Source organism: Triticum aestivum, chromosome 7D, assembly GCF_018294505.1.
Source record: "Triticum aestivum cultivar Chinese Spring chromosome 7D, IWGSC CS RefSeq v2.1, whole genome shotgun sequence".
Classification (NCBI taxonomy): domain Eukaryota; kingdom Viridiplantae; phylum Streptophyta; class Magnoliopsida; order Poales; family Poaceae; genus Triticum; species Triticum aestivum.
In genome coordinates, this window is record NC_057814.1 from 4,398,998 (window position 1) to 4,471,086 (window position 72,089).

Here is a 72,089-nt window from a genome sequence, read left to right on the forward strand (position 1 = left end):
GTGAAACGTATGTCTGTGATGTTTTTTTAATTATGGCGATTTACTGCCTCTGCTATAACAACTGAATTACTTATTTACCTTTATTTCTGCACAAATTCGTGTATAGTCATATTCTGTAACAAAATTTGCATGCATGATCTTCGCTCCGTAAATTTGCATGTATATGCGATTTTATTTTTCAAATAATGTAGAACAACCTTGTAGGGACAACACTTTTATCATTCTAGAAACTAGTCGGCGGGTAAAGTGCTTCAAGATATGGTGTTTTTAGGGAATTTAAGTGAGTCCAAAAGAATTCGATCAGAAATGTGAACCAGCAGGCGAGTAGTCTAAAGGGGCAAAGGGGATTTTTTTTCGCTGCGACTTTTTAAAAAAAATACTCCGAATGAAAGAGAAGACAGCTTTCCATGGAAATGCTAATTTCATCAGAAGTTTGTCCTTTTGAAAAATCAAAGTGATATACCCCATTCCTGGCCCAGTTGGGAGAAGTGTGTATAGGAGAATACCCCATTCCTGGCTTGCACCAAAAAGGTATAAAAGCTGGTATTTCTTTCAAGATGGCTAGAGCCCCATGTATATGGATAGGCATCGATACCACAAACTTTGATCATATAGAGTTGATTGCCACCATTATTTCACCCGGTGTCTGCATGCACGCAGCAAAATATTACTAGAACTGCAAGTATGTCAACAGTTTAATCTTCACAAATTTTCTATTGAATTTAAAAAAAAACTAGAAAGAATCATATATGTACGTAGAGTATGCAGTGAAACGTATGTCTGTGATGTTTTTTTAATTATGGCAATTTACTGCCCGTTCTATAACAACTGAATTATTTACCTTATTTCTGCACAAATTTGCGTATAGTCATATTCTGTAGCGAAACTTGCACGCATGATCTTCGTTCCGTAATTTGCATGTATATACGATTTTATTTTTCAAATAATGTAGAACAACCTTGTAGGGACAACACTTTTATCATTCTAGAAACTAGTCGGCGAGTAAAGTGCTTCAAGATATGATGTTTTTAGGGAATTAAGTGAGTCCAAACGAATTCGGTGAGAAATATAAACCAAGCCAGTAGTCTAAAGAGGCAAAGGGGTTTTTTTTTTGCTCCGATTGTTTTTTAAAAAACTCCGAAATAAAAGAGAAGACAACTTTTCATGGAAAAGCTAATTTCATCAGAAGTTTGTCCTTTTGAAAAATCAAAGTGATATGCCCCATTCCTGGCCCAGATGGGAGAAGTGTGTAGGGGAATACCCCATTCCTGGCTTGCACCAAAAAGGTATAAAAGCTGATATTTCTTACAAGATTGTTTTTTCAATGGAAGTGATAGACCATGCATGAAAACAGCAAGTGGGGTACTACCGGAGAAGTGTGTAGGAGAATACATTCTTGGCTTGTGCGAGGAAGGTGGCATGTTGCATTCATTCCCTCCAACACCGCCCCCATGACAGGCGTGAGCTTCGTCCGATGATTAGCCTCACCCGGTCAGCCACCACATTCTTTATCCTGGCCCTCCCTCCCTCCTTTCGTTTTCTGCACGCCCCTTCTGCGCGTGTTGCATCCTGGTGCATGGCATCTTCACATTTTTGCTGCTAAGCTTCTACCCAATGTGAAGCTAGGGCGATTGTATATGTTTCTCATATGCTCTTGTTTTTCCAACTCCCAGAATGGGTCTTGCAAAGACTGGATTATTTCAGATCTAGATTCTTTTGGCAAAGGGGCAGTGGGAAAGAAAAAATACAGGCTAATCAAATGAAGCGTGGTTTGTCACCCAAACGACCAGGAAGGTCTATGTACTCAAAACCTCGAGGTCAAAAACAACGCCTTACTTAATAAAAGGTTGTTCAAACTCCTTACTGAAGACAGCGCGTGGCAAACCCTCCTGCGCAAGGACATGTTTGGTTGCTTGCATAAGAGCCATGCAGACCCCTGTTGTTTGGTTGCCTAGGCCATAGGGAGAAAAAGGCTCGCACGATCTTCAAAGCAGCCCGGAGTCTGGCTTTTGAGGAATGGCCAAATCGACATTTCTAGCGAGCCACGAAAGGGCCTCGTGTTTCGTACCGGTGGCTCTGATGGTGTGGGCTGGTGGGTAGGCTTTGCGCCTTCCTGAATCTCCTTCACCTAATCACTCATAATCTACACAACGGTACTTCGATTCGAGTTAAATTTTACATTATAAAGATGTGCCTCGACATTGTGATTCCATTCTTGCGATCTGTTTCAAGTTTCACTCGCCGTTAATTTTCAGTTCTCTGTTTATGGATTTTTAAGAAGAATTTTATCAAAATCATCACGTGTGGTCGACCTTTTGAAATTTTCTTTGACCAATAGCTTCATCTCCCTATTCCACTACACTCTCTTGTTGTAAAAAAATTTGACGCTCATAGAAGAATAGATCTATATTTCATGTTCAATTTTGGACTTAATTTAGACGGAATCCATCAAATTCATCGCACACAGTCAACCGTTTGAAATTCTCCTGCACTACTAGCTTCATCACATTCTTCAATGCAACTCACATGTTGTAAGTGTTGGGAAATATAGTAGAAAACAAAAAAAATCGCCCTACGATCACCCAGAAACAATATGAAGATGCATTAATGGTTTGGATTAGGTCGTTACCGACTCCGAGTTGTAGCGGAAGAAGATGAGTAGGTATAGATTGTACTTGGAGTCCCTCGAACTGTAGATGAACAATCTGGCGAGCCGCCAACGAAAAGTCCCTCGAACGAAAGACCGAAAGCACGGCCTCTCTACGAGTAGCAAGCGTACGGTCTTCACGATCAGGCAGCGCTTCACTGTCCAGAGCTAATCATCATCGGAGAATTAGAGGGAGGATATTAGAACCACACTGGTCTTCTAGTTATGAGGATTAGAGGATCTAGGTTAAGCTCTAATTGATCAACTAGAACTAGAACTAGAGTGGTCTCCAAAACTTGTGTGTAGAAAAGGTGCGAAATCCTCTAGTATATATAGGTTAGAGGGGAGAGGAGGGCGCCACAAGGAGGGGAAGGACTCCCCTCCTTGCGCCGGCCAAAGGGGGAAGGGGAAGTCCTTCCCCACCCCAATTCGGCCTCCCCTAGAGGGAAAGGGTGGGTGCCTCCCCTCTTTGGCCCTCGTGGCCCAAGTTGCCTTCCACCTCTTGGCCTTTTAAGCCCCGTTGATATTTAATTAATTATCAAAGCCTCCTAACAATTACTAGAGCCTTTTATTATTACATCTCCGGAAACATTTTCCACCTATATATTATTTATCAGAAATACCCGGTATTGCCCGATAAACTGCGAAACCCTTCTGGTTCCTCTCGAAACTATTCTGAATATGAATGAAACAATTCCACAAATATATTCTCATTATTATCCTACTTACACTCACCAGATTGTGATTACCTTAAGCTCGTGACCCTGTAGGTTCGGTAAACGATCGAAGGAGCCATCGAGCCTTTCGTCAACGGCACAGTGGAACTCTCAATGAAAGCACCAATGTCGGTGTCAAAACCGGCGGATCTCGGGTAGGGGGTCCCGAACTGTGCGTCTAGGATCGATGGTAACAGGAGACGGGGGACACAATGTTTACCCAGGTTCGGGCCCTCTATATGGAGGTAATACCCTACTTCCTGCTTGATTGATCTTGACGAATATGAGTGTTACAAGAGTTGATCTACCACGAGATCGTAATGGCTAAACCCTAGAAGTCTAGCCTATCAGTATATGGTAATGAATCTGTCCTATCCGGACTATGCCCTCCGGTTTATATAGACATCGGAGAGATCTAGGGTTACATGGAGTCAGTTACATAGGAGGAAATCTTCATAATCGATCGCCTAGCTTGCCTTCCACGCCAAGCAGAGTCCAATCCGGACACGGGTATAGTCTTCGGCCTTCATGTATTCATAGCCCATCAGTCCGGCCCATGGATAACAGGCCGGACGCCCGAGGACCCCTTAGTCCAGGACTCCCTCAGTAGCCCCTGAACCTGGCTTCAATGACGAGGAGTCCGGCGCGCAGATTGTCTTCGACATTGCAAGGCGGGTTCCCCCTTTTACAAACTCCAAGATAGTCTTCGGATGCGAGGATTGTATCCAGACCTGTTACACACCACGCATAACCGCAGAGAGAACTTATATATTTTATACGAGTCCCATCCGCTGACAACTGTTTATGACATTGTATCACGCCTGCCCGGTTATTATTTCCATCCGTTGGCTAGCCCGTCGCCCCATGTCTCAGGAAGCGGTTTTATTGGCACGTCTTGTCAAAGCAGAGATCGTGCCCCCTTATTCACGGGATTTTCAATAATGTAGGTATGGGTAACCCAACCGTCCCTTGGGTACAACTCTTTGAGGATAGGTAAGTTTCAAGACCCAGGAGGGGACACTCAATATTCTGGGCCTTTATATAGGGACCCAGACTTGTCTTTCTCTTCTGCGCTTGCTTCTTCCTCAACCCCAGCCTCCTCAAGTTCCAACCACCACCAGCCCTAATCATGTCCGGGTCCAGCCGTTCGGGCCGGTGGGTGGCCTCTTCCGTCATAGAGGAGGATATTGCGAAGCTCCGCGCAGCGATGTACCTGACTCCAGAAATCCTTCATCGGCTTCCTGCTGAGGGGCAGATTATTCCCACCCCCAAGTCCGGCGAGAGGGCAGCATTTGTGTCTCACTTCCTCCATGGGTTAGGGTTCGCGCTTAACCCCTTCGTCCGGGGGCTCATGTTCTACTATGGGCTAGATTTTCACGATCTGGCCCCAGACTCTTTTCTTCTTATCTTGGCATTTATCGTCACGTGTGAGGCCTTCCTCCGGACTCCTCCACACTTTGGTTTGTGGCTCAAGACTTTCGATGTGAGACCGCGGGTGATGGAGGAGGAGCAGGCGGAGTGCGGCAGCGTTGTAATAAACAAGCTCGCCAGCGCGGTTTGGTTTGAAGGATCCTTTGCCGAGTCTTCCGAACTATGGCAGCAGGGGTGGTTTTATGTCAATGAGCTGCGGGGCTCCAAGTGGGTGGCTACTCCTGCGTTCCGACCCGGCCCTCCAACTCAGCTTGCTTCATAGATCAACAAGGGATCGGACTGGGGATCTGTCAATGAGGTGCAGACTCTGCAAGGCCGCATCCGAAGCCTTACCGAGAAGGGCATCGATCTTGTGAACGTCGTTCAAGTAATGCTGGTCTGCCGGATTCTGCCGTGTCAGCGGCGGCCTCTCCGTATGTGGGAGTTCAACCCAGAAGGGCGGCGGACTCTTCAGCACTTCTTCGGCACTACGCACGAAGGAATGTGGAAGTTATATTTCGGGGAGCGAGAGCAATGGCCGGACACCACTGAAGATGTTGGCCTCGACTGCAATCATCCGGACACTCCGGTAAGTATTCAATCGTCGTACACCTTTCATCCAAGCATCTCTTGACAAGACACTCAGCAACTCATCCTTATACAGGACTGGATAAAGAAAGCGGTGTTAATCTGGTGTCCAGCGCCCCTTCCCGAAGACCCTGTGTCCGTCCTATTGACGCGGATGTTGACTCCGACACCGTACCTGGTGTCTGCAGAGGGGGCGAGAGCAGGGAGCCCAGAGGCGATGCTCATCCTGAGGGCGATTTAAGCTCTGTGTTCGGGGAAACTGAAACCCTTTTGCCCAGGGGCAAAGGTGTGGAGGGAGCACTTCATGGCAAGAAGAGGGCTACTTCTAGAGGTCAAGAGGGGAAACCTTCCAAGAAAGGGAAAATGCCATCGCCGGGCGGCTTGGGCCGGGCAAGCGATGCCGTTGTAGAGCTTGATGATGAGGACGAACCTCCGGCCAGACCGTAAGTGAAGCAGGGCACTTCAACCATACCTCATTCTTTTCCTTATTACTAAAATAATCCTCTGACATGCGTGCATCCTCGCAGGTTAACACCTGGTGTTTCTCAATCGTCCTCCTCCTCGGGAGACCTTCTTCCGGAGATGATGGAGAGTGACACGCCTTCTCCGGCCTCTTCGCCCGACAGGGCGGATAATCTCGAGGTGTCGTCCCAGAGGGATCCACCCAACCAGCAGGTAGTGCAGGAAACGAGGGAGGAGGTACCCGAAGGTGGTGCCTCTGTTACTCAAGGTTCGGGGATCAAGAATGACGACCCCGAACTGTCCGGTTTACAGCCGAAGACAATGCTGGAGGCGGGTAAGCGAATTCCTCCAAAGGAATGTCGTGCTCCAGCAGCGGTGTCCGAAGACCCAGGAGTGCCGGAGACGCTGACGGACATGCTGCGACGAGCGTCCGTTTCAGAGGAGCACCGTGCCTTAATGGTTACGGTGGTCAAAAAGGTTTTATCCGTGAAGAGCGGGTTGAACGAGGCCTTTACGAGCCTTTGGAGGGGTTTTGAGGTTTGTGATGTGATGTTGCCAATTGAATAATATTGACAGAATGCACCTGTTGTGTATGCAGTAGCCCCTGAGACTCGGGTCGCCTTCCAAAGGAAGCGATCGGAGGATCGAAAAGATATTTTCAGGTGCTAACCTTGGTTTAATTTGGAATGTAGGTTGTCTCCCCTCCCGCCACTGCCCGTAATTCAGAGGTGACCGAACTGCAGCGAAAGCTGGATATTGCGTAGGATGACATTGCTTTGATCAACAGGCGTCTTGACGACTCGCAAGGTATATATTTCGAGTATTCCATATACCAATGTGTCTGTAATTTAATCCTGAGTCTGAAAAGAGTTTGATATGAAATGTGCATGAATGCAGATGGTGCTGCCGCCGTGGAAGCCCTTCGGGCGGAGCTAGCACAGGCCAAGGAGCAGGCCCGGTTTAGTAATGTGGCTGCCGAAAAGGCATCGGCTGAATTGAAGGCCGAACAAGCCGCGCGGCATCAAGACCAGGAGACGATGTCCACCATGGCGCGCGAGTTAGAAAATGCGGCTAGCCGCTATAAACTTCTTGAGAAGGAAAATGAAGCCAAAACGGCTGAATTTGACAAGGCCTTACGAGAGGCGAGAGAAGCGCGGTCTGAATCCAGAGCAGCCCGTGAGGAGATCCGGCAAGCTGGGGAGATTGTGGCTGGCAAGTCCTTTTTGCTACAGGCTAGGTTCGGCGATCCGAACTATGCTCAGCTTAACCAAGTATGGAGTTCTCCGGACAATTTTTTAGATTTGTCGAAGAGTTCTTCCGATGTGGCGCTGTTTTATCAGGCGCAAGAGGGGTATGCAACGGAGAAGCTTTTTTGGTCACAATTTGGCGCGTCGAAGCACCCTCTATTGCTGAATGAACAGATGTCCCAGTGGGCCGAGCTGCATAGGATATCCGGCGCGGCCATGAAGGACGTCATAGCCCGGTTGTGGCCGACTGAACCTGTTCCTAGTAGTTACTTCAGCCTGGTTCAGCGGCTTGCTGACGCGGTGCCGCGTATGGATGCTGTGAAGCGGTCGGCGTGCATTGAAGGTGCACGGATGGCCTTCGCCCGTGTCAAGACATTCTGGGGGAAGATGAAGGCCATCGACGTTGCGACGAGGAGTCCACCCAAAGGCAAGGACCGTCCGGAACCGGAGCGTTATTTTGAAGACGTTCTTGAGGCTGCCCGCTTGATAGAGGGTCAGTGCTCGAAAAACATAATATTCGAGTGATGTGTACAAGGGTTGTAACAGACAACTTTATAGTTAATCTATTTTTATGTTTTGCTCGAGAGCTTGTATTCCTCCAGTGCGGCCGTTTTAATATAAATTGAAAGTTTTCTAGTCGTCGGCTTCAGCCCCCTCGTAGGAGATACGGGGGTGATCGGAAAAGCATTGAATCACTCTTTATCCAACGTCTTGGTCCATCAAGGAGGTGATAATGCGGCGAACCAGGCAATCGGACTATAGGGCGTTAACACTTTCACTTAGCCATAGGAGTTTTATGGTGGGGCTACGACATAGCCCCTGGTATGTATGCGGCGTATCCTAATATTGTGCCTTACATGTTTTGATCTAAAAAAGATCCTTCGTGTAACACGGAGAATCGCTAAAGATTCGAATAAGTCGTCAAGTGGTTGACCAGCTCTCGCCGCATCATGACAGTCAATTTTCGGCTTTCTCTACTGAGGCGCTCATCCGGTCAAAGCCAGGGCACAATCGCAGTAGTTCTCCCTTTACTACCCTAGCCGATAGAGCGGAACGTAGCGTAGAAAGCACAGGAGCCGGGCAACCCAACTATTGACCAAAGACAATGATTCGGAGCTGATGCATATAAGGCCAAACTTGCGACGCCGAAGTAAGCTATAGAGCTGTTCAGACTTTTATTGGCGACTCATTTGTTCCCATACCAAGCCCCTGGCAAGTTATGCCAAGGTGCGTCTTGTAACACAGCCATTGCGGTCGTACTCATTGTATACAGAGTTTTTAAGCTTAGCTCGGATAAAGTTTACTGGTAGTGGAGCAATATGCCAATGATAAATTCGTATAAAAGGAAGAACCACAACCCGGCTATTTGACATGCTCGGGGTCGGGAACGGAGGAAAAGGGCATAGTACAGGCTCAAAATAACGAGTGCGGTCTACAAAAAGCTATTTTGGACCTCCTGTCGCACGTCTGCGCCGCCCGTCCTCTGGGAGGGGAGTTCTTAACGGAAGGAGCCCCTTAGGTGAGCGTACGGGTCCGAACTCCGATAGAGTCCGACTAGATGCTGTCCTGATGGTCACCTGTTTTTAAGAGATAATAAAGAAAAATATGGAAAACAAGTAAAAAACGTTACGGGAATGTTTGCAGGGTTGCCCGTATTGTGCTTCCGCCGGTGCCCATGGTATCTTGAGCGCATAGTGATGTATGCGTGGTGTGAATCTTGCCGGTATAGCGGGTGGGTGGCGGAAGCCGAACTGCTATTTCCGTTCCGGGAGTGGTCGAACTTCAGAGGGAAACTGTTTCTGGCCCCTGGTGTTCGGCTGGCGAGCCGATCAGTCGTCTTTATCGCCTGGTGGCCTCCTCCCATTGTGTTCGGCGTTAAGCTTGCCTGCCTGCTTAAAGACCCAACAGTTCTGTTGGTATGATTAGCTGGCTTATCAGGGTGGTTGTGAATTTGACAAGGTCGGTCCAATATCCTGTCGAGGGTGGATGGTCCATCCTGGTTTGCCTTAAATGGCTTCTTCCGTTGACCGGTTTTCGGATTGTGAAATCCGGTGTTGACCGCTGTGTCGCATAGTCTTTCACTATTGCTGCGACTGTTGTGTTCGTTTAGTCGTGGCTTGCCGTTGCCGTCTCGGATTTCGGAAGTGCCCTGGTCGCTGGCATTGTTGCTTTTACGAGCGAGCCAGTTGTCTTCTCCCGCACAAAAGCGAGTCATTAGAGCGGTAAGGGATGTCATGGATTTAGGTCCTTCCTGGCCGAGGTGACGTGCTAACCATTCGTCCCGGACGCTATATTTGAGGGCCACAAGGGCTTCTGCGTCCAGACAGTCGACAATTTGGTTCTTTTTGACTAAGAACCTAGTCCAGAGTTCCCTGGCTGACTCGCCGGGCTGTTGGACAATGTGACTTAAGTCATCGGCATCAGATGGCCGGACATATGTTCCTTGGAAGTTGTCACGAAAGGCGTCTTCCAAATCTTCCCAGCTGCCAATAGAATTTTCTGGCAAACTGTTTAGCCAGTACCGCGCTGGCCCCTTAAGCTTGAGAGGCAGGTATTAATGGCATGAAGGTTGTCTCCGCGAGCCAGGTGGATATGGAGGAGGTAATCCTCAATCCATACTACGGGATCTGTTGTTCCGTCGTATGATGCGATGTTGATGGGTTTAAACCCGTCTGGAAATTCGTGCTCCATTACCTCGTTGGTGAAGCACAGAGGGTGTGCGGCTCCTCTATGTTGGGCCACACTGTGAAGCACCTCCGTTTGATGCCGTTGGCAGCCTCGGGCGTGGTTGGCTTGGTTGAGTCCGGCTGATTGACCATCACCACCGGTCGGGGCATATCCCCTCGATCTGTACGTCGATCTTGTCTCTCCTGCTCCGCCCACTAAGCTTTGGCGAATGTCACGATTGTTTTCCCGAACCGTGTTGTTCTTACGGCCGTATTGGTTAGTATGTTGTTCTGCTTGGGCTGCTGCTTTATCCGGACTGAACTGTGGTCGACCTGCCGCATTGTTCAATGGTGGAATGGGCTCCAACGCCTTGCCATCATGTGGAGGGAGCCACCTGTTCTTGGGGTGGCTTTTGTCCGGGCCACTAGGGCCGTATTCTATGGCGGCTAGGACCTCGGTCCATTTATCATTGAGCAGATCTTGGCTTGCTTGAAGCTGCAGCTGTTTTATTCTTAGATTCCTTGTTGTGGCAATTAGCCGGCGTTTAAAGCGCTCCTGCTCGAGAGGTTCATCCGGCATGATGAATTCTTCGTTGTCGAGGCTCTCCTCCTCCTCGGAGAGGGGAAGACAATTACTATCCTCCGAGTCTCCGTACATGACCTGTTCATCGGGGCTCTCTTGCCCGCTTTCCTGGTCCTCCTGTTCGGGTCCTGCCTCAACAGGGTCTTCGTTGTCCGGTGTATTATCACCTCCGGTGCTAGTATTGTTTTCTCTTGAGTGGCGTGACTGAGAGTGGCGCGGGGGGCGTAGGTGTTCGGACTGTATACAAGGAGGCTTATCCTCGACTGGATCCTCCTTGTCATCGTCGAGATCGTCGTTAGGTGTGTCTACCATGCACACCGTCATACCAGGAAGTGGTCGTCCCGCGTCTAGCGGATAGTAAGCTCTGGCCCTGCCCCTCATCGTCGTCCAGACCGTCGATGTCTTCAGAGCGGATGCCAGGCCTGTTGGTTGGGTCTTAGACGGTGGCTATGAAGTGGGTGGCGGGTGGGAAGCAAAATTCTCCATCATCCACCGTAAGGTCGAACCGAACATAGTTTGGCGATGAGTCGTCTGCCAGGGATAGGTTTTTTAGTGAGTTTAGTAGGTCGCCCATGGGCGAGTGTTGGAAGATGTCCGTGGCGCTGAACTTGAAGATCGATAACCGATCGAGTTCGGTATCCACGGGCTCGTAGGGTTCGGAACTCGATATCAGAGACGAGTTCGGGGTTCCGTTGGTGCAGGTATCGTATGAAGAGGGATCTGCGCGTGGCCCCAACGCCACAGACTCGGTGGCCCCTGGGGTTGAGCCTCCCACCTTCGGACGTCTTGATCTGCTCCGGATCTAAGGCCAGAGTTGTTGCAGGAGCTATCTCCTGGATGCGGCCCGAGGACAGGTTTAAGCCATGTTCAATGGGGCGAAGGGGAGCGGTTGCCGTGGTCTCAAATCCATTGAAGATCAAGTCCCCACGGATGTCCGCGACATAGTTCAAACTTCTGAATCTGACCTGATGGCCAGGGGCGTAGCTGTCGATCTGCTCCAGGTGGCCGAGCGAGTTGGCCCGCAGTACGAAGCCGCCGAATACGAAGATCTGTCCGAGGAGGAAGGTTTCTCCCTAGACCACGTCATGACTGACGATCGAAGGAGCCATCGAGCCTTTCGTCAACGGCACAGTGGAACTCTCAATGAAAGCACCAATGTCGGTGTCAAAACCGGCGGATCTCGGGTAGGGGGTCCCGAACTGTGCGTCTAGGATCGATGGTAACAGGAGACGGGGGACACAATGTTTACCCAGGTTCGGGCCCTCTCTATGGAGGTAATACCCTACTTCCTGCTTGATTGATCTTGATGAATATGAGTGTTACAAGAGTTGATCTACCATGAGATCGTAGTGGCTAAACCCTAGAAGTCTGGCCTATCAGTATATGGTAATGAATCTGTCCTATCCGGACTATGCCCTCCGGTTTATATAGACACCGGAGAGATCTAGGGTTACATGGAGTCGGTTACATAGGAGGAAATCTTCATAATCGATCACCTAGCTTGCCTTCCACGCCAAGCAGAGTCCAATCCGGACACGGGTATAGTCTTCGGCCTTCATGTCTTCATAGCCCATCAGTCCGGCCCATGGATAACAGGCCGGACGCCCGAGGAGTCCAGGACTCCTTCAGTCGGGAGCCCCTCCGAGATTAGATCTCCCTCTTGGTTCTCCTCTGTTTCGCCTTCTGCAGATCTGGCCGAAAACCGTTTCTTATATTCCCGGAGATCCGTAACTCCGATTGTGCTGAGATTTTAACACGATTTTTTTCCAGATATAAGCTTCCTTATGCCCGAAGTAGAGCTCCAACCGACGTTCGAGGAGGGCACAACCCACCACGCCACGTCTGGCTCCGGGACTGCGCCCTGGTGGGTTGTGCCCACCACGGGCCTCCGTTTGCGGTGATTCCAACTCCCAAAAATCACATATGTTCCAAAATAATTCTCCGTGAAATTTTATTGCATTTGGACTTCGTTTGATATGGATTTTCTGCGATACAAAAAACATGCAAAAAACAGGAACTGGCACTAGGCACTGGATCAATAGGTTAGTCCAATAAATCATATAAAAAGTTGCCAAAAACATGTGAAAGTTGTATAATATTGGCATGAAACAATCAAAAATTATAGATACGACGGAGACGTATCAGCATCCCCTAGCTTAATTCCTGCTCGTCCTCGAGCAGGTAAATGATAAAAAAGATAACTTTTGATGTGGAATGCTACCTAGCATAAACTTGGTCATATGTCTAGCCATGGCATGAATATTAAGACATAAGTGATTCAAAGCAATAGTCTATAATTTGACATAAAGACATCAATACTCGGGCATCCCAACAAACAATCATGTCTTTCAAAATATCAACGCTAAAGAAAGCTATCCCTACAAAATCGTATAATCTTGTCATGCTCTGTCTTCTTAACACAAAGTATTTATCATGCACAACCCCGATGACTAGCCGAGCAATTGGTTCATACTTTTTAACGTGCTTGAGCTTTTTCAACCCTCACGCAATACATGAGCGCAAGCCATGGATATAGCACTACGGGTGGAATAGAGTATGATGATAGGGGTAAATATAGAGAAGACAAAAAAGTAAGAAAGTCTCACATCGACGTGGCTAACCAACGGGCTATGGATATGCCCATCAATCGATATCAATGTGAGGAGTAGGGATTGCCATGCAACGAATGCACTAAGAGCTATAAGTGTATGAAAGCTCAATATGGAAACTAAGTGGGTGTGCATCTAATCCTATAATGAAAAATTCCCACTAGTATATGAAAGTGGCAACATAGGAGACTCTCCACATGAAAAACATGGTGCTACTTTGAAGCACAAGTGTGGTAAAGGATACTAACAATGCCCCTTCTCTCGTTGTTTATTTATTTTTATTTCTTTTTTCTTTTTCTTTTTTTCTTTCTTTTTTTTCTTTTTTCTTTTTTTTATATTTTTTCTCTCATTATCCGGAGTCTTGTCCCGACTTGTGGGGGAATCATAGTCTCCATCATCCTTTCCTCACTGGGGCACTGCTCTAAAAATAAATAATGATGATCATAACACTTCTATTTACTTATAAATCAAAAGAAATAAAAATTACAACTCGATACCTGTGACAAAGTATGACTATCTATATGAATGCCTCTGGCAATGTACCAGGATGTGCAATGATCTAGCGTAACATGTATGAACAATGATGAATGGTGGTTGAGCCATAACTACTATGTCAGCTATATGATCATGCAAAGCAATATGACAATGAATGCTCAAGTCATCAAACGGAAGCGGTGAAAGTTGCATGGCAATATATCTCGGAATGGCCATGGAAAAGCCATAATAGGTAGGTGTGGTGGCTGTTTTGAGGAAGATATAATAAGGCTTATGTGTGATACAGCATATCATATCACGGGGTTTGGATGCACCTGCGAAGTTTGCACCACGTCTCGATGTGAGAAAGGGCAATGCACGGTACCGTAGAGGCTAGCAAATTGCAAAAAGGTAAGAGTGCGTATAATCCATGGACTCACATTAGTCATAAAGAACTCATATACTTATTGCAAAAGTTTATTAGCCCTCGAAGCAAAGTACTACTATGCATGCCCCTAGGGGGATAGATTGGTAGGAAAAGACCATCGCTCGTCCCTGACCGCCACTCATAAGGAAGACAATCAATAATAAATCATGCTCCAACATCATAGCATAACGAGAGACTATACGTGCATGCTTCGGGAATCACAAACCTTAACACCAATATTCCTACTAAAAACAACCATTCATAAAAACAACCATTCACTAGTACCTCCCACATATTACCATCTCTATATCGCAAAACTATTGCAAGGAATCAAACATATCATATTCAGTGATCCATAAGTTTTATGTAGGATTTTATGACTAACCATGCAATTGACCAATTCCTTTTAACTCTCTAAATAGATATAAGTGAAACACGAGAGTATAATTCTTTCTACAAAATACCATGCTCTAACAAATATAAGTGAAGCAATAGAGCATTCTTCAAACAACAGTTTCTATGTGAAGAGAAACAGGCAATCCAAACTTCAAATGATATAAGTGAAGCACATGAAGCATTCTATAAAGCCATACTCAAAAGATATAAGTGAAGTGCAATGAGCATTCTATAAATCAACCATGGACTATCTCATACCAGCATGGTGCACAAAAGAAAAAAATGAAAACTAAAAGCAAAAGACGCTCCAAGGTTTGCACATATCACATGAATGAAACAAAGACGAAAACATACCGATACTTGTTGAAGAAAGATGGGATGCCTTCCGGGGCGTCCCAAGCTTAGACGCTTGAGTATCCTTGAATATTTACTTGGGTGCCTTGGGCATCCACAAGCTTGAGCTCTTGCCTCTCCTCCTTCTCCTCATATCGAGACCTCCTCGATCTTTGATCACTTCATCCACACAAAACTCAACAGAAAGTTCGGTAAGATCCATTAGTATAATAAAGCAAATCACTACTCTAAGTACTGTTGCAAACCAATTCATATTTTGTTTTTGCATTGTAGCTACTGTAATATAACTTTTCCATGGCTTATACTACCGATAAAAATCGATAGTTTCATCAAAACGAGCAAAACAATGCATCAAAAACAGAATCTGTCTTAAACAGGACAGTCTGTAGTAATCTGAACATTCACCACACCTCTGGTACTCCAAAAATTCCAAAATATTTAGGAAAAATAAACATTTTGTATAGAAAGACAGTGCAAAAAGTTTCAGAACCGTTTGACATTCCAGTAAAAAATGTAAAATCGCGCACTACAGCCAAAGTTTCTGTTTTGCACCGCACATGCCAACAAGCAATTTAAACATCCTAAAGGCAAACCTTGGCACATTATTTTTATAATACAATGGAATTGTACAAGGGGATAATTATTTTTGTTGAAAAGTTTTTGTAATTCAAGATTCACAACGTTTCCATGGGCATGAACAAAATTCAAGGCATGCTCCCGCTTCCACGGTGCTCGTCTATCTCACTTTCATTTTTCTTTTTGTGAAGTTTTAAGTTCCCCTCTATATTTTTTGTTTTTAAACTATGTAAAAGCACTCAACAGAAATAAATGACTCTCTAAAACTTCCGGGTTGTCTCCCTGGCAGCGCTTTCTTTAAAGCCATTAAGCTAGGCATAAAGTGCTCAAGTAATGAATCCACCCGGGTCCCAAGTGAGGGAGTCCTGGACTAAGGGGTCCTCGGGCGTCCGGCCTGTTGGACATGGGCGGGACTGATGGGCTGTGAAGATACAAGACCGAAGACTATCACTCGTGTCCGTATGGGACTCTCCTTGGCGTGGAAGGCAGGCTTGACGTTCGGATATGAAGATTCCTTTCTCTGTAACCGACTTTGTACAACCCTAGTCCCCTCCGGTGTCTATATAAACCGGAGGGTTTAGTCCATAGGGACGATCACAATCATACAGGCTAGACTTCTAGCGTTTTAGCCATTACGATCTCATGGTAGATCAACTCTTGTAATACTCATATTCATCAAGATCAATCAAGCAGGAAGTAGGGTATTACCGCCGTAGAGAGGGCCCGAACCTGGGTAAACATCGTGTCCCCTGTCTCCTGTTACCATCGACCTTAGACGCACAGTTCGGGATCCCCTACCCGAGATCCACCGGTTTTGACACCGACATTGGTGCTTTCATTGAGAGTTCCGATGTGTCGCCACTAGAAGGCTCGATGGCTCCATCAATCATCTACAACAACGCTGCCTTGGTGGAGGCTTTCCTCCCCGGCCAGATCTTTGTGTTCGGCGGCTTCGCACTGCGGGCCAACTCGCTTGGCCATCTATAGCAGATCGACAGCTATGCCCCTGGCCATCAGGTCAGGTTTGGAAGCTTGAACTACATTGCTGATATCCGCGGACACTTGATCTTCGACGGATTCGAGCCAACGGCAGCCGCTCCCTGCCACCGCGATGAACATGACCAAAATCTGTCATCGGACCATACCAAGGAGATAGCACATGTAACTGCTCTGGCCCTAGATCCGGAGCAGATTGCGCCATCCGAGGACGGGAAGCTCAACCCCACCACGGAAGCCGCATACTCAGCGGCGTTAAAGCCGCACACAGACCCGACCTCGAGCGGGATCTGTGTCACTGGAACCTCGGATTCATCTCCGGCCACAGGTTCTGACCCGCGTGCATCCGCGCCCAACGAGCCTGATCAGGCGCCGATCGTCGAATTCAGCTCCGCGGACATCTTCCGGCACTCACCTTTAGGCGATGTGCTCAACTCATTAAAAACCCTCTCCTTAGCAGAGGACTCTCAGTCGAATTATATCCGGTTCGAACTGGAGGCTGATGACGGAGAGTTTCGCTTCCCACCCACCACCCACTTCATAGCCACTGTCGAAGACTTAACCGACATGCTTGATTACGGCTCCGAAGACATCGACGGTATGGACAACGATGCCGGAGAAGAACATGCCCAAAACCCGCCGTTTACCGGACGCTGGTCGGCCACCTCTTCGTATGATGTGTATATGGTGGATACACCCAAAGAGAATAATGGCGATGACAAAGAAGATCCAGTCAAGGATAAACCTCCTGAGATACAGCCAAAGCACCGACGTCAGCGGCGCCGCTCAAAGTCACGCCGTGGAAAAGACAGCAATACCGGCACAGGAGAAAACAATCCGGACGATGCCGAAGACAATGCAGACCCCGTCGAGCCAACTTCCGAACAGGATGAACGGGAAGACCGGCAAGTTAGCCCTAATGAACAGGCCATAAACGAAGACTCGGAGGACAGTAATTATCTTCCGCTCTCCGAGGATGACGTGAGCCTCGGCAACGAGGATTTTATCATGCCTGAGGAACCTCTCGAGTAGGAGCGCTTTAAGCGCCGGCTAATAGCCACTGCAAGGAGCCAGAAAAAGAAGCAGCAACAGCTTCAAGCTGATCAAGATCTGCTCAACGATAGATGGACTAATGTCCTGGCAGCCGAGGAGTACGGCCTCGAGCGCCCAACCAAAAGTTACCCGAAGCGCAAATTGCTACCTTAATTTGATGACGAGGCGCTGGAGCCTGTACCATCAGCGCGTAATGCGGCTGACCGACCACCACGTGGCCGGGACAAAGCGGCAACTCAAGCCGAACACCAGCCACACTACCTCGCCGTAAAGGCAGAGATAAAATAGCTCAGGGATATACATATGACCTACGGCAGGACCTGGACAATAGAGCAGGTCAGACCAGATCGATCTACAGATCGCGGGGGCGCACCCCGACACGCGACGACGGCCATCCAGCCAGACGCGATAAGCATAATCACGCCCGGGCCGAAAACCGCAGACGGACTCCATCCAAACTATGTCGCGACGTGGCCCGATATAGAGGTGCCGCACACCCCCTTTGCTTCACTGACGAGGTAATGGATCACGAATTCCCATAAGGGTTTAAACCCGTGAATATCGAATCATATGATGGGACAACAGACCCCGCACTGTGGATTGAGGATTTTATTCTCCATATTCATATGGCCCGCGGTGATGATCTTCATGCCATCAAATACCTCCCAGTAAAACTCAAGGGACCAGTGATGACCCACAAGTATAGGGGATCTATCGTAGTCCTTTTGATAAATAAGAGTGTCGAACCCAACGAGGAGCAGAAGGAAATGACAAGCGGTTTTCAGTAAGGTATTCTCTGCAAGCACTGAAATTATCGGTAACAGATAGTTTTGTGATAAGATAATTCGTAACGGGTAACAAGCAATAAAAGTAAATAAGGTGCAGCAAGGTGGCCCAATCCTTTTTGTAGCAAAGGACAAGCCTGGACAAATTCTTATATGAAGGAAAACGCTCCCGAGGACACATGGGAATTATCGTCAAGCTAGTTTTCATCACGCTCATATGATTCGCATTCGTTACTTTGATAATTTGGTATGTGGGTGGACCGGTGCTTGGGTACTGCCCTTTCTTGGACAAGCATCCCACTTATGATTAACTCTTATTGCAAGCATCCGCAACTACAAAAGAAGTATTAAGGTAAACCTAACCATAGCATGAAACATATGGATCCAAGTCAGCCCCTTACGAAGCAACGCATAAACTAGGGTTTAAGCTTCTATCACTGCAACCCATCATCTACTTATTACTTCCCAATTCCTTCCTCTAGGCCCAAACAATGGTGAAGTGTTATGTAGTCGAGGTTCACATAACACCACTAGAGGAAAGACAACATACATCTCATCAAAATATCGAACGAATACCAAATTCACATGACTACTAATAGCAAGACTTCTCCCATGTCCTCTGGAACAAACGTAACTACTCACAAATCATATTCATGTTCACAATCAGAGGGGTATTAATATGCATTAAGGATCTGAACATATAATCTTCCACCGAATAAACCAACTAGCATCAACTAGAAAGAGTAATCAATACTACTAGCAACCTACAGGTACCAATCTAAGGCTTTGGGACAAAGATTTGATACAAGAGATGAACTAGGGTTTGAGAGGAGATGGTGCTGGTGAAGATGTTGATGGAGATTGAACCCCTCCCAATGAGAGGATCGATGGTGATGATGATGGCGATGATTTCCCCCTCACGGAGGGATGTTTCCCCGGCTGAACAGCTCCGCCAGAGCCCTAGATTGGTTCCGCCAAGGTTCCGCCTCGTTGCGGCGGAGTTTCTTCCCGTAAGCTTGCTTATGATTTTTTTCTCGGACGAAAGACTTCATATAGCAGAAGATGGGCATCGGAGGCCTGCCAGGGGGCCCACGAGGCAGGGGGCGCGCCCAGGGGGGTAGGGCGCGCCCCCCACCCTCGTGGATGGTGGGTGGCCCCCCTCTGGTGCTTTCTTCGATCAGTACTTTTTATAAATTCCAAAACTGACTTCCGTGGAGTTTCAGGACTTTTGGAGTTGTGCAGAATAGGTCTCTAATATTTGCTCCTTTTCCAGCCCAGAATTCCAGTCGCCGGCATTCTCCCTCTTCATGTAAACCTTGTGAAATAGGAGAGAAAAGGCATAAGTATTGTGACATAATGTGTAACAACAGCCCATAATGCAATAAATATCAATATCAAAGCATGATGCAAAGTGGACGTATCAACTCCCCCAAGCTTAGACCTCGCTTGTCCTCAAGCGAAAGCCGATAACGATAAATATCTCCACATGTTTAGAGATAGAGGTGTCGATAAAATAAAATACGGACATGAGGGCATCATGATCATTCTTATAACAGCAACATTTTTATATATTGTCATATGATTTCTTACGCTCAAGTAACAATCTATTCACAATGTCAAGTATGAATCAGAAACTTCATTGAAAACTAACAAACTATAATCTCGGTCATTGAAGCAATTGCGATTTATCATAACATAGGAAAGAGTCAATATAAGAGCTTTTCAACAAGTCCACATACTCAACTATCATTTAGTCTTTCACAATTGCTAACACTCACGCAATACTTATGGTTATGGAGTTTTAATCGGACACAGAGAAAGATAGGGGCTTATAGTGTTGCCTCCCAACCTTTTACCTCAAGGGTAATGTCAACAATAGTAGTTCATGCTAACTTACATCCAATTGGATATATATATATATATATATATATATATATATATATATATATATATATATATATATATATATATCAGGATCTTTCCAACACAATGTGCTTGCCAAAGGATAAAATGTAAAAAGGAAAGGTGAAGATCACCATGACTCTTGTATAATGTATAAGGCAAGAATGAAAGATAAGCCCTTCGCAGAGGGAAGCACAGGTTGTCATGTGCTTTAAGGTTGGATGCACAAAATCTAAATGCGAAAGAACGTCACTTTATATTGCCACTTGTGATACGGACCTTTATTGTGCGGTCCGTCGCTTTTATTGCTTCATATCACAAGATCGTATAAAGCTTATTTTCTCCACACTAATAAATCATACATATTTAAAGAGCAATTTTTATTGCTTGCAAAATGACAACTTACTTGAAGGATCTTACTGAATCCATAGATAGATATGGTGGACTCTCATGGCAGAAACTGGGTTTAAGGATATTTGGAAGCACAAGTAGTATCTCTACTTGGTGCAAAGAATTTGGCTAGCATGAGGGGGAAAGGCAAGCTCAACATGTTGGATGATCCATGACAATATACTTTATTTCGGATATAAGAAAACATAACCCATTACGTTGTCTTCCTTGTCCAACATCAACTCTTTAGCATGTCATATTTCAACGAGTGCTCACAATCATAAAAGATGTCCAAGATAGTGTATTTATATGTGAAAACCTCTCTTTCTTTATTACTTCCTATTAATTGCAACGATGACCAAAACTATGTTTGTCAACTCTCAACAATTTTTATTCATCATACTCTTTATATGTGAAGTCATTACTCTCCATAAGGTCAATATGATTGCTTTTATTTCTTTTTATTATTTCTCTTCCTTTTTTATTTTATTCCCTCAAGATCATGGTAAGATAACCAAAACCCTTGACTCAACACTAATCTTTATTATATATAACTCACAGACTCGATTACATAGAGAGATCATAAAGCAAGACTTAAAACTAGACCATACTAAAACTTTATTCTACTAGATCAAGATATTACCAACAGGATCGAACTAAGAAAAACGGTAAAGATAGGAGTGTGATGGTGATACGATACCGGGGCACCTCCCCCAAGCTTGGCAGTTGCCAAGGGGAGTGCCCATACCCATGTGTTTATTGCTCTTTCTTCGGGGGTGGTGAGGTGATATTCTTGGCGATGATGCCCCTCACGATACGATTCTCCTCCTCGAGCTTATTGACTTGCTGCTTGAGGTCCATTATTTCCTTACGGAGCTTACCCGTGACGGCTAAAGCTCCTTTCACCCAAGGATGTTGCATAGCTGCGGGAGAACAAGTAACACTCTTTTTCATATTTTCATAAGAGAGAAATTTAACATTGGAAGGGATGACCGAGTTTGGAATAGCTGAGCTCTGTAATTCCCCCATCGTGAATCCAGCCCGGAAATGAGAGGTAACTTCTTGATCCTCCTCCATGGCATCTATCCTTTTCAAGTCGGCTTCCATCTCTTCCTCCGTTGATGGCCCAAAGTGATAGGCATCGCTGTTTGCTCTTGGACCCGGTGTCGGATGAGACACCCGACTCTCCCCGACTGACTCTTGAGAAGACATCTTGCTCTAATTTGCGGCAGAAACAACTCGAAACAAAAACTGAGGATATTTGCGTGATACGGTGGTCAAAACCTTTGGGAAGTTATATAATGAATTTTTACCGACCAAAAGAAGTATCATAAAAGAAAACGGAGTCCGGAGAGCACACGGGGTGCCCACGAGGCGGGGGGTGTCCAGGGGGGTAGGACGCGCCCTCCACCCTCGTGGATGCCTCGTGTCCTTCCCGGACTGCTTCTTATTTTCCTATTTTCTTAAATAATCCAAAACGGAGAAAAATTACCATTAGAACTGTTTTGGAGTCAGTTTACTTACCGTACCACATACCTATTCCTTTTCGGAGTCTGAAACATTCTGGAAAGTGTCCCTTATGTATTCCTCCGGGGTTACGGTCTCAATAACATTAGTTTCAACATTTATTGGATTACCTGCGATCTAATGTTTGATTCTTTGACCGTTCACCACCTTTGGATTTGTGCCTTCGAAGTTGTTGATTTTTATGGCACCGGAACGATAGACCTCCTCGATAACGTAAGGCCCTTCCATTTAGAGAGAAGTTTTCCTGCAAAAAATCTTAAACGAGAGTTGAATAGCAACACATAATCACCTACATTAAACTCACGCTTTTGTATCCTTTTGTCATGCCATCTTTTAACTTTTTCTTTAAACGGTTTGGCACTCTCATAGGCCTAGGTTCTCCATTCATCAAGTGAGCTAATGTCAAATAACCTTTTCTCACCGGCAAGTTTGAAATCATAATTGAGCTCTTTAATGGCCCAATATGCCTTATGTTCCAGTTCGAGAGGTAAGTGGCATGCTTTTCCATAAACCATTTTATATGGAGACATACCCATAGGATTTTTATATGCAGTTCTTTTAAGCCCACAATGCATCATCAAATTTCTTAGACCAATTCTTCCTAGATCTATTAACAGTCTTTTGTAAAATTAATTTAAGATCTCTGTTACTCAATTCTACTTGACCACTAGACTGTGGGTGATATGGAGATGCAATTCTATGATTAACGTCATACTTAGCAAGCATTTTACGAAAAGCACCATGAATAAAATGTGAACCACCATCAGTCATTACGTATCTAGGGACTCCAAACCTCGGAAAAATAACTTCTTTAAGCATCTTAATAGAGGTCTTATGATCAACACTACTAGTTGGAATAGCTTCTACCCACTTAGTAACGTAATCAACAGCAACTAAAATATGTGTATACCCATTAGAGGAAGGAAATGGTCCCATATAATCAAATCCCCAAACATCAAATGGTTCAATAACAAGTGAATAATTCATAGGCATTTCTTGACATCTGCTAATATTACCAATTCTTTGACATTCATCACAAGACAAGACAAACTTACGGGCATCTTTGAAGAGAGTAGGCCAAAAAAACCAGATTGCAATACCTTATGTGCAGTTCTATCTCCAGCGTGGTGTCCTCCATAAGCCTCGGAGTGACACTTGCGTAGGATCTGTTCCTGTTCATGCTCAGGTACACAACGTCTAATAACACCATCTACTCCTTCTTTATAAAGGTGTGGGTCATCCCAGAAGTAATGTCTTAAATCATAGAAAAACTTTTTCTTTTGCTGGTATGTGAAACTAGGTGGTATAAATTTAGCAACAATGTAATTAGCATAATCAGCATACCATGGAGCAGTACAAGAAGCATTTATGACAACTAATTGTTCATTAGGAAAGCTATCATCAATAGGTAGTGGGTCATCAAGAACATTCTCTAACCTAGACAAGTTGTCTGCAACGGGATTCTCAGCTTCCTTTCTATCAATAATATGCAAATCAAAATCTTGTAGCAAGAGAACCCATCTAATAAGTCTAGGTTTAGCATCTTTCTTTTCCATAAGATATTTAATAGCAGCATGATTAGTGTGAACAGTTACTTTAGAATCAACAATGTAAGATCTGAACTTATCACAAGCAAATACAACTGCTAAAAATTCTTTTTCAGTAGTAGCATAATTTCTTTGGGCACTGTCTAGAGTTCTACTAGCATATTGGATAACATTTAATTTCTTATCAACTCTTTGTCCTAGAACAGCACCTACAGCATAATCACTAGCATCACACATAATTTCAAAGGGTAAATTCCAATCGGGTGGCTGAACAATAGGTGCAGAAATCAAAGCTTTCTGAAGTATTTCAAATACTTCTACACAATCATCATCAAAGACATAAGGAATATCTTTTTGTAAGAGATTAGTCAGAGGCCTAGAAATCTTAGAGAAGTCCTTAATGAACCTCCTATAAAATCCGGCATGACCAAGGAAACTTCTTATACCTTTAATGTCCTTAGGACACGGCATCTTTTCAATAGCATCAACTTTAGCTTTATCAACTTCAATACCTTTTTCAATATCTTTAGTTTCTTCACATCTCTGCAAAACTCGCTCAAGGTTGCTTAAGCAGTCATCAAAAGAAGATCCATACACGGAGAAATCATCCATGAAAACCTCAACAATCTTTTCACAAAAATCAGAGAATATAGCCATCATGCATCTTTGAAAGGTAGCAGGTGCATTACATAAACCAAAAGGCATACGTCTATAAGCAAAGGTACCGAAAGGACAAGTAAAAGTGGTCTTTTCTTGATCTTCTTTTGACACAGGTATTTGAGAGAAACCAGAGTAACCATCTAGAAAGCAAAAATGTGTATGTTTGGATAATCTTTCTAGCATTTGATCAATAAAAGGTAAAGGGTAATGATCCTTTTTAGTAGCTTTATTTAATTTGCCGAAATCAATTACCATTCTATAACCTGTAACAATTCTTTGTGGGATCAATTCATCTTTATCATTAGGAACAACAGTAATACCTCCCTTCTTAGGGACACAATGGACAGGGCCCCACTGACTATCAGCAACGGGATAAATTATACCTGCCTCCAGAAGCTTTAGTATTTCTTTTCTTACCACTTCTTTCATCTTAGGATTTAACCGTCGTTGGTGATCAACAACTGGTTTAGCGTCTTTCTCCAATTTAATTTTGTGTTGGCATAAAGTGGGACTAATGCCCTTAAGATCGTCCAGAGTAAATCCAATAGCAGCACGGTGCTTCTTCAGAGTTTTCATAATTTTTCTTCTTCTTGCTCTGAAAGGTTAGCACTAATAATAACAGGATATATCTTTTTCACATCAAGATAAGCATATTTAAGAGTATCAGGTAATGGTTTAAGCTCAAACACGGGATCACCCTTGGGTGGAGGAGGATCCCCTAGGATTTCAACAGGCAAGTTGTGTTTCAAAATAGGCCCCTAATTAAAGAATACTTCATCTATTTCCCTTCTTTCATTCATAAACATATCATTCTCATGGTCGAGGAAATATTGTTCTAAAGGATCATTCGGAGGCAGGGCAATAGAAGCAACACCAATAATTTCCTCTTTACTAGGCATTTCTTTATCATGGGGATGTCTACGAAATTTAGCAAAATTAAAATCATGAGACATATCCCCTAAACCGATAGTAACAACATCCTTTTTGCAATCTACCCTAGCATTAACAGTATTCAAGAAGGGTCTACCAAATATAATAGGACAAAAGTCATCTTGTGGGGAGCCAAGAACAAGAAAATCAGCAGGATATTTAACTTTCCCACACAAGACTTCAACATCTCTAACAACCCCAACTGGTGAAATAGTATCTCTATTGGCAAGCTTAATTGTAACATCAATTTCTTCTATCTCAGCAGGTGCAATATCATGCATAATTTCCTTTGTATAAGGAATGAGGTATTGCACTTGCACTAGCACCCATATCACATAAGCCATGATAACAATGATCTCCTATTTTAACAGAAATAACAGGCATGCCAACAACAGGTCTATGTTTACCCTTAGTATCGGGTCTAGCAATTCTAGTAGCTTCATCATAGAAGTAAATAACATGCCCATCAATATTATCAGCCAAGAGATCCTTAAGCATAGCAATACTAGGTTCAACTTTAATTTGCTCAGGGGTTGTAGGTGTTCTAGTATTACTCTTATGAACCATAGTTGAAGCTTTAGCATGATCCTTTATTCTAACAGGGAAAGGTGGTTTCTCGATATAAGTAGTCCGAACAATAGGATCATTATAAGTGATAGTTTTTTCTTCAACTTTTATAGGTTCAACTACTTTTACTTCAATGGGAGGATGATATTTAAACCACTTCTCCTTAGGGAGATCGACATGAGTAGCAAATGATTCACAGAAAGAAGCTACTATCTCAGAGTCAAGTCCATATTTAGTGCTAAACCCACGGAAAACATCGGTATCCATAAAAGATTTAACACAATCAAGCTTGGGTGTTATACCTAACTCCTTACCTTCGTCGAGATCCCAGTCTTCAGAGTTGTGTTTAATTCTTTCCAATAAATCCCATCTGAATTCATAGTCTTCATTATAAAAGAACCAGTACAAGAAGTATCGAGCATGGAGCGATTGTTGTCAGAAAGCCGAGCATAAAAATTTTGAATAATTATTTCTCTTGAGAGCTCATGATTGGGGCATGAATATAACATTGACTTAAGCCTCCCCCAAGCTTGAGCAATGCTTTCTCCTTCGCGAGGCCAAAAAGTATATATATAATTACGATCACGATGAACAAGATGCATAGGATAAAACTTCTGATGAAATTCCAATTTCAATCGTTTGTAGTTCCATGATCCCATATCATCACATAGCCTGTACCATGTCAATGCCTCTCCCTTCAAGGATAAAGGAAGACCTTCTTCTTGATGACATCCTCGGGCATACCTGCAAGCTTAAATAATCCACAAACTTCATCCACATAGATTAGGTGCAAATCGGGATGCAATGTTCCATCTCATGTAAAGGGATTAGCTAGAAGTTTCTCTATCATACCCGAAGGAATTTCAAAGTAAACATTTTCAGTAGGTTTAGTAGGTTGAGGAGCAACTCTTTCCTCTACTGGTCGGGGTGAAGATACCCCGAACAAGCCCCTCAAAGGATTACTTTCCATAGTAACAACTGACAGTAAATGTCAGCACACTATATAAATTTTTCCTTACCAAATTCCACTTACCAAAGGCGCTTCACTCCCCGGGAACGGCGCCAGAAAAGAGTCTTGATGACCCACAAGTATAGGGGATCTATCGTAGTCCTTTTGATAAATAAGAGTGTCGAACCCAACGAGGAGCAGAAGGAAATGACAAGCGGTTTTCAGTAAGGTATTCTCTGCAAGCACTGAAATTATCGGTAACAGATAGTTTTGTGATAAGATAATTCGTAACGGGTAACAAGCAATAAAAGTAAATAAGGTGCAGCAAGGTGGCCCAATCCTTTTTGTAGCAAAGGACAAGCCTGGACAAATTCTTATATGAAGGAAAACGCTCCCGAGGACACATGGGAATTATCGTCAAGCTAGTTTTCATCACGCTCATATGATTCGCATTCGTTACTTTGATAATTTGGTATGTGGGTGGACCGGTGCTTGGGTACTGCCCTTTCTTGGACAAGCATCCCACTTATGATTAACTCTTATTGCAAGCATCCGCAACTACAAAAGAAGTATTAAGGTAAACCTAACCATAGCATGAAACATATGGATCCAAGTCAGCCCCTTACGAAGCAACGCATAAACTAGGGTTTAAGCTTCTATCACTCTAGCAACCCATCATCTACTTATTACTTCCCAATTCCTTCCTCTAGGCCCAAACAATGGTGAAGTGTTATGTAGTCGACGTTCACATAACACCACTAGAGGAAAGACAACATACATCTCATCAAAATATCGAACGAATACCAAATTCACATGACTACTAATAGCAAGACTTCTCCCATCTCCTTAGGAACAAACGTAACTACTCACAAATCATATTCATGTTCATAATCAGAGGGGTATTAATATGCATTAAGGATCTGAAGATGTAATCTTCCACCAAATACACCAACTAGCATCAACTACAAGGAGTAATCAACACTACTAGCAACCTACAGGTACCAATCTAAGGCTTTGGGACAAAGATTTCATACAAGAGATGAACTAGGGTTTGAGAGGAGATGGTGCTGGTGAAGATGTTGATGGAGATTGACCCCCTCCCGATGAGAGGATCGATGGTGATGACGATGGCGATGCTTTCCCCCTCCCGGAGGGATGTTTCCCCGGCAGAACAGCTCCGCCGGAGCCCTAGATTGGTTCCGCCAAGGTTCCGCCTCGTGGCGGCAGAGTTTCTTCCCGTAAGCTTGCTTATGATTTTTTCTCGGACGAAAGACTTCATATAGCAGAAGATGGGCACCGGAGGCCTGCCAGGGGGCCCACGAGGCAGGGGGCGCGCCCCCTACCCTCATGGATGGTGGGTGGCCCCCCTCTGGTGCTTTCTTCGCTCAGTACTTTTTATAAATTCCAAAACTGACTTCCATGGAGTTTCAGGACTTTTGGAGTTGTGCAGAATAGGTCTCTAATATTTGCTCCTTTTCCAGCCCAGAATTCCAGCTGCCGGCATTCTCCCTCTTCATGTAAACCTTGTAAAATAGGATAGAAAAGGCATAAGTATTGTGACATAATGTGTAATAACAGCCCATAATGCAATAAATATCAATATCAAAGCATGATGCAAAATGGACGTATCAACCAGCTCGACACTGGTTGAACAGCCTGCCTGAAAACTCCATTGGCAGATGGGAGGACCTGGAAGACGCCTTCCGCGACAACTTCCAAGGTACATACGTCGGACCTCCGGATGCAGATGATTTAAGTCATATAGTCCAACAGCCCGGAGAGTCAGCCAAGAAATTCTGGACTAGGTTCTTAACTAAAAAGAACCAGATCGTCGACTGTCCGGATGCCGAAGCCCTAGCGGCCTTTAAGCATAGCATCCGCGACGAATGGCTCGCCCGACACCTCGGGCAGGAAAAGCCGAAGTCTATGGCAGCCCTCACGGCACTTATGACCCGCTTCTATGCGGGCGAAGATAGTTGGCTAGCCCATAGCAATAATAATGCAAGCGAACCTGGCACTTCCGAAGCCAAGGATAGCAACGGAAGCCCCGACGCAGCAGGCATAAGCGTCGAAACAATAGCAACAATACCGATGACACAGCGGTCAACGCCGGATTGAGTGGCTCCAAGTCCGGTCAGCGGAAGAAGCCATACAAAAGGAACAATCCGGGCTCTTCCAGCTTGGACCGCATACTGGATCATCCATGTCAAATCCACGGCACCCCTGATAAACCAGCCAATCATACCAACAGAGACTGTTGGGTCTTTAAACAGGCCGGCAAGTTAAATGTCGAGAACAAGGAGAAGGGGTGGCAAAGCAAGGACGATGATGAGGAGCCCCGTCCACCAAACACAGGGGGACAGAAGAAGTTTCCCCTCAGGTTAAAACGGTGAACATGATATACGCTACTCATATCCCCAAGAGGGAGCCCAAGCGCGCGCTCAGGGACGTCTACGCGATGGAGCCAGTCGCCCCAAAGTTCAACCCATGGTCATCATGCCCGATCACCTTCGATCGCAGGGACCATCCGACCAGTATCTGTCATGGCGGTTCAGCCGCACTGGTCCTCGACCCAATCATTGATGGATTCCATCTCACGCGAGTCCTCATGGACGGCGGCAGCAGCCTGAACCTGCTCTATCAGGATACAGTGCGCAAAATGGGCATTGATCCCTCAAGGATCAAGCCCACAAAAACTACCTTTAGAGGAGTCATACCAGGTGTAGAGGCCCGCTGTACGGGCTCAATCACACTGGAGCTTGTCTTCGGATCTCCGGACAACTTCCGAAGCGAAGAGTTGATCTTCGTTATCGTCCCCTTCCGCAGCGGCTATCATGCACTGCTCGGACGAACCGCATTTGCTCGATTCAATGCGGTGCCACACTATGCTTATCTCAATCTCAAGATGCCCGGACCACGCGGTGTCATAATAGTTAACGAAAACATGGAGTGCTCCCTCCGTACCAAGGAGCACACCGCGGCCCTAGCAGCAGAAGTACAGAGCAGCCTTTTCAAGCAGAACCTTAATTCGGCGGCCAAGCTCCCGGACACTGTCAAACGAGTCCGAACTACTCTGCAGCAGGACAGTCCAGCTTGTCAAGAGCTCGACTAACAATTTGGCCTCCGTCCCAGTCCCGATCAAACGGTGGCGCTCGTGCCGCGCGTACATAACTACGCACTCAAAATACCATGGGCAGAGACGAGGCATAACCAGAATGTGGCCCACAATACGGCTCGACCCTCTCCGGGCACACATACTTTCACTTTTCTTTTTCTTTTCAGGTCTGTTTTCCACAGGTCCCTCGTGGCGGCATGCTCATCGGTCCTTTCGAAGGACGGACACACCAAGGCGGCAAGAAGCATTGACGTATAAGGGAACCTCTAGGTGGTCTTTTTGACGATTACTCTACCTGCTTTCAGGACCCGCACGCAGCTCTCCCTTGGTCGTGGCATGTTAAATAGCCAGGTTGCTTATCGCACTATTTGTACAAATACGCTTTGACATATTAATCAAATTATAATGGAAACAAATTGCGGCCCAGCTTTTGTGGCACTAGCTTAATGCTTCATTTTATTTCGTCATTCCTGTCGATTGCACCCGTACACTTTGGTACGCTTTAAATTCGCCAGGGGCTTCATTATGCTCCACACTTTGGCAACAAAGTCCGAACACTTTTACAGTATATTTCGGCACCCCGAATTTTTAGCATTATATGCATTGGCTCCGAATCATGTCTTTGGTCAATAGTTCGGTTGCCCGGCTCCTGTGCTTACTACCTTACGTTCCGCTATATCGGCTAGGGTAGTAAAGGGAGAACTACTGCGATAGTGTCCTGGTTTATCCGGATGAGCACCTCAGTAGCGAAAGCCGAAAACTGACTGTCATGATGCCGCGAGAGCTGGTCAGCTATTCGGAGGTTAAAAATCTTTTGCGATTTTTTCCGCGTTATGCGATGAATCGGCCGATCAGGTGTTTACAACACCCTAGTCCAGATTAGATGCTAACTAGGGGCTGTGCCTACATTTTTATTGTCAAACTCCTATGGCTAAGTGAGAGTGATAAAGCCACATAGTCCGATTGCCTGGTTCGTTGCGCTAAACACCTCCTTCAAGGACCAAAATCTTGGATCAGGAGTGTTTAGATTCATCCCGAACACCCCCGTACTACCTACGTGGGGGCTGAAGCCGACGACTGGCCAACTCTCAGATTTAATAAAAAACGGCCGCACAGGAGGTAAAATTTTAATAAGCATTATATTACATAACGTCTTTGTTTCATCATACAAGACAAGATAACATGAATGTATTCATTCGAAGATAATGTCTTTTGAACATTGGCCCTCTACAATGCGGGATCCCTTGATGACATCATCGAAATACCGCTCCAGCGTGCGGTGCTCCTTACCAGCGGGCGGTCCCTCGGACGCGAGCATAACGGCATCTATCTTCGCCCACTTTATCTTGACACGGGCGAAGGACATCCGTGCACCTTCAATTCAGACCGACCGCTTGATCGCATCAAGCAGAGGGCAGGCATTGACCAGCCGCTTCACGAACCCGAAGTAGCTGCTGGGTATAGCTTCGGCAGGCCACAGCCGGATTATGAAATCCTTCATGGCTAGTTCGGCCACCCTATGTAGTTCGGCCAGCTTCTTTAGCTGATCGCTAAAGGGCACCAGATGCTCTGGCGCAAGGTATTGCGGCCAGAACAACTTCTCTGTTGAGCTCCCCTCTTCGGCTCGGAAGAATTCCGCAGCGTCAGAAACGCTGCGCGGCAGATCTGCAAACGCCCCTGGAGAACTTCAAATCTGGGTTAGTAAGAGATATCTCTTCTTCACATATTTGCTTTGCATAATGAAGGCCTTACCCGCCGTAATTTTCTTGGCCTCTTGGATTTCCTGGTGGGCGCCCTGGGCTTCAACTCGGGCCTGTTTTTCGCTCTGACGAGCCTTGGCGAGTTCGGTCTCTTGATCCGCAATGTTGCGCTCCAAGGACTCGCATTTCTTCACGGCATTCTGGAGCTCTTGCTGGACCTCTCCAGCTCTGGCCTCGTGTTTTTCACAGGCGGCTTGCTCCTTTGCCGCTTTCTTTTTGGCCTCGGCCAACGCCTCCTTAAGGGCCTCCACCTTAGTCGCCGCTCCTACAAATATCAGGGCACTACGGTCAATACAAAATCATCTATCCTTTCTGATATACAAAAGGTCATGGCATACCTTGCGTGTCATCCAGCTGCTTTTTTACATGGCCGAGCTCTTCCTCGGCCCGCTCCAGACTCGGCTTCAGTCCGAAGACTTCGGCAGCATGAGAGGTCGCAGCCAGCAACGATGCTTGCTCATTTCACATAGACATGTAAGGTTAGTCTCCTGCGGACATCATTTGATCCTCAGTCCGGCTTTTCTTTCCGAACACCGGACAGAGTATCAGGGGCTACTGTCTATACTGTGACATTCTTTGTACACAATCGCGTCGCTTACCTCAAAGCCTGTTAGAAGGCTGGTACAGGCTTCAATCAGTCCGCTCTTAACGGATTGAACCCTCTCAATCACCGTACCCATGAGGATACGGTGTTCCTCAACAATGGAAGCACCTTGCAGTGCCTCCAGCAGATTATCCGGTGTCTCTGGATGGACAGAGGCCATCGGCGGAATAGGCGCACTTCCTCCTTTCGAAGGAGGCTGCCTGCCTGATTCCGGAGCCGTGTGGGTCTCCAGAATGGTATTCGGCTGGGGGCTGAACTGGATATGGCCCCCATCACCAGTCTCCAGGGGGACTTGCTCCCCCAGATGTCCGGCATCCGAGGTTTCACCCTCCGGCGCCGTCCTAATGGCCCGATGCGTCTCTCCCTGGCCCTTGAAGGTCCTTCGGGACACCGCCTCGGCGTCGTCCGTGGCCTTGGGGGAGGTGGCTGTCGGTGGCGAATCCTTGTCCATAGCCTTTTGATCCAGTGAACCCCTCGATGAGGACCGCTGGGAGCTGTTGTGGGCCGGACTGCAGCGCGTAATTGTATATCTTAAAACCATAAAGTAAAGGAGTTGGATATATATGCACGTTTTTGAGTACTTACGATTCAGCCAGGGGCTTATCCCTGAAGCGCCACTCCGAGCTGCTGTCAGTATCTAGCGCGGTGTCGTCCGCGGAGGAGGCTCTCCCCTTCTTGGATGCTTCGGCTTCCAGATGTGTGGAGGCCGCCCTTTTCTTCCTTCCCCCCTTAGGCGGAGAGTTCCTTTCCTCCACCTCCTCCTCGTCGTCCTCAGCGGTGGAAGAGTGAGTCTCGGCGTCTTCGGGCGTCACGTCTGAAGTGCCCTTATGGCGGAGGCCACCTCTGGCCCCCTTGGCCTTCTTCTTGGCCTTCTTCTCCGGCGTCTTGTAGGGCGCCGGAACCAGCATCTTCGTCAGAAGTGGAATTGCTGGGTCTTCTGGCAGTGGAGCCAGACTCTTGACCAGCTCCACCTTCTTTGTCCAGCTCTAAGAAAGAAAGATGGGGAAGTTCAGACATTCTCCTCGGGTATCTAAGTAATGGATACACCTTGAAAATATACAAAAAACTCACCGGACTGGCAGGGTGGGTCAGGTTGTACCCACGGTCTTCGGTCTCCTTCGGCCACGTCTGTTTTCCCTTGAAGAGCACCTTCCAAATACCTTCATGCGTAACGCCGAAGAAGTGTTGCAGGGTCTGGTGCTTGGCCGGATCGAACTCCCACAAATTGCAGGTCCAGCTTTGGCATGGAAGGATCCGACGAAAGAGCATCACCTGGATCACATTGACGAGCTTGATGTGTCTTGTCGACCATGTTCTTGATGCACGTCTGCAGCGCTGTCAGCTCGTCTGACGAGGCCCAGTCTAGGCCCTTCTCTAGCCAGGAGGTGAGCCGCATCGGGGCCCCAGACCGGAACTCGGGTGCCGCGGCCCAGGTGGTATCGCGGGGCTCTGTGACGTAGAACCACTACTTCTGCCACCCTTTAACGGTCTCCATGAAAGTACCTTTGGGCCATATGACGTTGGGCATCTTGCTCACCATGGCGCCTCCGCACTCTGCGTGTTTTCCGTCCACCACCTTTGGCTTCACATTGAAGATCTTCAGCCACAATCCGAAGTGGGGGGAGATGCGAAGGAAGGCCTCGCACATGACAATAAATGCCAAAATGTTGAGGAAAGAATTGGGGGCCAGATCGCGGAAATCCACCCTATAGTAGAACATAAGCCCGCGGACGAATGGGTGGAGGGGAAATCCCAATCCATGGACGAAGTGGGGGATGAACACTACCCTCTCGTGGGGCTCCGGGGTAGGGACAATCTGTCCCTTGGTCGGAAGCCAGTGGGTGACCACCTTGGCCAAATATCCGGCCTCCCGGAGCTTGGTGATGTCCTTCTCCTTGACGGAGGAACCCATCCACTTGCCCTGCACTCCGGATCCGGACATGGCTGGAGTGCTTTCTTGAGGCGGAAAGGATGAGAACTTGGGCGCTGGAGCTCGAGAATGGATAGGCAGAGAGAGAAGGCATGGGTGAAAGAGGGTGAATCATTATCCCTTTATAAAGGCAGCGAATATCAAGGGCCTCCCCATTCGCCTTAAAACTCGCATGTTTCCCTAGGGCCACGCAGTCGGCGCGGTTGGATTACCCACGCCCGTATTGATGAGAATCCCGCAATAAGGGGACACGATCTCTGCTTCGACAAGACGTGCCAATGAAACCGCATCTTAAAACATGGAGCGGCAGGCTGAAAACCGGTTCGAAATAATGACCGGGTGATGACGTGGTGTCACGTTACAAAAAGTTGTCCGTAGATTGGACTCGTGAAATATTATACTCTCTGCGGTTGTGTGTGGTACTTGTTTTGCAGAGCCGGACACATTTTCTGTGTTCGGGAAATGCTTTGGAGTATTCGGAGGAGGAACCCGCCTTGCAATGCCGAAGAAAATCTGCGCACTGGACACCTCGTCATTGAAGCCTGGTTCAGGGGCTACTGAGGGAGTCCTGGACTAAGGGGTCCTCGGGTGTCCGGCCTGTTGGACATGGGCCGGACTGATGGGCTGTGAAGATACAAGACCGAAGACTATCACTCGTGTCCGGGTGGGACTCTCCTTGGCGTGGAAGGCAAGCTTGGCGTTCGGATAGGAAGATTCCTTTCTCTGTAACTGACTTTGTACAACCCTAGTCCCCTCCGATGTCTATATAAACCGGAGGGTTTAGTCCATAGGGACGATCACAATCATACAGGCTAGACTTCTAGGGTTTTAGCCATTACGATCTCGTGGTAATACTCATATTCATCAAGATCAATCAAGCAGGAAGTAGGGTATTACCTCCATAGAGAGGGCCCCAACCTAGGTAAACATCGTGTCCCCTGTCTCCTATTACCATCGACCTTAGACGCACAGTTCGGGACCCCCTACCCGAGATCCGCCGGTTTTGACACCGACACCAAGGTATATCAAAGCCAATTTTAATTAACAATGATTTGGCATTTATTAGTGAGCACAAAGCAACATATATCAAGCAATGACGAAGTTTAACTCTCTTCCTATGCATTGGCATGTCATACAAGAACAATTCATGCACATCAAGTAAAGGCCAATACATAGCATAAGCAGTTTCTTGCAATTTTACCGTGTTGGAAACATAGAGAGGTGGAGATATAGTTCCTCTCTCATAATAATTGCAAGTAGGATCAGCAAGCACATGCATATTATATTCATCAAAATCATCATGTGCAACGGTAAAAGGCAACCCATCAATATAATCCTTAACAAGAGCAAACTTCTCCAGTATAGTGTAGTTGGGAGAATTCAAAAAGATAATAGGACTATCATGTGTGGGTGCAATAGCAACAATTTCATTCTTAATATAAGGAACTATAGCAAGTTCATCTCTGTAAGCATAATTCATATTGGCATCTTGGCCACAAGCATAGCAAGCATCAAGTTCATCAAAAACGGGTATTTCAAATGAATCAACGGGATCATAGCAATTATCATAGCATTCATCCTTCGGTAAGAACGAAGGGAAATTAAACAATGTGTGAGTTGAAGAGTTACTTGTTGGGGAACGCAGTATTTCAAAAAAAAATACCTACGATCACGCAAGATCTATCTATGTGATGCATAGCAACGAGCGGGAAAGTGTGTCCACGTACCCTCGTAGACCGAAAGCGGAAGCGTTAAGTAACACGGTTGATGTAGTCGAACGTCTTCGCGATCCAACCGATCAAGTACCGCACGGCACCTCCGCGATCTGCACATGTTCAGCTCGGTGACATCCCTCGTACTCTTGATCCAGCTGAGGCCGAGGGAGAGTTTCGTCAGCACGACGGCGTGATGACGGTGGTGATGAAGTTACCAACGCAGGGCTTCGCCTAAGCACTACAACGATATCACCGAGGTGGAAATCTGTGGAGGGGGCACCGCACACGGCTAAACAATCAACTTGTGTGTCTATGGGGTGCCCCCCTCCCCCGTATATAAAGGAGGGGAGGAGGGGGCCGGCCGGCCTCATGGTGCGCCCCCAAGGGGGGTGAATCCTACTCCTACTAGGAGTAGGTTCCCCCCTTTCCTAGTCCTAATAGGAGGGGGAAGGAAGGGGAAGAGAAGAAGAAGGAAAGGGGGGCCGGCCCCCCTCCCAATTTGGATTGGGCTTGGGGGGCGCGCCCCACCTCTTGTCCGCCTCCTCTCTCTTCCACTAAAGCCCATGTAGGCCCTTTAAGCCCCCGGGGGGTTCCGGTAACCCCCCAGTACTCCGGAAAATGCCCGAACTCATCCGAAACCTTTCCGGTGTCCAAACATAGCCTTCCAATATATCAATCTTCATGTCTCGACCATTTTGAGACTCCTCGTCATGTCCGTGATCACATCCGGGACTCCGAACAACCTTTGGTACATCAAAACACATAAACTCATAATACCGATCGTCATCGAACGTTAAGCGTGCGGACCCTACGGGTTCGAGAACTATGTAGACATGACCGAGACTCATCTCCGGTCAATAACCAATAGCAGAACCTGGATGCTCATATTGGCTCCCACATATTCTACGAAGATCTTTATCGGTCAAACCGCATAACAACATACGTTGTTCCCTTTGTCATCGGTATGTTACTTGCCCGAGATTCGATCGTCGGTATCTCAATACCTAGTCCAATCTCGTTACCGGCAAGTCTCTTTACTCGTTACGTAATGCATCATCCCGCAACTAACTCATTAGTCACATTGCTTGCCAGGCTTATAATGATATGAATTACCGAGAGGGCCCAGAGATACCTCTCCGACAATCGGAGTGACAAATCCTAATCTCGATCTATGCCAACTCAACAAACACCATCGGAGACACCTGTAGAGCATCTTTATAATCACCCAGTTACGTTGTGATGTTTGATAGCACACTAAGTGTTCCTCCGGTATTCGGGAGTTGCATAATCTCATAGTCATAGGAACATGTATAAGTTATGAAGAAAGCAATAGCAACAAACTAAACGATCATCGTGCTAAGCTAACGGATGGGTCTTGTCAATCACATCATTCTCTAATGATGTGATCCGTTAATCAAATGACAACTCATGTCTATGGCTAGGAAACTTAACCATCTTTGATTAATGAGCTAGTCAAGTAGAGGCATACTAGTGACACTCTGTTTGTCTATGTATTCACACATGTACTAAGTTTCTGGTTAATATAATTCTAGCATGAATAATAAACATTTATCATGATATAAAGAAATATAAATAACAACTTTATTATTGCCTCTAGGGCATATTTCCTTCATTACTCTCATTAGAAGGTGGGCATGGGTGAATAATCCGCTCTTCCTCCTTTTATTCTTCGCTCTCCTCATCATCTTTTTCATCCAATGAGCTCACAGTTTCATCAATTCCTTCTTCCATAGACTCCTGCAAAATATTAGTCTCTTCTTGGACAGCGGAGACTTTCTCAATAAATGCATCAATATCGGAATTGTATTTATAATTATCATAGCAATATTTAAGGATAGCAAAATTTTCAGGTCTATAAACTGAATCACCAAAATCTTCAAACTTTTCAAACAAAGATTCAATTTCATAAGCACCCTTAAAAACAACAAATTCTTCTCTCCGTTCCACATCATAGTAATCATATATACCTCTAGCATAAGAAGCCAAGGTTTCATTATCATTAAATTCACATGAAAAGGGAAGGTGTGGAACCTCAATCTTAGAGCAACAAGTATAATCACATCTCAAGCATAGATTCCAAGCATACCATTGCAACATTTCAATTTGATCCCATAAAAGTTTTCCCTTTTGATTCTAGCGATAATCCCTAAATTATTCGCGTTGATCCAACGTTACTCCCATTATCAAGTTGAATGGGGTTTTCTCAGGATTATCAGAGTAGTGCATAATATTTTTCACATAACGAGCATCGAGGGTTTTAGGAGGTTCCCCATCTCCATGAGTAGCAAGTACCACTAATTTTTTTGGTGTTTCGTGTTCCATATCCATAACTAAAGATAGATAACAACTTAGAGCAGGAAATAGAAACTACTTAGTGATAAAGCAAACAAGCACACATGAGAATATTCACCCCACGCTATTGCTCCCCGGCAACGGCGCCAGAAAAAGGTCTTGATAACCCACAAGTATAGGGGATCAATTGTAGCCTCTTTCGATAAGTAAGAGTGTCGAACCCAACGAGGAGCTAAAGGTAGAACAAATATTCCCTCAAGTTCTATCGACCACCGATACAACTCTACGCACGCTTGACGTTCGCTTTACCTAGAACGAGTATGAAACTAGAAGTACTTTGTAGGTGTGATAGGATAGGTTTGCAAGATAATAAAGAGCACGTAAATAAAATCTAGGGGCTGTTTAGATAAAGACACAACTAAGTTAGTTTTAGTATAGAGCTTTTGTCAACAAGAAAGTTATTTGTCCCTAGGCAATCTATAAGAAGTACCGGTAATCATTCTTGTAATTTTATATGAGGGAGAGGCATGAGCTAACATACCTTCTCTACTTGGATCATACGCATTTATGATTGGACCCCTAGCAAGCATCCGCAACTACTAAAGATCATTAAGGTCGTGAAACCCAACCATAGCATTAAGTATCAAGTCCTCTTTACTCCCATACGCCATGCCCACCTATCCGCGTTTGGGCTGCTGTCATCCCCCGCAACACTGACAATAAGCAAACCATGAACATATTGCAACACCCTACAGCGGGGGCCCCTCACGTTTGCGCAAGAACGGAGGGCACCGTAGGACAGCACCATAAATAACATATACAATCATACCAACCAAGATCACGATTAACCCATAGGACAAAACGGATCTACTCAAACATCGTAGGATAACCATAGATCATTGGGAAATAATATATGGAGTTGAGCACCATGTTTAAGTAGAGATTACAGCGGGGAGAAGAGGTGTTACACCACTGCATAGAGGGGGAGAGATTTGATGTTGACGGTAGCAAGATTGTTGATGTAGATCATCGTCCCGATCGTGCCCTGGTGGCACTCCGGCGCCACCAGGAGAGAGGGGAGAGAGCCCCCCTCCTTCTTCTTCTTCCTTGGCCTCCCCCCTAGATGGTAGGAGAGTTCCCCCTCTGGTTCATGGCCTCCATGGCCGCAGAGGGGCGGGAGCCCCTCCGAGATTAGATCTCCCTCTCTGTTCTCCACTTTTCGCCTTCTGCAGATCTGGCCGAAAACCGTTTCTTATATTCCCGGAGATCCCTAACTCCGATTGTGCTGAGATTTTAACACGATTTTTTTCCGGATATAAGCTTCCTTGCGCCCGAAGTAGAGCTCCAACCGACGTTCGAGGAGGGCACAACCCACCACACCACGCCTGGCTCCGGGACCGCGCCCTGGTGGGTTGTGCCCACCACGGGCTTCCGTTTGCGGTGATTCCAACTCCCAAAAATCACATATGTTCCAAAATAATTCTCCGTGAAATTTTATTGCATTTGGACTTCGTTTGATATGGACTTTTTGTGATACAAAAAACATGCAAAAAACAGGAACTGGCACTGGGCACTGGGCACCTGGCTCGGATGCCACTGTTGGGGAACGAAGTATTTCAAAAAGAGGTTCGAGTGGATGTTATAGTTCCTATGAAATGTAGTACAAAATATTACATAGGAAAAATTGCTATGGAATCCAATCCTATGAATGACCAACGTAGAAAAATTCCAAGGGATTTCAATCCTCCAAAAATCATATAAAATTCCTTTGAATCAAGGGAGTCCTAAAGTTGGTTAGTGTTTATTAACACGATAAAAAAGAAATGTAAAGGTCATTTCTTTGGAAAAAATTACTTCATTCGATCGAAATTAATTGACGCCGCTTTAATACAACTTTAAATAGTCAGAGTCAAGTACTCGCATTGATGCAAGATTTATAAGTTGGAGTTTTCAGCGTAATGATGGGCGCGTTTTGACTACCCGTTGCCGGACGGCTCGACGCCCGGTCTAAGAGACCGCGATTGCGGTCAGTCCTGAAAGGGTGTGAAGTGAAACTAGTCAAGAAATACAAAAAAATAAAAATAAAAACTTGTCATCGACGGCCCTCACGCTACCAAATCATCTTGGCGCTCAAGATGATGTCAATTATTAAGCGTAATGGCGCGCAAAGTAGTCCGCGTATCGGCGGAATGAAGATCTCCATGTCAACGCTTCTCCATCAAGCTCAACCTGTCTTTCTTGCTTGCTCACACTAGGTAGATAAGGTGCAGATCATACGGGTCGCTTAATCGCACCATGAGAGTTAACTAAACACGCCTTTTGACGGTCCTCCATGAATTTCCTGGTAAACTGGAGGAAAGCTCTGCCTTTGTGCTAATCATCATCATAAACCGCGTGATCTGACTATGATGATGATGACTCAACGGCCGCAGTAACTAACTACTTGTGTCCACATAGCCAGCTTGTTTCAGACAGCTTTTTTACCCCCACAGATTCAGCAAAACCTTTGCACCTGGAGATCCACAGATGTAAAAATGGTTTCGACTCTGCCCCTGGTACCTGGCATCCCTGGCACGGAGAATCCTAGTGAAAGTTGAAAGCCATCTCAGTCACCGTCGACTCTGCCTCCCTTGCTTTGCTGCTAAGGTGTAATGCTTCGCATACCGCCGAAATCACAGCCGTCCCTCCCTCCAGGATGAACTGCCGCGATTCGACAGGTCAATCAACAACTTTCCACCTTAAGACTGGCTAGCAGAACATGAAAGTAAAACTGCTCTTGCAAATCACAGCTGACACGGCAACTAACCAATAACCAAGTCGTCTTTCACAGGGCTAGCTAAAAATCATCATCCTCAAAGGCGGCGGCACAGCGCCCCCAATTGCGGGGCCACAGGCAGCAGCGAGTACCACACACAAACAATGCTCGCACACAACTCTGTTAACACTTTCGACGAATTCGCCGATACGCAACAATGGCAGGGCCTCCCCACCCATTCGGTGGAGGAGAACCTACATTCTCAATTTCCTAACTCACAAACCGCAGATCTAGCACGCACCACTAGCTGGCAATCACTTCAGTTCACTGTCCGACGACAGAAAACGCGACCAGCGACACCAACACCGCCAGCAGGTAGCCGCTCTGTTTTACCGCAGGGGACGCCGAGCTCGACGACGACCCGTGCGGCTTCTGAGCCCTACAAGACAGCACAGCCAAAGCACAAGTCAGTAACTGCAAGTCTGTGACCATATTGTAAGAAGGTCCATAATCTACAGCGCACAGGCAAGCAGTACTAGCTTACTTCTGCTTTTCCCTGAGGAGGCCACAGAAGAGGGCGTTGTCCGGTATCACCGACTCGGTCACGTTGTAGCCTCCGTCAGGATCCACCACCCGGATGTACGTCTCCTGGCCGAGGTACCACGTGTCCAGGTTCTCCGTGCGCACGTTCCAGAACCCCGGGCTGTCGAGCGACAACAGGACGGCAGTCCATGCTCCGGGGAATACCTGCGTTGCGAGTGAGACGGTGTTAACTACAGGGCCGCAACACTTTATGGGTCACTTTCGGTGGATATTGTCTAACCAAGTTACAAACAGCTACACACAGAAATGTTCTATCCAAGTGATACCCTGCAGTACATACCTGAGTGGTGCAACGGGAAACACCATCCCACTTGTTGTACGTAGAACGACTTTCGTTCTTCCACTCACCATAGTCCATTCTGTTGGCAATGCGCAAACAGTTCAGCACACAGGACTCTACCAAACCGGTTACTGAAAGAGATGAATAGTTTCAAGCTGTGCTCACCCTACGACCCAGAAGGCATATCCGTCGATGTGGTAGGTCTGAACCTTCGTGTCGTTGTTCTGAAACACAATCTCCATGAAGTTCTTGTACGTTGAGTTGATGACAGAAGATCCGATCGCTGGCGGTCCGTCAGATGGCATGGTTGGGAAGTCCAGTGTGTAGACTTCTTTCTTGTCATAGAGATCCGCAAGCCTCAATGGAGTAGCAGGCGGGGAGTAAGAGATGCCGTTCAGTGTGGTCCGCTTTTTGCCATTGATGGTAACAGGTGGCATGTTCCTCAGCTTGTACACTTGGGTCACGTTGATTTCGCCGTAGTGAAATGATCCTTGAGGATTCGGGCGAGCAGCACCAGTGGTCACGTTCATCCTGACAAACAGAAGGTATTTAGGTATTTATTTAGGCTGAAGTATGTCTGCAACTATTAGAACTGTAGGCACAGGTCACAAATATTACCAGGTTACCTTACACTTTACTGATTAATGCTAGCCGAAAGAGGACACTAATGACCAGTTAACCACATAGCCTTTTTAAAAGTCACTGTTGGTATTGACAAAATTTACAGTTTCTAATTTCTGTAAGAAATTTTCCTGGAATGAATGCTCAAGTACAAGGGCAAATATTTCAGCAGACAATTTCCCAAACGAGTGCACAATCATGATGCAAGAAAGGAGGTGACTATTACATTTATATCTAATACATATTTTTCTCTCAGTATTCGTAAAGCCAAGCATAGTTAGTCAACATCTCTTAAAGATCAACATCGAACAAAAAGGTGCATAAAATGTTTTTTTTTTTGCGATAGCCAAAAGCCCAAAAGACCATGGAAAGTTAAGGGAAAAGCAAGTAAATCAGAGCTAGATTATTTATTTCATGCAAGAGTACCACTTAAGTTTAGTTAGGCATAGCAAAACACTATTTTTTTCATGATAAAGTACACATCATAGCACATGATGGATACTGAGGAACACGATTATTATTACTAAGCAGTCAACACATGATGGCAGCAATTCCTAACATCAGGCTATTAAATTTTATTTCAGAATTGCGTGAAGAGAAAATTGTGTCGGTGGTCATTTGTATGGTCAGAGCTTAGGTAAAAAAATTAGTCATAGATTGCTCACTTTTATGCTTGGTTTGAAATGCCTTAATGTGTGTGTATTGGCTCTTTTATAAGAACCCGCTTATTTTTCCCATTCTGAATATGTAGAGCCAAGCATATTTAGTCAATGTCTCGAAGATCAAAGGTCAGACCAGATGTGCATAAAATAAATTTGTGAGATAGCCAAATGGCGATTGAAAGTTGAGCAAAAGTCAATTAAATCATACAAGATTACTGCTTAAGTTTAGTTAGGTGCAGCAAAACACTGTTTTCATAAAGTAAGCATCATAGCACATGATGGAAGAGCGCTGTCGTTATTATAAAACAGTCAGCACATGATGGGTCAACCATTTCAAACATCATGCTTATAAAAGTAATATCAGGATTGAGTGAAGAGAAAATTAAGCTAATGATAGTTTGGATGGTCAGAGCTTAGGCGGGAAAAAGGAGTTATTTTATACAAACCTGATTGACCGTGCCTGGTTCATGGAGAAAGATTTGTCGTACTCATCATTCGGCGGGTCAGGGAGCAGACCAGACGCCTTGCCCTTTGAATTAGAGTAGTGCAGAATTGCAACACCGGTAACCCTGGTCCAGAGCGACTCGTTCACGAACCGAGCGCTGGCCACGATGTAATAGTCGCTGCTTGCATTCTGGTCCATGGTGACCAGAAAGGAGTAGGACTGCCCCACGTGGATGTCGAGGTTGGTGAAGTTCTGCTTCATCGTGTAGGAGCCCTCCGTCTCGACCATGGCCATGTTGTGTCCCTGGATCCTCAGGTTCAAGCTCGTGGAGACGCCCACGTTGTGGACTCTGAAGCGGTATGTTTTGCCTGTTGTGGAAATGAGGCTACCAGTTACAACGATTACGACAATGTACTATAGTAGTACTTATTGTTCAAAGAAATTTATAGTTGGCCTTATCATGAAACTAAGTAGCGATTAATCACCAACCTCTTGCACCCATCATATCAGAGAAAAAGTATGGTGCAAGATTGAGCAGTAACATATAAGTATATTTGCAGCAGCAGCATTTGGAACCAACCATGATTATTTCCTCATTACCATGCTGCCAGTTACCAAGTAGTGATCATTGTCTAAAGAAATGTGTAGTTGGCCTTAGCATGAAAGTAAGTAGTAATTAATCATCAACCACATGGCCCATCATATTCAGAGAGAAAAAAACATGTTGTACAGCTGAACAGTTAATAACATATTATAAGTATTGGCAGCAACAGCATTTCGAACAAACCATGATTATTTCCTCATTACCATGCCCATGAAAGATGCGAGGAATTGAAAAGTGGTAATGCAGTATATGATGATGAAAGCGAGAGAAGCAATCACCCTACCTGGCTCGACATTGATGGTCTCGTACTCGATGCCAGCCGGGACGAGGGAGTCATTGTACCGATACGGCCCCTTGCCATTCATGAGAACGCCGTCGGGCATCCCGAGCTCCTTCCCATCATCGAGCATCTTCCTGAGGTCCTATAACACAAGAGAAAACCACAATCAAACACCCTCTCACTGCAAACCCAGTTTGTGGTATACATTTCTTCCCCTGATCCTGCTTACCGTGTGGTTCTTCTTGTACCAGTCCCCAATGAAGAGCCTGACGTCGCCGTCGGGGATGTCAAACGGGACAGAGATGACAGCACGGTTGTTCACCGTGATGCCGCCGAATCCGCCGGCGGCGCGCTGCATGGAGAGCGGCGGGAAGTAGAAGAAGCTGCCTATCTGGTCCTTGACCTGGAAGTTGTAGGTCCAGTTCCACCCCGGCGGGATGGGGCAGTTGGTGCCGAGGACTCCGTCCTGCCAGCAGTTCTTCCGCTGCTGGATGCCGTCCCTGAATTGATCAAAAAACCAGAGCAAGGCTTGCTTGTCATCACACTGAAGCCATCCATGACTGTAATAACTGAAGCCTGCAAGAGCAGTGAGATGAGTGAAGTTTGGATGGTGGTGGGAGTGGGGAGTGGGCAGACCAGGTGATGAGGAGCGGCTCGTCGAGGCTGTTGAGGACGTTGACGGCGACGTTGTAGTTGGTTGTGACGTTCACCACGGGGCCCGGGAACTCCTTGTTGATTGCGATCACCTGAAAACAAAGCGAAAATTTCAGAAACACACGGGTTCAGGTTCAGGTTCAGGTAGATTCATCCTGGCGGTTAATTAATTAAAATCAGGCGCCGCGAGGTCAGATCTCTGTCGGGAAGCGCACGGGAACAGTGCGGCGGGGAGCGGGAGGGGGATCTGGACTTTTGGAGGCGGCCGGCGTCGAAATGAATCGAAACTTTTGAAGGTGGGGAGCGGGAGGGGGCAAAAAATTCAAAACTTTTGCGCGTGTCAGGCCGGGGAATCCTTGAATCGAAGGGCGGTACAATCGGGCGGCATGGTTTCCAGAAATCTACTACTAGCATCCCCTCCCCGCGAAGGGGGGAGGGAGCGGTAGCGCGGACGGCACCCCGAATAAGGCGTGAAACGGGGGGAAAACTGAATCTTGACGGCGGGCAGGCAGGGCAAGCGGACGGGCGGGCGGAGGCCCCCGCGCGCGGAAACCCAAACAAATCTTGCGGCGGAGGGGGAGCGGAGCACGCGTCGGCGGCGGCGGCAGGCAAGTGATTGGGAATGGAAGAAGACGGAGGGGGAGGGATGGCCATACCTTCTGCGGGACGCCGAGCGGGGATCTGGTGACGTAGGAGACGTCCCAGTCGAAGGCGGCGTAGGGGTCGGTGGCCCGCGCCGGCGAAGGCGCCGCCAGGAAGCCGAGCAGGAGCGGCAGGAGCAGCGCCGCCGCCGGGCACGCCATTGTCTCTCTCCTTCCCCGGTCGAGACGAGACGAGTCCACACACGTGTCTGCTGATTCTTGGGGGGATTCGCTTTTCTTTTGGCCCTTTTTCCGCACTGCTCGCTCGCTGCCTGCCCCGGCGGCCGTTTCTCTCTCTCGCTCGCTATTTGTGTCGGACGGGATGAGAGAATGAAGCAAATGTGGGTGGGGATGGGGGTTTGGGAGGGTTTTGAGGGAAAGCATCGACCCCAACCCCAACCCCAACGGGCAACAGCTGTGTCGACGCGGACGCGGACGCTGACAGTGTGGGGAATGCGCCGAGACGCGTCGCGATGCATCCCCTGCGCGTGGACCCCACACCATCTTCAATGCTAGCCTATCATATCACACCCAAAATTCCCCAAGTACACCCATAGATGGATAAGGGCAACTCCACCCAAAATCATCCGGCCGCGTCCATTTGAGGGTAAACGGACACAAGACGCGGCCAAACGCACGGGAGTAAACGGACCAATATCCGTTTTCGGCCTAAATTTCGGCCGTACTTGCATCGAAACAAACAGCGCACGGACGGGCCGGAGACGCGCTCTTGTCCTCCCGTGGCCCGCCCGTCGGGGACACACCCACCCACTTTCCCTTGGCGGAAGGAGCTCATCAACCTTCCGAACTGGACGCCTCCGGCGAGTAAGGGCACTCCGTCTCCTCCTCCGCCTCCTCCTCCGACGAGTGATCAGGGCACTCAGCCTCCTTCTCCGGCGCGTGGCGGCACTCTGCCTCCTCCTCCGGCGAGTGATCAGGGCACTCAGCCTCCTTCTCCGGCGCGTGGCGGCACTCCGCCTCCTTCTCCGCCTACGCCGGCGCGCCAGAGCAGCCAGCCTCCTCCTTCTCCGCCTCGTCAGCAAGGGCGGAAGAGACCCGCCGCCGCTCCGGCTGCTCCGGTGCGTCGTAGTCCTTCTCCTCCGCCTCGTAAGCAAGGAAAGAAGACAGCCGCAGCCGCTCCGTCTGCTCTGCCGGCGTCTAGCAGTACAGCCAGAGGCGGGAGGCAATACAGATTCGGTCCTTACGAGAGGACCGAGGAGGAAACCAGGAAGATCGTGCGAGCCGAAGTGACGAACTTCTTTGAAAGGGTGAAAGCAAATAAACATCCACCTCCGGAGGAGAAGGTAGATCCGGTGAAAGTGAAGCGCACTCTGGCTGCCTTGACAAAACCACCAAAGTCTCCGCCGAAAGGCAACTATGAGCGCATTATTGCAAAGACATTTGCCGAAGCGGAGCGGTCGGGAAGTACTTTCAGTGATCAAAGGTTAAAAGAACGACGAGCTAGGAAAAAAATTGCCCAGCTCGGCGAACAAGCGAACCAATCGTGCCCCCCGCTCAAGGTGTCTAGCGACATCGTCGCTAATGATCCGAGGATGGTGCCCGATTATAGCAATCTTGGGGATTACCTGCTCGACGATGTACATTATGATATCTTGGAGGTGGACGAACACAAATACCATTACGGGAAGCCTCTCGTCGAAGATGAAAGATCTCTAACAACGATGATGCGAAGATTACATGATTGGTACATGAAAACCTGCAGAGAGTCTGGGGGAGGGATACTTTGACGCTGAGAGTTAAACCGGAGCATGACCTCGTTGGAATTGAACTGTTGAATGTTCCATTTGAGGACTTCTTCCAGTTTTTCAATCAAAAGGCCCTCGATAAATCAACGGTCACTTGCTACTGTCTGTAAGTAGTACTACTTCTGTCATTAAGTCTCTCTATATAGGTCGGCTCTTTCATTGCATGTATTTATAATTATCCTCACTATATTATGCAGATTGAAGATCGCCGAATTGAAGAAAAGACAAATCGGTGATATTGGGTTCATTAACACAAATCTCATAGATGCAACTGAGGTTAAATATCATGCCAAAAATACCGAGGCCAACTTGCTACGATCGTTGGTAATAAATGAAAACAAAGATATAATACTCTTTCCTTAAAACTTCAAGTGAATGTTACTGTCTTGTGCATATTCGGTTTCCCTTATTAGTCCAGGTTATAGTAATGTAATTGATGACTTATGCATGCGTGCGCAGCTTCCACTATATTCTCCTAGAGATTAAGCTTGAGCAGGGAGTAGTAACCGTCTTAGACTCGAGCCGAAAAGATCCCCAGGACTATGCGGACATGACTCAAATGCTCGAGAAGTAAGTTAAATTGATCATTATCCACCATATCAGCAACTTTGTTCATTTCCTGATATCAAGTAATTTTTTTCTTTGTCTGGCAGGGTTTGGAGAAAATTCACCAAAAAAGCTCCGGGACTGCCGAAGAAGCTGCAATTTAAACACCCGAAAGTAAGTACTATAGTAGCATGTTCCGCGCATCTCCTAGTGATTCAAGCGCTAGTTTTATCAATACCATTTAGCATGCTTGCTTATCAGTTTGATTGACCTCTATTTCTTGTAAAGTGGTTGTGGCAGGAACCCGGGAATAATTACTGTGGATACTACGTTTGCGAGTCCATCCGCTACACGACCTGTGAGCGGGGCTACTCTGACGAACAATATGAAGTGCGTAAGTAATAATATTCACAATTTTATTTTATTACCATCATTTGTGTTGAGTTTCATTATTCATATATATAGGTATTGACCCCCTTCTTCAAATTAGATGTTTTAGAAGTGGGATGAACTCCTAGCACCAGATCGTATGCGAGCAATTCAAGAGGAATTGGCGGCATTCTTCCTTGACCACGTGATCGCTGAAGACGGAGAATACCATGTGGACCTTGACTTCGTATATAATTAGGAGATTATATTGTAAGAGATAATTATTGTATATATGTAGCCAGTAGTGTCGGATAGATATACGAGAACTTGTTGTTCGACCAATCTCTCGAAGAAGGAGAGGTGGTCGATATCACTTCTCTCTGTATGCATATGTTCATGACGATCTTCTGTTTCCTTCATTTTCTTACTAGCTAGCGTGTCTAGTCCTCTCTATACGTATATAGTACGTAGCGTCGACCAAGCACGGAGATAAGAGAGGACACTTCTCTCTATTAATTAGCTAGCTAACACAATATACCCCCCCCCCTTAAAAAAAACAAAAACCCTGAACCTGAGCCTCACGGGATGAGAGAATGAAGCAAATGTGGGTGGGGATGGGGGTTTGGGAGGGTTTTGAGGGAAAGCATCGACCCCAACCCCAACCCCAACAGGCAACAGCTGTGTCGACGCGGACGCGGACGCTGACAGTGTGGGGAATGCGCCGAGACGCGTCGCGATGCATCCCCTGCGCGTGGACCCCACACCATCTTCAATGCTAGCCTATCATATCACACCCAAAATTCCCCAAGTACACCCATAGATGGATAAGGGCAACTCCACCCAAAATCATCCGGCCGCGTCCATTTGAGGGTAAACAGACACAAGACGCGGCCAAACGCACGGGAGCAAACGGACCAATATCCGTTTTCGGCCCGCTTCCGGCCTAAATTTCGGCCTCACTTGCATCGAAAAAAGCAGCGCACGGACGGGCCGGAGACGCGCTCTTGTCCTCTCCTGGCCCGCCAGTCGGGGACACACCCACCCACTTTCCCTTCATTTCCCCAAAACACTCCCCCTCCCCCCCTTCCATGGCCGGCGAGACGGCCGCGGCCGCGCGCTGAAGAAGGAGGCTTCCAAGAAGCCACGGTCGGAACTGACACCGGTGGAGCTCGCCAAACTTGACATCGAATCGGCCAAGAGGAGGAACCGGCGGACAAAGGTGGCGGAGAAGAAGGTCGCCGCTGCTGCATGGCCATGTATCGTGCGCCGCCGCTGCATGGCCATGTGAAGGAAATATGCCCTGGAGGCAATAATAAAGTTATTATTTATTTCCTTATATCATGATAAATGTTTATTATTCATGCTAGAATTGTATTAACCGGAAACATAATACATGTGTGAATACATAGACAAACAGAGTGTCACTAGTATGCCTCTACTTGACTAGCTCGTTAATCGAAGATGGTTGAGTTTCCTAGCTATGGACATGAGTTGTCATTTGATTAATGGGATCACATCATTAGGAGAATGATGTGATTGACTTGACCCATTTCGTTAGCTTAGCACTTGATCGTTTAGTATGTTGCTATTGTTTTCTTCATGACTTATACATGTTTCTATGACTATGAGATTATGCAACTCCCGTTTACCGGAGAAACACTTTGTGTGCTACCAAACATCACAACGTAACTGGGTGATTATAAAGGTGCTCTACAGGTGTCTCCGAAGGTACTTGTTGGGTTGGCGTATTTCGAGATTAGGATTTGTCACTCCGATTGTCGGAGAGGTATCTCTGGGCCCACTTGGTAATGCACATCACTATAAGCCTTGCAAGCATTGCAACTAATGAGTTAGTTGTGGGATGTTGTATTATGGAACGAGTAAAGAGACTTGCCGGTAACGAGATTAAACTAGGTATTGAGATACCGACGATCGAATCTCGGGCAAGTAACATACCGATGACAAAGGGAACAACGTATGTTGTTATCCGGTTTGACCAATAAAGATCTTCGTAGAATATGTGGGAGCCAATATGAGCATCCAGGTTCCGCTATTGGTTATTGACCGGAGACGTGTCGCGGTCATGTCTACATAGTTCTCGAACCCGTAGGGTCCGCACGCTTAAAGTTTCGGTGACGATTGTATTATAAGTTTATGTGATTTGATGTACCGAAGGTAGTTCGGAGTCCCGGATGAGATCGGGGACATGACGAGGAGTCTCGAAATGGTCGAGACGTAAAGATCGATATATTGGACGACTATATTCGGACATCGGAAAGGTTCCGAGTGATTCGGGTATTTTTCGGAGTACCGGAGAGTTACGGGAATTCGCCGGGGAGTATATGGGCCTTATTGGGCTTTAGGGGAAAGAGAGAGGGGAGGCTGCGCCCCCCCCCAATGCTTAGTCTGAATTGGACTAGAGGGAGGGGCGGCGCCCCCTCCTTCCTTCTTTTCTCTTTTCCCTTTTCCTTCTCTCCTACTCCTACTACTTGGAAGGGCTCCTAGTTCTACTAGGAAAGGGGGAATCCTACTCCCGGTGGGAGTAGGACTCCCCTAGGGCACGCCATAGAGAGGGCCGGCCCTCCCCCTCCTCCACTCCTTTATATACGGGGAGGGGGGCACCCCTTGGAGACACAACAATTGATCTCTTGATCTCTTAGCCGTGTGCGGTGCCCCCCTCCACCATAATCCACCTCGATCATATCGTAGCGGTGCTTAGGCGAAGCCCTGCGTAGGTAGCATCATCATCACCGTCATCACGCTGTCGTGCTAACGGAACTCTCCCTCGAAGCTCTGCTGGATCGGAGTTCGTGGGACGTCATCGAGCTAAACGTGTGCTGAACTCGGAGGTGCCGTGCGTTCGGTACTTGGATCGGTCGGATCGTGAAGACGTACGACTACATCAACCGCGTTGTGCTAACGCTTCTGCTTTCGGTCTACGAGGGTACGTGGACACACTCTCCCCTCTCGTTTCTATGCATCACCATGATCCTGTGTGTGCGTAGGAATTTTTTTGAAATTACTACATTCCCCAACACCATGGGCAGACACGGTTCTCCACGTCGTCGGACTACATCGACCTCAACGTGACGCCGGGTATAGTGGCGCCAGCCAGCCGTCCGACGGGACGCAAAGGATACGTCCGGCGATCTCCGACATGGCAGGTGATACATCTTCAACATATCTATAATTTTTTTTATTGCTCCATGCTATTATAGTATCAATCTTGGATGTTTTATATACAATTATATGCTATTTTCTACCATTTTCTAGGACTAACCTATTAACCCAGTGCCAAGTGTCAGTTGTTTTTTTCCCTATTTTTAGTTTTCCAAGAAATCAGTACCAAACGGAGTCCAAACACTACGAACATTTTTGATGATTTTTTTCTAGACCAGAGAGTGTTGGGGAACGTTGCATGGGAAACAAAAAATTTCCTACGCTCACCAAGATCAATCTAGGAGATGAACATCTACGAGAGGAGAGATTGCATCTACATACCCTTGTAGATCGCTAAGCGGGAGCGTTAAGATACGCGGTTGATGTAGTCGAACGTCTTCGTGATCCAATCACAGTCCATCCCGCGAACTCCTGATCCAAGTGCCGAACGGACGGCACCTCCGCGTTCAACACACGTACGGCTTGATGACGCCTTCACCTCCTCGATCCAGCGAGTGATGGTGAAGTAGTAGCTCGAGTCCTCCGGCAGCATGACGGCGTGATGGCGGTGGTGGTGGAGAAATCTTAGCAGGGCTTCGCCAAGCCTCACGGAGAAGAAGAAGGACTACGAGGGAGAGGGAGGGCAGCGCCGTGGCATAGATGGGTGCGGTTGCCCTCCCTCTACCCCTCTATATATAGGGGGAAGGGAGGAGGAGGGGCGCCCTAGGGTTCCCTAGGAGGGGCGACGGCCACCAGGGGGAAACCCTAGATGGGTTTTGGTGCGCCTCCCCCCTCCCCCGGGAGCCTTGGCCCCCAAGGCAAAGGGGGTGGCTGCCCTAGGGGAGCTCCACCACCCCTTCTGGTTACGTGGGAAAGGGTGAGGGGGCGCACAGCCCTTTGTGGGCTGGTTTGCCCCCTCCCCTTGGCCCATGGGGCCCCCAACACTTGCCCCCCCCCCCCCCGAAACCCCTTTCGGTGATGCTAGTCATCACCTGGTACCCCCGGAACAATTCTGGACTCCAATACCCTTCGTCCAATATATCAATCTTCACCTCCAGACCATTCCAGAGTTCCTCGTCATGTCCAGATCTCATCCGGGACTCCGAACAACCTTCGGTAACCACCATAATGATTGAACTATACTTATATCGTCACCAAACGTTAAGTGTGTAAACCCTGCGGGTTCGAGAACTATGCAGACATGCCTGAGACACCTCTACGGTCAATAACCAATAGTGGGACCTGGATGCCCATATTGGTTCCTACATATTCTACGAATATCTTATCAGTCGAACCTCAATGTCAAGGATTCTGCTAATCCCGTATGCAGTTCCCTTTGTCTATCGGTATGTTACTTGCCCAAGATTCGATCGTCGGTATCCCCATACCTAGTTCAATCTCGTTATCGACAAGTCTCTTTACTCGTTTCGTAATACAAGATCTCGTGGCTAATTCATTAGTCACATTGCTTGCAAGCTTACTGTGATGTTGTATTACCGAGTGGGCCCTGAGATACCTCTCCGTCATACGGAGTGACAAATCCCAGTCTTGATCCATGCCAACTCAACAGACATCCTCGGAGATACCTGTAGAGCACCTTTATAGTCACCCAGTTACGTTGTGACGTTTGGTACGCACAAGGTATACCTCCGGTGTCAGTGAGTTGCATGATCTCATGGTCATAAGAACATATACTTGACATGCAGAAAATGATAGCAATAAACTTGACACGATCATATGCTACGTTTATAGTTTGGGTCTTGTCCATCACATCATTCTCCCAATGATGTGATCCCATTATCAAATGACAACCCATGTCTATGGCTAGGAAACCATAGTCATCTTTGATCAACAAGCTAGTCCGATAGAGGCTTACTAGGGACATGTTGTTGTCTATGTATCCACACATGTATATGAGTTTCTGGTCAATACAATCGTAGCATGGATAATAAACGATTATCATGAACAAGGAAATATAATAATAAAAACTTTATTATTGCCTCTAGGGCATATTTCCAACAGTCTCCCACTTGCCCTAGAGTCAATAATCTAGCATTACATGGTAATGAATCTAACACCCATAGAGTTATGGTGTTGATCATGCTTTGCCCATGAAAGAGGTTTAGTCAACCGAACTGCAACATTCAGATCCGTATGTATCTTGCAAATGTTTATGTCTTCCTCCTTGATGTAATCGCGGATAGAATTGAAGCGCCACTTTATGTGTTTGGTCCTCTTGTGAAACCTTGGTTCCTTGGCTAGAGCAATGGCACCAGTGTTGTCACAGAACAGAGTCATCGGGTCCAGTGCACTGGGCACAACTCCAAGATTTGTCATGAATTGCTTCATCCAGATACCTTCCTTCGCCGCCTCCGAGGTAGCTATGTACTCCACTTCGCATGTAGAATCAACTACCACACTCTGCTTGGAACTGCGCCAGCTTACCGCTCCCCCGTTCAGAACATATACGTATCCGGTTTGAGACTTAGAGTCATCCGGATCAGTGTCAAAGCTTGCATCGACGTAACCCTTTACGACGAGCTCTTGATCACCTCCATAAACGAGAAACATTTCCTTAGTCCTTTTCAGGTACTTAAGGATATTCTTGACTGTTGTCCAGTGTCCACTCCTGGATCACTTTGAAACCTTCCGGCCATACTTATGGCAAGGCAGACATCTGGTCTTGTGCACAACATCGCATACATGATAGAGCCTATGGCAGAAGCATAGGGGACAACACTCATCTTTTCTCTATCCTCTACACTCGTTGGGCATTGAGTCTTACTCAACTTCAAACCTTGCAAAACAGGCAAGAACCCCTTCTTGGACTGATCCATTTTGAACTTCTTCAAAATCTTATCAAGGTATGTGATTTGTGAAAGTCCTATCAAGCGTCTTGATCTATCTCTATAGATCTTGATGCCTAATATGAAAGCAGCTTCTCCTAGGTCCTTCACTGAAAAACTCTTGTTCATATATTCCTTCACGTTTTCCAAAAGTTCTATATTGTTTCCAATCAGTAATGTGGCATCCACATATAATATTGGAAAAACTATAGAGCTCCCTGATACGTCTCCAACGTATCTATAATTTATGAAGTATTCATGCTGTTATTTTATCATTCTTGGATGTTTTACAATCATTTTATAGCAACTTTATATCATTTTTTGAGACTAGCCTATTGACCCAGTGCCCAGTGCCAGTTGCTGTTTTTTGCTTGTTTTTTACATCACAGGAAATCAATATCAAACGGAATCCAAACACCGCAAAACTCCACCGGGATTTTTTATGGACCAGAAGGAACCCAATGGGCCAGAGCTGCACCTGGGGGGTGCCCCGAGGGGGGCACAACCCACCAGGGTGCGCCAGGGCCCCCTGGCGCGCCCAGGTGGGTTGTGCCCACCTCGGTGGCCTCCCGCACCCCCTCTTTGCACTATAAATTCCCAAATATTCCGAAACCCATCGGGGTTAACCTAGATCAGAAGTTCCGCCGCTGCAGGCCTCTGTAGCCACCGAAAACCAATCTAGACCCCATTCCGGCACCCTGTCGGAGGGGGGAATCATCTCTGGTGGCAATCTTCATCATCCCGGCGGCCACCACGATGAGGAGGGAGTAGTCCACCCTCGGGGCTGAGGGTTTGTACCAGTAGCTATGTGTTTAATCTCTCTCTCTCTCTCTCTCTCGTGTTCTTGAGATGTCACAATCTTGATGTATCGCGGGCTTTGTTAATATAGTCGGATCATATGGTGTTTTCCCCTCTCTATCTTGTTGTGATGAATTGAGTTTTTCCCTTTGAGATTTCGTTGTTATAAGATTGAATACTTTTATGGATTTGAGAGCACTTGATATATGTCTTGCATATGAATACTCGTGGTGGCAATGGGGTATCATATTGATTCACTTGATATATGTTTGGCACTCAACTCGCGGATTCCCGAGGTGACATTGGGGTAATCTATGCTTAGGGGTTGATGCACGTTCTTGTCTTTGTTTCTCTAGTAGAAATCTTGGGGCACTCTTTGAAGTTCTTTGTGTTGGATTGAGTATTATAATATGAATTTGCTTTGGTGTTATTTTAGTACGAACTCTAGGATAGATCGAACGGAAAGAATAGCTTTGTGTTATTTTAGTACGAACTCTTGAATAGATCGAACGGAAAGAATAGCTTTGAGGTGGTTTCGTACCCTACAAACAATTTATTCTTATGTTCTCCGCTAGATAGGAACTTTGGAGTGATTCTTCATCGCACTTTGAGGGGTGGTTATATGATCCAATTATATTAGCATTGTTGAGAGGTTGCACTAGTGAAAGTACGGAACCTAGGCCTCATTTTCAAGCATTGCAATACCATTTTTGTGCCCGTTTACTATTTGCTACCTTGCTGTTTTTATTTATTCAGATTATATAAAAAAATATTTCTACCATCCATATTACACTTTTATCACCAGCTCTTCGCCGAACTAGTGCACCTATACAATTAGCCATTGTATTGGGTGTGTTGGGGACACAAGAGATTTCTTGTATTTGGTTGCAGGGTCGTTTGAGAGAGACCATCTTCATCCTACACCTCTCACGGATTGATAAACCTTAGGTCATCCACTTGTTGGAAAATTGCTACTGTCCTACAAAACTCTGCGCTTGGAGGCCCAACACGTGTCTACAAGAATAAAGTTTCATAGTAGACATCAAGCTCTTTTCTGGCGCCGTTGCCGGGGAGGTTAGGTAAGGGGTCCTCGGGCCCTGACGGTTGGACTCTGACGTGGGGATGGATGCTCAATTTTCCCTCAAGTGGATGACCTAAGGTTTAATACACATGTTCCCCTCTCCATGTACACGTGCTTGACTATGGCTCCGAAGACATCGACGGTATGGACGACGATGCCGATCAAGAGCAAGGCCAAGACCCGCCATTCACTGGACGTTGGATGGCTACCTCTTCGTACGACGTGTACATGGTTGACACACCCAAAGGATCTAGCGACGACAAAGAAGATCCAGATGTGAATAAAACCTCCTGGACGCAGTCCAAGCGCCGACGCCCCAAGCGCCGTTCTAAGCCTCGTCGCTCAAAGGACGGAAACACTGGCACCGGAGAAACTAGTACTCCAGGCGACGCCAAAAACAATGAAGACCCTGTCGGAGCTGCATCCGAACAGGAAGAACACGGCAACAGGCAAGACAACCCTGATGAACAGGCCGTAGAAGATGACTCGGAGGATGACAGTTACCGACCACCCTCCGAGGAGGAGATAAGCCTCGGCAACGAAGACTTCATCGTGCCTGAGGATCCTCTGGAGCAGGAGCGCTTTAAGCTTTAGCTCATAGCCACTGCAAGGAGCCTGAAAAAGAAACAGCAGCAGCTTCAAGCTGAACAAGATCTGCTCGTCGACAGATGGACCGATGTCCTGACAGCCAAAGAATACGGCCTCAAGCGCCCAGCCAAGGGCTATCCGAAACGCGGACTGCTACCTCAATTCGATGAGGAGGCACGGGAGCACATATCTCCCTCGCGTAATACGGAACGACCACCACGTGGTCGAGACAGGGTGGCCGACCGGCCACCCCGCGGTCGGGATAAAGTGACAACTCAAGCCGAACAGCAGCCGGCCCCACTGCCCTGAAAAAATAGAGATGGAAGCGTTCGGGGTCACACATACGATCTCTGACAAACTCTGGACAGTAGAGCAGGACATACAAGATCGATCTACGGATTGCGAGGACGTGCCTCAAGGCACGATGACGGCTACCTGTTCGGACATGAGAAACCTAACTACGCCCAGGCCGAATGCCGCAGACGGACTCCATCAGAGCTACGCCGCAATGTGGCCCGATACAGAGGTGCCGCACACCCTCTCTGCTTCATAGATGAAGTACTGGATCATGAATTCCCTGAGGGGTTCAAGCTCGTCAATATCAAATCATATGACGGCACAACCGATCCCGCAATGTGGATCGAAGATTTTATTCTCCACATCCACATGGCCCGAGGAGATGACCTCCACGCCATCAAATACCTCCCATTAAAGCTCAAAGGACCAGCTCAGCACTGGTTAAATAGCCTACCCGAGAATTCCATCGGCAGCTGGGAGGACCTGGAAGAGGCTTTCCTTGATAACTTCCAAGGAACTTATGTCCGGCCACCAGATGCCGATGACCTAAGCCACATAGTTCAACAACCTGGAGAATCAGCCAGAAAATTCTGGACTAGGTTCCTAACCAAAAAGAACCAGATCGTTGATTTTCCGGATGCCGAGGCCCTAGCAGCCTTCAAACACAGCATCTGTGACGAATGGCTAGCACGCCACCTCGGCCAAGAAAAGCCGAAGTCAATGGCAGCCCTTACAACACTCATGACCCGCTTTTGCGCGGGTGAGGACAGCTGGCTGGCTCATAGCAAAAACACAGCCAGCGAGGCAGGCCCCACCGAGGCCAAGAACAGCACCGGCAAGCTCCGGCGCAATAGACACAAACGCCAAAGCAACGGCGAAAACACCGATGACACCACAATCAACGCCGGATTCAGTGGCTCCAAGGCCGGCCAACGGAAGAAGCCCTACAAAAGAAACAACGAAGGACCTTCTAGCCTGGACCGCATACTCGACCATCCGTGCCAAATTCACAGCACCCCGGATAAGCAAGCCAATCATACCAACAGGGATTGTTGGGTCTTCAAGCAGGCTGGCAAGTTAAATGCCAAAAACAAAGAAAAGGGATCACAAAGTGAGGACGAGGATGAAGAGCCCCGGCAACCGAACACCGGGGGGCAGAAGAAATCCCCCCCCAAGTCAAAACAGTGAACATGATATACGCCACGCACATCCCCAGAAAGGAGCGCAAACGAGCACTCAGGGACGTCTACGCGGTAGAGCCAGTCGCCCCAAAGTTCAATCCGTGGTCGTCATTTCTGATCACCTTCGATCCTCGAGATCATCCGACAAGTATCCGCCATGGCGGTTCGGCCGCACTGGTCCTCGACCCAATCATCGACGGATTCAACCTAACACGAGTCCTGATGGATGGTGGAAGTAGCCTCAACCTGGTGTACCAGGATATAGTACGGAAGATGGGCATTAATCTCTCATGAATCAAACCAACAAATACTACCTTTAAAGGAGTCATACCAGGTGTAGAGGCCCACCGTACGGGCTCAATCACGGTGGAGGTGGTCTTCGGTTCTCCGGACAACTTCCGAAGTGAAGAGTTAAACTTCGATATCGTCCCCTTCCGCAGCGGCTACCACGCACTGCTCGGACGAACCGCGTTTGCTAGATTTAACGCAGTGCCACACTATGCTTATCTCAAGCTCAAGATGCCCGGTCCACGCGGCGTCATAACAGTCAATGGCAATACGGAACGCTCCCTCCGAACAGAGGAGCACACCGCCGCCCTAGCAGCAGAAGTACAGAGCGACCTTCTCAAGCAGCATTATAATCCAGCTGCTGAGCCCCTGGACACCATCAAGAGGGTCCGGACTACACTGCAACAGGACAGCGCGGCTCGTCAAGAGCTTGACTGGCAATTCGGCCTCCGTACCAGCCCCAATGAGGTAGTGGCATTCGTACCACGCGTACACAATTACGCACTCAAAATTCCATGGACATCGACGGAGGCACGAGATAACCCGGGGTCTACAGTTCGGCCAGACCGATCCTGTACTCACATACTTTTACTTCTTTTTCTTGTTTCAGGCACCTTTTTCCGCGGGCCTGATCGCAAGTCCTTTAGAAGGACTGGAATACAACGGAGGCAAGCAGCACAGGTGTGTAGGGTAACCTTTATACGTTCTTCTTGACGGTATTCATACTTATTTCTCAGGACCCGCACGCTGCGCCATATTGATTCCGGCATGTTAAATAGCCGGATACTTCTCGCACCATCTGTACAAGATACACATTGACATATCCATCCAGTTATAATAAAAATGGTCCATGGCCCAGTTTCTGTGTTTTTGCTTCTTACTTCGTTTTATTTCGATCTGCTTATTTGCTGCATCGACACTCTTTTACGTTTCATATTCGCCAGGGGCTACCTGTCGCCCCACAATACGGCAGCACAGTCCGACTTCTTATATATAAGTTCGGCACCCCGAATTTAGCATTATATGCATTGGCTCCGAATCATGTCTTTGGTCAATAGTTGGGTTGCCCGGCTTCTGTGCTTGCTACCCTATGTTCTGCTCTATCGGCTAGGGTAGTATAGGGAGAACTACTGCGATTGTGCCCTGGTTTTGACCAGATGAGCACCTCAGTACAGAAAGCCGAAAACTGACTATCATGATATGGCGAGAGCCGGTCAGCTACTCGAGGGTTACAAATCGTTGGAGATTTTTTCCGCGTTATGTGAGAGATCGGCACTTCCCGATCAGATGCTGATAGTACTCTGGTTTAAACCAGGGGCTGCGCCCATGCTTTATTATAAAACTCCTATGGCCAAGTGAGGGCGTTCAAGCCGTAAAGTCTGATTGCCTTGTTCGTTGCGCTAAACAACTCCTTCAAGGACCATATAGTTGGATCAAGATTGTTTAGATTCCATCCCTAACACCTCCATACTATCTACGTGAGGGCAAAAGCCGACGACTGGCCAACCCTCAAATTACACGCAACACGGCCGCACAGGAGGAAACAATTCAACGCATAATAAAATTACTTTACAAAAACCGGCTTTGTTCCCATAATAAAAGGCGAAGGCAACATGAATACATTTATTCAAATACAATGTCCTGCGAACATTGCGCCACTACAAGTCGAGACCCCTCTACGACATCCGTGAAATATCGCTCGGGTGTGCGGTGCTCCTTGCCCTCCGGCGGCCCGCTGGCAACTTCAACAACGTTCATCTTCGCCCACCACATCTTGCAGCAAGCGAAGGCCATACGGGCACCTTCAATACAGGCGGAGCGCTTGATGACGTCCAGCCGAGGACAGGCATTTACCATCCGCCTCACGAGTCCGAAGTAGCTGCCAGGCATAGCTTCGGTTGGCCATAGCCGGATTGTCAAATCCTTCATGGCTAATTCGGCCACCTTGTGCAGCTCCACCAGCTGTTTCAGCTGATCGGTGAAGGACACGGGAGGCTCTGACACCGCATATTGCGACTAGAAGAGCTTCTCCGTGGAACCCCCTCCTTCGGCTCGATAGAACTCCACGGCGTCTGATACACTGCATGGTAGATTAGCAAAAGCCCCTGGGGAACTCCGAACCCGGGTTTAGTAAAAGGTACTGCTTCTCCGCATACTTGCTTTGCATCTTAAAAGCCTAACCCGCTGTGATCTTCTTGGCCTCCTGGATCTCCTGGAGGGCGGCCTGGGCCTCATTCCGAGCGGTCTCCGCGCTCTGACGATCCTTGGCGAGCTCGGCCCCTTGAGCCGATGCATCATTCTCCAAGGTCTCACATTTGTTAACCGCATCCTGGAGCTCCTGCTGGACATCTTTGACCCAGGCCTCTAGCTTCTTACGGGCGGCTTGCTGCTGGACAGCCTGCTCCTCGGCCTCGCCCAGGGCCTTCCTCAGGGCCTCGACCTCGGTCGCGGCTTCGGCACGTATCACAATACCGCTGTTAGTATACAGCGCTTATCCTTTCCCGAACATACAGCAAGTCGTTACTCACCTTGCTGCTCCTGGAGCCGAACCTTAACCTCGCCGAGCTCGTTCTCGGTCCGCTCCAGCCTCCGCTTCAGTTCGGAGACCTCGGCAGCATGCGAGGTCGCGGCCAACAGGGACGCCTGCTTATCGATACATATTCAGTCAACCTCTTATAATTAAGGATTGATCCCCTGTCCAGTTCTTCTCGCCGAACACCGGACAGCGTCTCAGGGGCTACGGACTATACTGGGTTTTTCTCTTTCTTACCTCAAAACCTGTTAACAGGCTGCTGCAGGCTTCATTCAGTCCACTCTTGGCGGACTGAACCTTCTCGATCACCGCACCCATAAGGACACAGTGCTCGTCCATGACGGAGGCACTTCGTAGCGCCCCCATCAGGTCATCCGGCGCTCCTGGATGGACAGGAGTCACCGGTGGAGGCGGCGCACCCCCTCCTTCAAAGGGGGCTGCTCGCCCGACTCCGGAGCCATATAGGTCTCCGGAATCGTATTCGGCTGAGGGCCGAACTGGATACGGCCCTCTTCACCAGTCTCCATGGGGACTGGCTCCCCCATGTGTCCGGCAGTGGAGGTCCCGCCTTGTGGCGCCTCCCGGACAACGTCCTGGGCTCCACCCCGGTTCGCAGCGGTCCTCCGGGATATCACTTCGGCGTCGTCCCTGGCCCCTGGGGAGTGAGCAGGCAGTGGCGACATGCTCCCCATCTCCGACGGAGCCAACGAACCTCTAGATGAGGATCGCTGGACAAGGTCACAGGCCGGACTGCAATAGTACAGTTAAACTATGTCAAAGATAAATGGAGAGAAAGGGCCGGATGTGCGCACGAGCAAGCCATGTCACTTACAATGCGGCCTGGGGCTTAGTGCGGGGGCGTCGTTCCGGACTACTATCGACATGCCATGCGGTGTTGACCGCTGGGACGCCTTTCCCCTTCTTAGGCGTCTCCGCCTCCAGACGCGCCGAAGCCGTCCTCTTCTTCTTCTTCTCCTCGGAGGGAGGGTTGTTCTCCTCCTCCTCCTCCTCCTCCTCCTCCTCTTCCTCGTCATTGTCCTTAGGAACAGAGGAATGAGCTTCGTCGTCTTCGGACGTCATGTCCGGAGTGCCCTTGCGACGGGGGCCATTCTTGGCCCCCTTGGCCTTCTTCTCTGGCGCCTTATATGGTGCCGGCACCAGCATCTTCGCCAGGCGCAGGTGAGGGAGTCCTGGACTAAGGGGTCCTCGGGCGTCCGGCCTGTTATCCATGGGCCGGACTGATGAGCTGTGAAGACATGAAGACCGAAGACTATACTTGTGTCCGGATTGGACTCTCCTTGGCGTGGAAGGCAAGCTAGGTGACCAGCGGTGAAGATTCCTTCTTATGTAACCGACTCCATGTAACCCTAGATCTCTCCGGTGTCTATATAAACCGGAGAGCATAGTCCGGATAGGGGACATTCATTACCATATACACATAGGCTAGGCTTCTAGGTTTTAGCCATTACGATCTCGTGGTAGATCCTCTCTTGTAACACTCATATTCATCAAGATCAATCAAGCAGGAAGTAGGGTATTACCTCCATAGAGAGGGCCCGAACCTGGTTAAACATCGTGTCCCCCGTCTCCTGCTACCATCGATCCTAGACGCACAGTTCGGGACCCCCTACCCGAGATCCGCCGGTTTTGACACCTACATTGGTGCTTTCATTGAGAGTTCCACTGTGCCGTCGGCAAAGGATTCGATGGCCCCTTCGATCGTCAGTAATGGCGCTGTTCAGGGAGAAACCTTCCTCCCCGGGCAAACCTTTGTGTTCGGCGACTTCGTACTGCGGGCCAACTCGCTTGGCCATCTGGAGCAGGTCAATAGCCACGCCCCTGGCCATCAGGTCAGATCTGGAAGCTTGAACTGCGTCGCGGATACCCGCTGAGACTTGATCTCCGATGCATTCGAGACTGTGGCAGTCGCTCCCCCTCTCTTCGATGAACATCACTTAAATCTGTCATTGGATCACACCCAGGAGATGGATCCTGTTGCTGCAGCGGCCTCAGAACCGAAGCAGATCGTGCCCTTCGAGGCCACAAAGTCCACGGCGTTCGAGCCGCTCACGGACTTGACATCCTGCAATACTTGCGTCAATGGAACTCCGGACTCATTTTCGGCTACACGTTCCAGATCAGGCGCGCCTGCGGATACAGAGCTAGATCGGTTATCGATTTTCGAATTTGGCACCGCAGACTTCTTCCAGCATTCACCTTTTGGTGAAATGCTAAATTCTTTCAAGAACTTATCCTTGGAGGAGGACTCACAGCCGAACTATGTTCGGGTCGAGCTAGAGACGGATGACGAGGAATTTTGCTGCCGACCCTCCACCCACTTCATAGCCACTGTCGATGACTTAACCGGACGGTATGGACGATGATGCCGATATGGAGCAAGGACAAGACCCGCCATTCACCGGACGTTGGACGGCTACCTCTTCGTAAGACGTGTACATGGTTGATACACCCAAAGGACCTGGCGACGACAATGAAGAGCCAGATGCGAATAAAACCTCTGAGACGCAGTCCAAGCGCCGACGCCCCAAGCGCCGTTCTAAACCTCGCCGCTCAAAAGATAGAAATACTGGCACCGGAGAAAATAGTACTCCGGGCGACGCCGAAAATAACGAAGACCCTGTCGGAGCTACATCCGAACAGGAGGAACACGAAAACAGGCAAGACAACCCTAATGAACAGGCCATAGAAGATGGCTCGGAGGACGATAGTTACCGTCCACCCTCCGAGGAGGAGACAAGCCTCGGCAACAAAGACTTCATCGTGCCGGATGATCCTCTGGAGCAGGAGCGCTTTAAGCTTCAGCTCATAGCCACTGCAAATAGCCTGAAAAAGAAACAGCAGCAGCTTCAAGCCGAACAAGATCTGCTCATCGACACATGGACTGATGTCCCGACAGCCGAAGAATACGGCCCCAGGCGCCCAGCCAAGAGCTACCCGAAACGCAGACTGCTACCTCAATTCGATGAGGAAGCACCGGAGCGCACATCTCCCTCGCGTAATGCGGAACGACCACCACGTGGTCAAGACAGGGTGGCCGACCGGCCACCCCGCGGCCGGGATAAAGCGGCAACACAGGCCTAATAGCAGCCTGCCCCACCGCCTCGTAAAAACAAAGAAGGAAGAGTTCAGGGTCACACATACGACCTCCGGCAGATCCTGGACGATAGAACAGGACACACAAGATCGATCTACGGATCGCGAGGGCGTGCCTCAAGGCACGACGACGGCTACCTATCCGGACGTGATAAATCTAACCACGCCCGGGCCGAATACCGCAGACGGACTCCATCAGAGCTACGCCACGACGCGGCCCGATATAGAGGCGCCGCACACCCTCTCTTTGCTTCACAGATGAAGTACTGGATCACGAATTCCCCGAGGGGTTCAAGCCCGTCAATATCGAATCATACGACGGCACAACCGATCCCGCAGTATGGATCGAGGATTTCATTCTCCATATCCATATGGCTCGAGGAGATGACCTCCACGCCATTAAATACCTCCCACTAAAGCTCAAAGGGCCAGCTCGGCACTGGCTTAACAGCCTGCCTGAAAATTCTATCGGCAGCTGGGAGGACTTGGAAGAAGCTTTCCTGGAAAACTCCCAAGGAACCTATGTCCGGCCACCAGACGCCGATGACTTAAGCCACATAGTTCAACAACCTGGAGAATCAGCCAGAAAATTCTGGACTAGGTTCCTAACCAAAAAGAACCAGGTCGTTGACTGTCCGGATGCTGAGGCCTTAGCAGCCTTCAAACACAGCATCCGTGACGAATGGCTAGCACGCCACCTCGGCCAAGAAAAGCCGAAGCCCATGGAAGCCCTCAGGGCACTCATGACCCGCTTTTGCGCGGGAGAGGACAGTTGGCTGGCCCGTAGTAACAACACAGCCAGCGAGACAGGCCCCCCTGAGGCCAAGAATAGCACTAGCAAGCTCCGGCGCAATAGACACAAACGCCGAAGCAATGGCAACAACACCGATGACACCACGGCCAACGCCGGATTCACTGGCTCCAAGTCCGGCCAACGGAAGAAGCCCTACAAAAGGAACAATGAAGGACCTTCCAGCCTGGACCGCATACTCGACCGTCCGTGCCAGATATACGGCACCCCGGATAAGCAAGCTAATCATACCAATAGAGATTGTTGGGTTTTCAAGCAGGCTGGCAAGTTAAATGCTGAAAACAAGGAAAAGGGATCACAAAGTGAGGACGAGGACGGAGAGCCCCGGCAGCCGAACACTGGGGGGCAGAAGAAATTTCCCCCTCAAGTCAAAACGGTGAACATGATATACGCTACGCACATCCCCAAAAGGGAGCGTAAGCGAGCACTGAGGGACGTCTACGCGGTAGAGCCAGTCGCCCCAAAATTCAATCCATGGTCATCATTCCCGATCACCTTCGATCGCTGGGATCACCCAACTAGTATCCGCCATGGCGGTTCAGCCGCACTAGTCCTCGACCCAATTATTGATGGGTTTCACCTAACACGAGTCCTGATGGACGGTGGTAGCAGCCTCAACCTGCTTTATCAGGACACAGTGCGGAAGATGGGCATTAACCCCTCGCGAATCAAACCAACAAAGACTACCTTTAAAGGAGTCATACCAGGCGTAGAGGCCCGCTGTATGAGCTCAATCACGCTGGAGGTGGTCTTCGGTTCTCCGGACAACTTCCGAAGCGAAGAGTTAATCTTCGATATCGTCCCCTTCCGCAGCGGCTATCACGCACTGCTCGGACGAACCACATTTGTTAGATTCAACGCAGTGCCACACTATGCTTATCTCAAGCTCAAGATGCCCGGTCCACACGGCGTCATCACAGTCAACGGCAATACGGAACGCTCCCTCCGAACAGAGGAGCACACCGTCGCCCTAGCAGCAGAAGTACAGAGCGGCCTTCTCAAGCAGCACCATAGTATGGCTGCCGAGCCCTCGGACATCATTAAGAGGTCCCGGACTACACTGCAATAGGACGGCGTGGCTCGTCAAGAGCTCGACTAGCAATCCGGCATCCGTCCCAGTCCCAATGAGGTAGTAGCATTCATACCACGCGTACACAATTACGCACTCAAAATTCCATGGACATCGACGGAGGCACAAGATAACCCGGGGTTTACGGTTCGGCCAGCCGGATCCCGGACACACATACTTTTACCTTTTTCTTGTTTCAGGTTCCTTTTTCCGCGGGCCTGATCGCAAGTCCTTCAGAAGAATTGGCATACAACGGAGGCAAGCAGCACAGGTGTGTAGGGTAACCTTTATATGTTCTTCTTAACGATATTCAAACTTATTTCTCAGGACCCACACGATGCGCCCTACGGATCCCGACATGTTAAATAGCCCGGATACTTCTCGCTCCATCTGTACAAGATACGCCTTGACGTATCCATCCAGTTATAATAAAAATGGTTCGTGGCCCAGTTTCTGTGGCTTTTGCTTCTTACTTCGTTTTATTTTGATCCGCTTATTTGCGGCATCGATACTCTTCTGTACGTTTGATATTCGCTAGGGGCTACTTGTCGCCCCACAATACGGCAGCAAAGTCCGAACATTTCTTATATATAAGTTCAGCACCCCGAATTTAGCATTATATGCATTGGCTCCGAATCATGTCTTTGGTCAATAGTTGGGTTGCCCGGCTCCTGTGCTTGCTACCCTACGTTCCGCTCTATCGGCTAGGGTAGTAAAGGGAGAACTACTGCGATTGTGCCCTGGCCTTGACCGGATGAGCACCTCCGTAGAGAAAGCCGAAAACTGATTGTCATGATACGGCGAGAGCCGGTCAGCTGTTCGAGGGTTACAAAATCGTTGGAGATTTTTCCGCGTCATGCGAAGGATCGGCACTTCCCGATCAGATGCTGACAGCACCCCAGCCTGGACCAGGGGCTGCGCACTTGCTTAATTATAAAACTCCTATGGCTAAGTGAGGGCGTTCAAGCCGTACAGTCCGATTGCCTTGTTCGTTGCGCTAAACAACTCCTCCAAAGGACCATATAATTGGATCAAGATTGTTTAGATTCCATCCCGAACACCTCCGTACTACCTACGTGAGGGCAGAAGCCGACGGCTGGCCAACCCTCAGATTACAAATAACACGGCCGCACAGGAGGAAACAATTCAAAGCATAATAAAATTATTTTACGAACACCGGCTTTGTTCCCATAATACAAGCCAAAGGCAACATGAATACATTTATTCAAATACAATGTCCTGCGAACATTGCGCCGCCACAAGTTGAGACCCCTCTACGACATCCGCGAAATATCGCTCGGGTGTGCGGTGCTCCTTGCCCTCCGGCGGCCCGCTGGCAACTTCAACAGCGTTCATCTTCGCCCACCACATCTTGCAGCGAGCGAAGGCCGTACGAGCACCTTCAATACAAGCGGAGCGCTTGATGACGTCCAGCCGCGGACAGGACTCCACCAGACGCCTCACGAGTCCGAAGTAGCTGCCGAGCATAGCTTCGGCTGGCCATAGCCGGATTGTCAAATCCTTCATGGCTAGTTCGGCCACCCTGTGCAGCTCCACCAGCTGCTTCAGCTGATCGGTGAAGGACACGGGATGCTCTGGCGTCGCGTACTGCGACCAGAATAGCTTCTCCGTAGAACCTCCTCCTTCAGCTTGGTAGAACTCTGCAGCGTCTGATACGCTGTGTGGTAGATCCGCAAAAGCCCCTGGGGAACTCCGAACCCGAGTTTGTAAAAGGTATTGCTTCTCCACATACTTGCTTTGCATCTTAAATGCCTTACCCGCCGTGATCTTCTTGGCCTCCTGGCTCTCCTGGAGGGCGGCCTGGGCCTCATTCAGTGCGGTCTCCGCGCTCTGACGAGCCTTGGTGAGCTCAGCCTCTTGAGCTGACGCATCATTCTCCAAGGTCTCACATTTTTTCACCGCATCTTGGAGCTCCTACTGGATTTCCTTGACCCGGGCCTCGAGCTTCTTACGGGCGGCTTGCTGCTGGACAGCTTTCTCCTCGGCCTCGCCCAGGGCCTTCCTCAGGGCCTCGACCTCGGTCGCGGCTCCTGCACATATTACGACACTACAGTCAATATACATCGCCTACGCTTTCCGAACACACAGCAAGTCGTTATTCATCTTGCTTCTCCTGGAGCCGAACCCTAACCTCGCCGAGCTCGTTCTCGGTCCGCTCCAGCCTCTGCCTTAATTCAGAGACTTCGGCAGCATGCGAGGTTGCGGCCAACAGCGAAGCCTGCTTATGCATACATGCTACGTTTGTCTCCTACAATAGATCCTCTGTCCGGTTCTTCTTGCCGAACACCGGACAGTGTCTCAGGGGCTACTGACTAGAGGGTTTTTTTTCTCTTTCTATGTCACTTACCTCGAAACCTATCAACTGGTTGGTGCAGGCACCGTTCAGTCCACTCTTGGCGGACTGAACCTTCTCAATCACCGCGCCCATAAGGACGCGGTGCTCATCCATAACGGAGGCGCCCCATAGCGCCTCCATCAGGTTGTCCGGCGCCCCTGGATGGACAGGGACCACCGGGGGAAGCGACGCACCCCCCTCCTTCAAAGGGGGCTGCTCACCCGTCTCCGGAGCCATATGGGTCTCCGGAATCGTATCCGGCTGAGGGCCAAACTGGATACGGCCCACTTCGCCAGTCTTCATGGGGATCGTCTCCTCCATGTGTCCGGCAGTGGAGGCTTCGCCTCGTGGCGCCTCCCGGGCAGCGTCCTGGGCTCCTCCCCGTTTCGGATCGGCCCTCCGGGACAGCACTTCGATGTCGTCCCTGGCCTCGGGGGAGTAAGCAGGCAGTGGTGACTGGCTCGCCATCTCCGACGGAGCCAACGAACCATCAGATGAGGATCGCTTGACAAGGTCATGGGCCGGACTGCAATGGTACAGTTAAACTATGTCAAAGATAAATGGAGAGAAAGGGCCGGATGCGTGCACGAGCAAGCCACGTTACTTACGATGCGGCCTGGGGCTTAGTGCGGGGGCGCCGTTCCGGACTACTGTCAACGTCCCACGCGGTGTTGACCGCTGGGGCGCCCTTCCCCTTTTTGGGCGCTTTCGCCTCCGGATGTGCCGAGGCCGCCCTCTTCTTCTTCTTCTCCTCGGGAGGAGGGTTGTTTTCCTCCTCCAACTCCTCCTCGTCGTTGTCCTCATGGACGGAGGAATGGGCCTCGTTGTCTTTGCATGTCGCGTCCGAAGTGCCCTTGCGACGGGGGCCACTCTTGGCCCCCTTGGCCTTCTTCTTGGCCTTCTTGTCCGGCGCCTTGTATGGCGCCGACACCAGCATCTCCGCTAGGCGTGGGATGACCGGTTCTTCGGGCAGCGGAGCCGGACACTGGATCCGCTTCTCCCTCTCCATCCAGTCCTAAAGGAACCATAATAAAAGCTCAGACGTCACCCTCGAAACGATGAGGTTGGGGATACATCAAAAATAACATACCTTGCTCGCGGGGTGTGTACAATCGTGACCACGGTCTGAATCCGTGGCCGGTGGCTTCTCGTTGCCCTTAAAAAGCAACTTCCAGGCGCCTTCGTGAGTAGTCTCGAAGAGCCTTACCAAGGTCTGGTGCTTCTTCGAATTGAACTCCCACAAAGGGCGGCTTCGGCGCTGGCACAGAAGAATCCGGCGGACCAGCATCACCTGGATGACGTCAACAAGCTTGACGTTCTTGGTCACCATGCTTTGAACGCGCGTCTGCAGCGCTATCAGCTCGTCAGGTGAATACCAGTCCGGACTCTTCTCGACCCAGGAGGTGAGTCGCATGGGAGCACCGGAGCGGAATTCGGCAGCCGCGGCCTAGGTGGTGCCGCGAGGTTCTGTGATGTAGAACCACTGCTTCTGCCATTCCTTTACTGTCTCCACAAAAGTGCCTTTGGGCCAGGAGACGTTGGATAGCTTGCTCACCATGGCTCCCCCGCACTCCGCGTGTTGGCGGTCCACCACCTTCGGGTTCACGTTGAAGACTTTGAGCCACAGCCCGAAGTGGGGATGGATGCGGAAGAAGGCCTCGCACACGACGATAAACGCCGAGATGTTGAGGAAGGAATTCGGGGACATATCATGGAAATCTATCCCGTAATAATACGTCAGCCCGCGGACGAAAGGGTGGAGTGGAAACCCCAGCCCGCGGAAGAAATGAGGAAGGAATAGTACCCTCTCGTCGGGCTCCGGCATAGGGACGATTTGTCTCTCGGCCGGCAAGCGGTGGGCTATTCCCTTCGCCAAATATCCGGCCGCTCGGAGCTCAGTAATGTCCTCCTCCTTGACGGAGGAGACCATCCACTTGCCCTGACCACCGGATCCGGACATGGTTGCTTGAGTGAAAAGGGGATGAGAACTTGGGCGCTGGAGCTCGAGAGCGGGAAGGCGGAAACAGAGAGAAAGCGTGAGAAGAGGAAGAGGGAATCCTTATCCTCTTATAAAGGCAGCAAACATTAAACGCCTCCTCACTCACCTTAAGATTCGCCTATTCCCAAGGGCTGTGCAAACGGCACGGTTGGGTTACCCATGCCCGCATTGATGAGAATCCCGCAATAAGGGGACACGATCTCTGCTTCGACAAGACATGCCAATAGCAACCGCGTCTCGAAACGTGGGATGGCAGAAGAAAAACGGTTCAAAATTATAACCGGACAGACGCGATGTCGTGAAGAAGCTGTCCACAGATTAGATTCGTGCAAATATTATATTCTCTCTGCGGTTGTGTGTGGTGTATAACAGGTCCGAATACAATCATCACGTCCGAAGACTATCTTGGAGTTCGGAAAAAAGGGGAACCCGCCTTGCAATGCCGAAGACAATCTGCGCGCCGGACTCCTCGTCATTGAAGCCAAGTTCAGGGGCTACTGAGGGAGTCCTGGACTAAGGGGTCCTCTGGCGTCCGGCCTATTATCCATGGGCCGGGCTGATGGGCTATGAAGACATGAAGACCGAAGACTATACTCGTGTCCGGATTGGACTCTCCTTGGCGTGGAAGGCAAGCTAGGTGACTAGCGGTGAACATTCCTTCTTATGTAACCGACTCCATGTAACCCTAGATCTCTCCGGTGTCTATAAACCGGAGAGCATAGTCCGGATAGGGGACATTCATTACCATATAGACATAGGCTAGGCTTCTAGGGTTTAGCCATTACGATCTCGTGGTAGATCCTCTCTTGTAACACTCATATTCATCAAGATCAATCAAGCAGGAAGTAGGGTATTACCTCCATAGAGAGGGCTCGAACCTGGGTAAACATCGTGTCCCCCATCTCCTGCTACCATCGATCCTAGATGCACAGTTCGGGACCCCCTACCCGAGATCCGCCGGTTTTGACACCGACAGCGGGATGACAGGTTCTTCGGGCAGCGGAGCCGGACACTGGATCCGCCTCGCCCTCTCCATCCATTCCTGAAGGAGCAATAATAAAAGCTTAGATATCATCCTCGAAACATTTAAGTTGGGGATACGTTAGAAAAAACATACCTCGCTGGCGGGTTGTTTACAATCGTGACCACGGTCTGAGTCTGTGGCCGGTGGCTTCTCGTTGCCCTTAAAGAGCAACTTCCAGGCCCCTTCGTGAGAAGTCTCGAAGAGCCTTTTCAAGGTCTGGTGCTTCTTCGAATTGAACTCCCACAAAGGGCGGCTTCGGCACTGGCACGGAAGAATCCGGCGGACTAGCATCACCTAGATGACGTCGACGAGCTTGACGTTCTTGGTCACCATGCTTTGAACGCGCGTCTGCAGCGCTATCAGCTCGTCAGGTGAACACCAGTCTGGACTCTTCTCGACCCAGGAGGTGAGTCGCATGGGAGCACCGGAGCGGAATTCGGCAGCTGCGGCCCAGGTGGTGCCGCTAGGTTCTGTGATGTAGAACCACTGCTTCTGCCATTCCTTTACTGTCTCCACAAAAGTGCCTTTGGGCCTGGAGACGTTGGATAGCTTGCTCACCATGGCTCCTCCGCACTCCGCGTGCTGGCGATCCACCACCTTTGGCTTCATGTTGAAGACTTTGAGCCACAGCCCGAAGTGGGGATGGATGCGGAGGAAGGCCTCACACACGACGATAAACGCCGAGATGTTGAGGAAGGAATTAGGGGACAGATCATGGAAATCTATCCCGTAATAATACATCAGCTCGCGGACGAAAGGGTGGAGTGGAAACCCTAGCCCGCAGAAGAAATGGGGGATGAATACTACCCTCTCTGTGGGCT

General features: G+C 48.2%; 1 protein-coding gene across 1 annotated transcript; it reads right to left on the reverse strand.

The window, feature by feature from the left end:
* Positions 1-40,700: 40,700 nt before the first annotated feature.
* On the reverse strand, positions 40,701-45,788 carry LOC123165179 (monocopper oxidase-like protein SKU5). Its single transcript, XM_044582809.1, has 9 exons — positions 45,459-45,788; positions 44,785-44,894; positions 44,378-44,648; positions 44,152-44,290; positions 43,266-43,632; positions 41,702-42,067; positions 41,537-41,615; positions 41,198-41,400; positions 40,701-41,092 (listed from the first exon to the last, which is right to left on the reverse strand). Exons 1-9 carry the CDS (start codon positions 45,603-45,605, stop codon positions 40,978-40,980), a joined length of 1,797 nt encoding a protein of 598 aa, XP_044438744.1. The 5' UTR covers positions 45,606-45,788; the 3' UTR covers positions 40,701-40,977.
* Between the last annotated feature and the right edge of the window lie 26,301 nt (positions 45,789-72,089).

Excerpts from the sequence above, each read along its gene's own strand:
- LOC123165179 (XM_044582809.1), bottom strand. The coding sequence starts at position 45,605 with ATGGCGTGCCCGGCGGCGGCGCTGCTCCTGCCGCTCCTGCTCGGCTTC. Across the intron at positions 41,401-41,536 it reads TTTCCCGTTGCACCACTCAG|GTATTCCCCGGAGCATGGAC; the intron begins GTATGTACTGCA and ends CTCGCAACGCAG. Across the intron at positions 41,093-41,197 it reads CTCCTCAGGGAAAAGCAGAA|GGCTCAGAAGCCGCACGGGT; the intron begins GTAAGCTAGTAC and ends GCTGTCTTGTAG.